The following is a 71,079-nucleotide window of genomic DNA, read 5'->3' as shown; positions in this document are numbered from 1 at the left end:
ACTCAAAATGAGGATGAGGCTCAAGATGATGAAGAAGATCAAGAACATGAGCCACCTCAAGATGACGGCAATGATCAAGGGGGAGATGCAAATAATCAAGACATGGAGGATGAAGAGCCAAGGCCGCCACACCCAAGAGTCCACCAAGCAATCCAACAAGATCACCCCGTCGACACCATCCTCGGCGACATTCATAAGGGGGTAACCACTAGATCTCGTGTTGCGCATTTTTGTGAGCATTACTCTTTTGTTTCCTCTATTGAGCCACATAGGGTAGAGGAAGCACTACAAGATTCGGATTGGGTTGTGGCGATGCAAGAGGAGCTCAACAACTTCACTAGGAATGAGGTATGGCATTTGGTTCCACGTCCTAATCAAAATGTTGTAGGAACCAAGTGGGTCTTCCGCAACAAGCAATATGAGCATGGTGTGGTGACAAGGAACAAAGCCTGACTTGTGGCCAAGGGATATTCACAAGTCGAAGGTTTAGATTTCGGTGAAACCTATGCACCCGTAGCTAGGCTTGAGTCAATTCGTATATTACTTGCCTATGCTACTTACCATGGCTTTAAGCTTTATCAAATGGACGTGAAAAGTGCCTTCCTCAATGGACCAATCAAGGAAGAGGTCTATGTTGAGCAACCTCCCGGCTTTGAAGATAGTGAGTATCCTAACTATGTGTATAAACTCTCTAAGGCGCTTTATGGGCTCAAGCAAGCCCCAAGAGCATAGTATGAATGCCTAAGAGATTTTCTTATCACTAATGGCTTCAAAGTCGGAAAGACCGATCCTACTTTGTTCACTAAAACTCTTGACAATGATTTGTTTGTATGCCAAATTTATGTTGATGATATCATATTTGGGTCTACTAACGAATCTACATGTGAGGAATTTAGTAGGATCATGACACAAAAATTCGAGATGTCTATGATGGGGGAGTTGAAGTACTTCTTGGGATTTCAAGTGAAGCAACTCCAAGAGGGCACCTTCATTAGCCAAACGAAGTATATTCAAGACATTCTAAACAAGTTTGGGATGAAGGTTGCCAAGCCCATCAAGACACCCATGGGAACAAATGGGCATCTCGACCTCGACACGGGAGGTAAATCCGTCGATCAAAAGGTATACCGGTCGATGATAGGCTCTTTACTTATGTGCATCTCGACCGGATATTATGCTTTCCGTATGCATGTGTGCAAGATTCCAAGCCGACCCTAAGGAAGCTCACCTTACGGCCGTAAAACGAATCTTGAGATATTTAGTTTATACTCCTAAGTTTGGGCTTTGGTATCCTAGGGGATCCACATTTGATATAATTGGTTATTCGGATGCCAATTGGGCGGGGTGTAAGATTAATAGAAAGAGCACATCGGGGACTTGCCAGTTCTTGGGAAGATCCTTGGTGTCTTGGGCTTCAAAGAAGCAAAATTCCATAGCTCTTTCTACCGCCGAAGCCGAGTACATTGCCGCTGGTCATTGTTGCGCGCAACTACTTTGGATGAGGCAAACCCTTAGGGACTATGGTTACAAATTAACCAAAGTTCCTCTTCTATGTGATAATGAGAGTGCAATCCGCATGGCGGATAATCCCGTTGAGCATAGCTGCACTAAACACATAGCCATTCGGTACCATTTTCTAAGGGATCACCAACAAAAGGGAGTTATCGAGATTGCTTATATTAACACTAAGGAACAATTAGCCGATATCTTTACTAAGCCACTAGATGAACAAACTTTTAACAAACTTAGGCATGAGCTAAATATTCTCGATTCTAGGAATTTCTTTTAATGTCTTGCATACATAGCTCATGAATATACCTTTGATCATGTCTCTTTTATATGCTATGACTAATATGTTTTCAAGTATATTTCAAACCAAGTCATAGGTATATTGAAAGGGAATTGGAGTCTTCGGCGAAGACAAAGGCTTCCACTCCACTCCATAACTCATCCTTCGTCGTCGCTCCGAGCAACTCTCCAACTTTGGTATAATCTTCACTCATGTTTTATTTGCCAAAAGGGGAGAATGTAGTTAGAAGGGCTTATATTTCACTCAAAGCATTCGTTTTTGGTGATTCATGCCAAAGGGGGAGAAAGTATTAGCCCAAAGCAAAAGGACCGCACCACCACCACCAATTTTCAAAAATTTAAAAGGTCTTGAAATAATGAATTTTTCAATCGGTATCTTATTTTTTCAATTGATATCTTATTTTTGAGAAAATAGCACCTTCAAAAATTGGTATCTTAAAACCCTCTTGAATACTAAGAGGAAGAATTTATTGAGGGGGAGTTTTGTTTGAGTCAAAGGAAAAGCATTTGAAACAGGGGGAGAAAACATCAAATCTTGAAAATGCTTCTCAAAATCTTATTCATTTACCTTTGACTGTTTGCAAAAGAACTTTGAAAAGAATTTACAAAAGGATTTGCAAAAACAAAACATGTGGTGCAAGCGTGGTCCAAAATGATGAAAATATAAGGAAACAATCCATGCATATCTTATGAGTATTTATATTGGCTCAATTCTAAGTAACCTTTGCACTTACAATTATGCAAACTAGTTCAATTATGCACTTCTATACTTGCTTTGGTTTGTGTTGGCATCAATCACCAAAAAGGGGGAGATTGAAAGGGAATTAGGCTTACACCTATTTCCTAATTGATTTTGGTGGTTGAATTGCCCAACACAAATAATTGGACTAACTAGTTTGCTCTAGTCTATAAGTTCTATAGGTGCCAAAGGTTCACAATAAGCCAATAAAAAGACCAAGAAAAGGGTTCAAACAAGAGAGCAAAAGACAACCCGAAAGGCACCCTGGTTTGGCGCACCGGACTGTCTGGTGTGCCACCGGACAGTGTCCGGTGCACCAGGGCACTCGAGGCTGAACTCTTCACCTTCGGGAAAAGACAGAGGGCGCTCCACTATAATTCACCGGACTGTCCGGTGTGCCAGCGGAGCAACGGCTACTTCGCGCGCAACGGTCGACTGCAACGCATTAAATGCGCGCATGCGCGCGCAGAGGTCAGAGGACGCGTAGTTGGCGCACCGGACAGTCTACAGGACCTGTCTGGTGCACCACCGGACAGCCCAAAGGCCCCACAAGTCAGAGCTCCAACGGTCGAACCCCAACGGTCTGCTGACGTGGCTGGCGCACCGGACTGTCCGGTGCGCCATGCGACAGCACACTTCCAACGGCCATCTTTTGGTGGTTGGGGCTATAAATACCCCAACTGTTGGCGTTTCGACCCCGGGGGGTCCCTGGACAGACGAGTGAATTGTCGCCGCGTGTCCCAGCCCAGATGGGTCGGCGCGAGACGGAGCACGAAGGGGGGAAGAAACAGGCAAAGGGGAAACCCGTGGCCTTCGTGTTGCCCTGCGCCCAGGTCGGGTGCGCTTGCAGTAGGGGGTTACAAGCGTTCGCGTGGGAGAGAGAGAGAGAGAGAGCGAGAGCCTTATGCGCCGGCCCGTTCTCCCGCGCGGCCAACCTTCTCGTACGAGAGCCCTGGACCTTCCTTTTATAGGCGTAAGGAGAGGGTCCAGGTGTACAATGGGGAGTGTAGCAGTGTGCTAATGTGTCTAGCAGAGAGGAGCTAGAGCCCTAAGTACATGTCATCGTGGCAGTTGGAGAGGTTTTGGCACCCTGTTCATGTGATGTCGTGGCCGTCGGAGGACAGCTGGAGACCTGCGGAAGGGCAGCTGTCGGGGCTGTCGAATCCTTGCTGACGTCTCCTTGCTTCCGTAAGGGGCTGAGAGCCACCGTCATCATGGAGCACGCGAGGCGCCATCATTATTTGTTTACCAGGGCGAGCCAGATGGGACGCCGGTCTTGTTCCCCGTAGCCTGAGCTAGCTAGGGGTAGGGTAATGATGCCCCCCCTGTGACGTGGTCAGTCCGAGCCCTAGGTCGGGCGAAGCGGAGGCTCCTCCGAGGTCGAGGTCGAGTCCGTCTTCCGAGGTCGAGGCGAAGTCCGACCCCTGGGGTCGGGCGAGGCGGAGTCCATCTTCCGAGGTCAAGGTTGAGTTCGAGCCCTGGGTCGGGCGAGGCGGAGACCGTCTTCCGAGACTGAGGCTGTGTCCGAGCCCTGGGTCGGGCGAGGCGGAGACCGTCTTCTGAGGCCGAGGCTGTGTCCGAGCCCCGGGTCGGGCGAGGCGGAGACCGTCTCCAAGGCCGAGGCTGTGTCCGAGCCCTGGGTCGGGCGAGGCGGAGACCATCTTCCGAGGCCGAGGCTGTGTCCGAGCCCTGGGTCGGGCGAGGCAGAGTCCGTCGTCCAGCGTCGAGGTTGAGCCCGAGCCTTAGGGTCGGGCGAGGCGGAGACCGTCTTCCGAGGCCGAGGTTGTGTCCGAGCCCTGGGGTCGGGCGAGGCAGAGCTTCCTATGGCGCCCAAAGCTGGACTTAGCTGCTGTCAGCCTCACTCTGTCGAGTGGCACAGCAGTCGGAGTGACGCAGACGGCGCTGTTTTCTTGTCAGGTCGATCAGTGGAGCGGCGAAGTGACTGCGGTGACTTCGGCTCTATCGACTAAAGAGTGCGCGTCAGGATAAGGTGTCAGGCGATCCTTGCATTAAATGCTCCTGCGATACGGTCGGTTGGCATGGCGATCTGGCCAAGGTTGCTTCTCTGCGAAGACTGGGCCTCGGGCGAGCCAAAGGTGTGTCCGTTGCTTGAGGGGGCCCTCGGGCGAGACGTGAATCCTTCGGGGTCGGCTGCCTTTGCCCGAGGCCAGGCTCGGGCGAGGTGAGATCGTGTCCCTTGAGTGGACCGAGCCTTGACCATAATCGCGTCCATCAGGCCTTTGCAGCTTTGTGCTGATGGGGGTTACCAGCTGAGATTAGGAGTCTTGGGGGTACCCCTAATTATGGTCCCCGGCAGTAGCCCCCGAGCCTCGAAGGGAGTGTTGATACTCACTTGGAGGCTTTTGTCGCACTTTTTTGCAAGGGGACCGGCCTTTCTCGGTTGCGTTTCATTCCGGTGGGTGCGCGCGAGCGCACCCGCCGGGTGTAGCCCCCGAGGCCTCGGAGGAGTGGTTTGACTCCTTCGAGGTCTTAGCGCGTTTCGTGATGCTTCGGCCGGTCTGGTTGTTCCCTCATGCGAACTGGCCGTGGGCCGGGTGCATAGTCGAGTCCCAAGTTCTCGGGCTGGTATGTTGATGCTGTCAACGGTTTGGCCGGAGCCGGGTTTGCGAGAGCAGCCCCCGAGCCTCCGCACAGAGCGAGAGGACGGTCAAGGACAGACTCAGCTTTTTTCATACGCCCCTGCGTCGCCTTTCCGCAAGGAGGAGGGGGGGAAAGCACCATGTTGCCCTCGGAGGGCGCCGAACATGGTGTCTCCAGTGAGTTGCTAATGGGTAATCCGAGTGGACGCTCATGCCCCATTCGTTAGGGGTCGGCTAGTGGCCCGGAGGCGCGCTCCAAAAGTACCTGCGGGTGATTCGCCGGACCCAGTCCCCTTTTGACGGGGCCCGAGGGCTCGATGCCTCCCTTTGGTGGGATTCCGTTACAAAATCCTTCTCGTCGGTCTCGGAAATGTCCTAGGGTACCTCGGGAGCGTAGCCCGAGCCTTGGTTATGTATCGAATGTACCTAGGGTCATCCCTCGCTCTGCGTGCTCTGAGGCGGCTGTCAGAACCCTTCGGGGGCCAGCCTACGAACCCCTGATCAGTAGTGGGCGCGGAGCCCGAGTGGCCTGAGGCGGCCGTTGAACCATTCCGAGGGGCCAACCTTCGAACCTCTGACCAGTAGTGGGCGTGGAGCCCGAGTGCTCTGAGGCGGTGGTTGAACCCTTCCGAGGGGCCAGCCTTCGAACCTCTGATCAGTAGTGGGTGCGGAGCCCGAGTGCTCTGAGGCGGCTGTTGAACCCTTCCGAGGGGCCAGCCTTCGAACCTCTGATCAGTAGGGGGGCTCGGGGCCCGCTTCCTTCGCGGAGAAGGATCCCTTTCGGAGTATCCCCTTTCCCGGTCCCTGTGGCAAGAGAGAGAAAGAGGAAGTGGAAAAGGATACAAAATCGAACGACGTGGTGCACCTTTTTTGACGTCGTCGTTATGGCGGAGGTGAAGCATCGCCTGCTTCACCTGCCAAAGGTGCCGATTGTCCTGCCGCAAAGTTAATGCGACGGGACGAGTGGTTCGTGGGGCAGCCGTTGTGCGTGCGCGAGCCGTTCGAGGAACGGAACACGGGCGCGTCGTCTTCACGCCGTGGGAGAGGGCTCTCTTGCTGTCCCATGAGGGGACGTGAGTCTGCAGGCGACTTGACTGCTGCTTCCGCCCGCCTGCCACCGCCATTACTGCCGGCCCATTTCTGGCCGTATCGACCATCGCGCCTTCTCCCACGGCTGACTGACCCGTGATCGATGTGCTCGGTTGGCACTGTCGGGTCATGCGCAGGGTCGCCTCGAGTCGAGGCACCGGTTCCGCAGTCGAGAAGGCGTGGTACTGGCGCGAGTGATGGTGCAGTTTCTTGCACGTAGTAACCGGCGCGCCGGTTACATGACGTGTGGGCCTGGGCCTCCATGCTGGACACGTCGAAGTCGAGAGGGTGCGCCCCCTTGGTGCGGTTGCATGCCGCCTGCATGGCGGTCCACCCTTTCACCCGCTGGTCTGGGCGAAAGTGGAGGAGTGCTTGTAACCGCTGGGCAGTGGTGCGCCCCGCGTGCGGCGGTTTGGCTCCTTCTATCCTGGGCCAGCTTGCATGACGCGTGGGACCCAGCCCCCGTGTCGTAGGGGGAGGACCTTGGAGCGTGTTGGAGAAGACTCAGTCCGCGCCGGCTGAGGACGCAAGTGGGGAGAGTCACCTTTAAAAGGAGGGTGACCCCCTTGGGTGGCAACCATGTCTTCGCACTCTCCTCATGCATCGTGCCCTTCCACCTTCCGAGCCCCCGGATGGGGAGCGCTCGCGTTGCTTTCGTCTTGTCGTCGTTGGAGGAACGCAACTTCGCTGAAGTTGGTACCTTTCAGCCATCGCTCGGCTTCAAGGATTTTCATCAGGCAGCCCGGCTGCATCCCCTCGCCGATGGTCACCCAAGACGGTGACCACCAGTTTGATGGTGGGGAGAAGCAAGCCAGGCTGCGATCTCTGCCCCGCCCTCAGCTTCAAGGATCTTCATCATCCTGGCTGGGGCGGAGGGCGGACTGAGCCGGAGCTCTACCTCCCGCACGGGTTCGTGAGTCACCCTCTCCTTCAGCATTCAGGAGAGGGGGTGCTCACTGGCCTAGCGGGAGGGTCGGACTTCGACAACGCGGGGCTGGTCGGCGGCGAGCGTCGTCAGCTTCAGCGTGTTGGGCTCGCTGGCTCAGCTGGCTCTGGCTCGGCTCCCGGTGCCCCCTCTCGCCGCAAGAGCGGTTGTCGCGCCGCGCGCTCCGGAGGACCGCCCAAGACGTCGCGCGCTGCTAGGGCGGCGTTCGTGTTCTTGGGCTGTCCTGCCTTTGCTCCGGTACGGCGCCTCTACGCGGAGGTCGAGGCCCGCCCGTCCGGGAGGATTCGAGTGGGGATCTGCCGGTGGGCAGATGGATCCCGTCGTCGGCGCCGAGGTGGTGGCGGCTGAAGAAGTCCTCGTCGCCGACGGGATCACCGCCACCATCCGCGCTCCGGGCCTTTGGCTCTTTGGCTTTGATAGCTTGTCCTCGCCCCTCGAGTGGGGACATGGGTGAGGGCCTTGTTGCAGCAGCGTCCGCCCTGAGGCCATCGCTGCTGCTGTTTGGCCACCTGGAGCGGAGGTCGTTGTCGCTGCTGCCGGAGCGGGCGGTGGTGAGCCACCTGGGGTTTTGTCGCCCTGCAGGCCCTCCAATGTGGGGGGTTGTTCGTACCTGCGGGGGTGGAACCGGAGTTCCGTTTGTAATGGCACCTTGAGTGCCGGTGTCTGTTCATTGTGGCTATCGGGGCCTGAACATGTATGTATTTTTGGCACGAAGCCGTGTTTTTTCCTCATTTCGAGCACTTAGGACTCGCCTGTCGGCTAACTGAACCGCTTAACCAAGTGTGAGTTGCCTCGTGCGAAGGTGACGAGTGAGGTATCCGTACCCCGGAGGCGTAGGAGTCCCTCGGCTCGGCCGGCCTTGCCGCCCGAGGCTTCTCTTGCTTAGTTAAAGGAACCCTCGGCCGCTCTGCGATGAGCCGGAGCTAGAGGCAGCGGTGTCAGCATGGACAGAGGCGGAGTTGGATCGAAAAGAAGACTTCGTCGGCCGGAGCCTGGCCGGGCCGTCCACTGGCGGGACCAGCGCCGGAGTCGGGTTGCCGAGGCCATGAGCCGGGCTAGTGTCCTCGGGGGACAGCTGGCTGAGGCTTCGGGGCGGCCGGCCGAGCCGTCTGCTCGGGCCGGGTTCCTGGAGGAGACCCTGGCGGCGATGGCCCGGGCATGGTGCTGACGTCGTCCTTCGGAGCGGGGATCCTTTGCCTGTGTTGCCGTCCGAGGCTCGGTCGGACATCGCCGAAGGTGGAGTTGACGCCGAGGGTGCTACTGCTACCCCTCCATCGACGTCTGAGCCTGCAGGATCGGTTCGCCTGTAGTACGCATATGTTTTTTGCGGCCGCCGAGGCCCAAACATACTGTTGTCGCGTTGTGAAGCTGCGTTTCTTTTCCTCTTGTTTCGAGTATCAGGGCTTGCTCGTCGGTAGCAGAATCGTTTATCCGAGTTAGAGTTACTTCTCACGGAAGGTGATGAGTGAGGTATCCGTATCCCAGAGGCGTAGGAATCCCTCGGCTCGGTCGGCCTTGCCGCTTACGTGTACTCTTGCTCGTCCGCGGGATTCTGTTATCGACTTAGCCGAGAAAACCCGAAAAACCGTTTCGGCAGAAAGTCTTTTTGAGCGTTAAGGCTTGTTCGGTCAGCAGGATCGCTCATCTGAACGCGAGTTACTTCTCGCATAAGGCGATGAGTGAGGTATCCGTATCCCGGAGGCGTATGAGTCCCTCGGCTCGGTCGGCCTTGCCTGCTTATGTGTACTCCGTCGTTTTCATGATCCCACTACCGAAGTAGTCAAAAAGCACGAAAGATATTCTGGCAGAAAGACTTTTTCCGAGGAAAATTTTGACGCGGAGGGGGTTCGCCCCTTCTAGCCCCCGAGGGAGGGTCGGGCTTTGCCGAGGCAAGGCTGACCCTTCCTTGATGGTTAGACTTTATATGTAAACGAGGTATATGAACGACTTGAAAACATCTTAAGGGTAGAAGCGACGTAGCTGTCGGATGTTCCAAGCGTTGTTGTAGACCTCGCCTTGACTGTTGGCCAGCTTGTACGTCCCGGGCTTCAGAACCTTGGCGATGATGAATGGCCCTTCCCAGGGAGGCGTGAGCTTGTGCCGCCCTCGGGCGTCTTGTTGTAGTCGAAGCACCAAGTCGCCCACCTGGAGGTCTCGGGACCAAACCCCTCGGGCGTGGTAGCGTCGCAGGGACTGCTGATACCACGCCGAGTGTAGTAAGGCCATGTCCCGAGCCTCTTCCAGCTGGTCTAGTGAGTCTTCTCGGTTGGTTCGATTGCTTTGGTCATCGTACGCCCTCGTCCTCGGGGAACCGTATTCTAAGTCTGTGGGCAAGATGGCCTCAGCCCCATAGACTAGAAAGAACGGTGTGAAGCCCGTGGCTCGGCTCGGCGTTGTCCTCAGACTCCAGACCACCGAGGGGAGTTCCTTCATCCATCGCCTGCCGAACTTGTGGAGGTCGTTGTAGATCCTTGGCTTGAGTCCTTGCAGAATCATGTCGTTGGCACGTTCTACCTGCCCATTCGTCATGGGGTGAGCCACGGCGGCCCAGTCCACCCAGATGTGGTGATCCTCGCAGAAGTCCAGGAACTTTCTGCCGGTGAACTGGGTGCCGTTGTCGGTGATGATGGAGTTTGGGACCCCGAAGCGATGGATGATGTTGGTGAAGAATGCCACCGCCTGTTCGGACCTGATGATGTTTAGGGGTCGGACCTCGATCCACTTGGAGAATTTGTCGATGGCAACCGGTAGGTGCGTGTAGCCCCTGGGTGCCTTCTGCAAGGGACCGACGAGGTCCAGACCCCACATAGCAAACGACCAGGTGATGAGTATTGTTTGTAGAGCCTGAGCGGGCAGGTGCGTCTGCCTTGCGTAGAATTGACACCCTTGGCAGGTGCGGACAATTCTAGTGGCGTCAGCCATCGTGGTCGGCCAGTAGAAACCTTGTCGGAAAGCGTTTCCAACAAGGGCTCGAGGCGCTGCGTGATGACCGCAAGCCCCCGAGTGTATTTCTTGTAAGAGCACCTGGCCTTCGGTGATGGATATGCATCGCTGGAGGATGCCGGAGGGGCTGCAGTGGTAGAGCTCCTTCCCGTCACCTAGCAAGAAGAACGACTTGGCGCGCCGCGCCAGTCGCCGAGCTTCGGCTCTGTCGAGGGGTAGTTCTCCACGGTGGAGATATTGCAGGTATGAGGTCTGCCAGTTTCGATTAGGCGTGACCCCATTCCGCTCTTCCTCGATGCGCAGAGCCTCACCCTCAGGGGCCGAGGGTGCCTCGGGCTGAGCCGAGGGTGCCTCGGGCTGAGCCGAGGGCACCTCGGGCAGGGCCGAGACCTTCTCGGGCTCGGGCGTGTCGTTTGTCTTGACTGAGGGTTGATGTAGGTCCCGGGAGAAGACGTTCGGGGGAACCGTTGTTCGTGCCGAAGCTATTTTCGCCAGCTCGTCCGCAGTCTCGTTGTATCGTCAGGCGACGTGGTTGACCTCGAGCCCGTAGAACTTGTCTTCTAGGCGCCGAACCTCGTCGCAGTAGGCTTCCATCTTCGGGTCGCGGCAGTGGGAGTTCTTCATGACTTGGTCGATGACAAGTTGTGAGTCATCACGAGCGTCGAGGCGTCGGACCCCTAGCTCAATGGTGATGCGCAACCCATTGACCAGAGCCTCGTACTCAGCCACGTTGTTGGACGCCGAGAAATGGAGGCGCAGCACGTAGCGGAGGTGCTTCCTGAGGGGCGAGATGAAGAGCAGGCCCGCGCCTGCCCCTGTTTTCATCAGCGACCCATCGAAAAACATGGTCCAGAGTTCCGGTTGGATCGGAGCTGCCGGGAGCTGTGTGTCGACCCATTCAGCCACAAAGTCCGCCAAAACTTGGGACTTGATGGCCTTCCGAGGGGCGAACGAGATTGTCTCGCCCATGATTTCCACCGCCCACTTTGCAATCCTACCCGAGGCCTCTCGACACTGGATGATCTCCCCCAGGGGAAAGGATGACACCACAGTCACCGGATGAGACTCGAAGTAGTGTCGCAACTTCCGTCGCGTCAGAATCACCGTGTACAGCAGCTTCTGAATTTGTGGGTAGCGGATCTTGGTCTCGGACAGTACCTCACTGATGAAGTAGATTGGCCTCTGGACGGGCAATGCATGCCCTTCTTCTCGTCTCTCAACCACGCTCGCGGCGCTGACCACCTGAGTGGTAGCGGCGATGTAGATCAAGAGGGCTTCTCCGGCAGCGGGAGGCACCAGGATGGGTGCGTTCATAAGGAGCGCCTTCAGGTTCCCAAGGGCTTCCTCGGCCTCGGGGGTCCAAGTGAAGTGCTCGGTCTTTCTTAAGAGGCGGTACAGAGGTAGGCCTCTTTCGCCGAGGCGCGAGATGAAGCGACTCAGAGCCACAAGGCATCCCATGACCCTCTGTACTCCTTTCAAGTCCTTGATGGGCTCCATGTTGGTGATGGCCGCAATTTTCTCCGGGTTGGCCTCGATGCCCCGCTCGGAGACGATGAACCCCAAGAGCATGCCTCGGGGGACTCCGAAGACGCACTTCTCGGGATTGAGTTTTACGCCTTTTGCCTTGAGACACCGGAATGTCGTTCCAAGGTCGGAGAGGAGGTCGGAGGCTTTCCTCGTCTTGACTACGATGTCATCGACGTAAGCCTCGACCGTTCGGCCAATGTGCTCTCCGAACACGTGGTTCATGCACCTTTGGTACGTCGCACCCGCATTCCTCAAACCAAATGACATAGTAACGTAGCAGTACATGCCAAAAGGTGTGATGAAAGAAGTCGCGAGCTGGTCGGACTCTTTCATCCTGATTTGGTGATACCCTGAGTAGGCATCGAGGAAAGACAGGGTTTCGCACCCAGCAGTGGAATCCATGATTTGATCGATGCGAGGCAGAGGGTAGGGAACCTTCGGACATGCTTTGTTTAGACCAGTGTAGTCTACACACATCCGTCATTTCCCTCCTTTCTTTCTCACAAGTACAAGGTTGGCAAGCCATTCGGGATGGAATACCTCTGTTCGAACCAAATTTGAGCGCGCGGACGGTCCGGCCCTGAGGCCGGACGGTCCGCGGTCCGGACGGTCCGCGCCTGTGGGCCGGACGGTCCGCGCGTGCGCAGAACAGATTAGGGTTCCGAGTTTTGTGCTACGGTTGTTAGCTATATTCGCGGGATTAGCTCGGAATCAGTTGTGTAAAGGGTCCAGCCCCCCTCCTCTATAAATAGAGAGGTCTACGACCGATTTGTAACAATCAACAATCGAATCAATACAACTTCTATTTCGCATTTTATCCTAGGAGTAGTTCTAGTCTAGTTTAGGTTTAGCTATCCAATCCCCAAATTCTCCGCCTCTCCTCGGCTCTACGTCAATTAGAGGAGTCTAGGTCGGCCGGCCCGAGCCTAGACACCACCTAGGATCTCTCCTCCCCGACGGGGTCCCTCCCGGGAGCGAGATCCAGGCGCCGTCGGCGGTCTTCCGCCGTCCCTGCGTACGCGCGGACCGTCCGGCCGTCAGGCAGGAACCCTAGCTACGCACCAGGCCGCGGACCGTCCGGCCCCAGGCCGCGGACAGTCCGCCCTTGCGCAGAAAGCATCACCGCGCCTCGCACCAGGCCGCGGACCGTCCGGCCCCTGCGCGCGGACCGTCCGCCCCTGTGCAGAGAGCACCGCCGCTGGTTCTCTTGAGTAATTGGCGCCTCCGAAAAGGCGTCAACATACTTTTTGGTGACTCCGCTGGGGAAGACATATCTAAGCTCATCAAATCGGCCCTCAATGGCCGGTTCAAGGGATAGCTCTGATATTTCTCCAAGCAACATCATAGAGCCGACTTGGGAAACCTTGCCGGCTGACGAGCAGCTCCAGTTCGAGGAGCACAAGGAGCGGATGATCCAGGAGGCGAAAGCAAAGTTCTTGGCCAACTTCAAAGTGGACAGGAACATCAAGGTCGTCCGACATCGGGCGATGGATCCGGCTTCGCTCCAACCCACGCCAGATATCCCCAATGTAAGTAATACCAACGATCTGCAATCTCTTAGAAATTATGTAGAAGATCAGCGTGAACAAATGCATAACATCATAGGGGGTATGCAAAGCGATCTTAAGAGACTAGTACGTGCATTTGATAAATCTAGTACCGCAAATTTTCCTTCGCACGAGGTTGAGTTAGGAGATAACGCGTGTAACACATCGGCTACAGGTTGTCACGACCAGTCACAACCCCTTTATGGGATGCCGATGGACACATACCCTAATCAACCGCAAATCGGCAGCAAACCAGCCGATCTGCACATGCCCAGACCGTCCGCACGTGAGCGCGGACCGTCCGGGCCAGCAACAGTGGGGCCTATTTTTAATGAGTTACCTAGATATGCGCCCGAGCCACCACACACGGCACAGAACCTAAACTACCCAGTCGGACCGTCCGCGTACAACAACGGACGGTCCGCACATAATCACGGACGGTCCGGGTCAATGTCCGGACAGTCCGCACATGACCTTTTTGAGGAGGATTGTTACCGGAATCCTCACCCGTCCCAGCAGCACTTCCCATCGCACTATACAATGCATCAACCCATTAATTCAAGATCCAGAGCCCAGGAAAGCTTTCCGGCCCCACCCAGGAGGCCGGAAAGAAACGATCAAACCTATGACCCATATAGGGCAAATGAAAATGCACCACGTAACTCGAACCAATGGGGGGAAAGACAGCATGCTAATATCCAGCCAACCCCACCTATGTTTGACCAGAGAGCCGATGGTCTCGCACCGGCTGCCATTGATATAGTAAGGGAAGAGATAGCCGGGGCGTTCCGAGATAAGCTCGGAGTAAGCATGGTCCCTGGGGGGCAATCATATCGGAAACCTTATGACAGCCGATTTGATCACCACCCATACCCACAGGGAACCAGGATACCCGAATTCGCAAAATTTTCGGGTGATCAAGGGAAAAACACACGCGAACATATAGGCCAGTTCTTAGCACAATTGGGAGAATTGGCCGACACAGAGGCATTCCGCGTACGTTTATTTTCATTGTCACTAACAGGAACCGCGTTTGCATGGTATGCCACTTTACCTCCTAATTCCATTTCATCATGGGGGGATCTAGAACAAAAATTTCATGATCATTTTTTCTCCGGTGACTATGAGTTGGATTTGGTAGATTTAGTGTCGTTGCGACAGACAAAAGATGAATCGGTTAATGATTACATCCGGAGATTCCGGGATACAAGAAACCGATGCTTTCAAATTCATTTAGCAGAGAAACAGCTAGTAGGATTAGCCTTTAATGGTCTGCGATATTATTTAAAAGAAAGATTAGAAGGCATCCAATTCTTTACGCTAGCACAATTACACCAGAGAGCTTTGGCTTGTGAAAGCCGAAGCAAAGAAACTACTAAAACAATTCGTCACAACGTACATGTAGTAGAATGCGATCAAAGTAGCTCAGAAGACGAATCAGCAGAGGTGTATGCTGCTGAAATGGTTTGGCCAAAGCAGGCCAAATCTTCGGCTTGTGCCTCCTTACAGCCGGTTCAAAAGAAACGGCAAGAGGAGGTTAAGTTTACATTTAATGTTGGTAAGTGTGATAGAATATTTGATGAATTACTTAAAATGGCAACATTAAAATAAATTACACTGTTCCATCCGCCGACGAGCTAAAATGTCGTGCATATTGCAAGTGGCATAACTCGTTTTCTCATGCCACTAATGATTGTAATGTATTCCGTCGACAGATTCAATCGGCCATTAACGAAGGACGATTGAAATTTCAGGAAATGCAGGTGGACACGGAGCCCTTTCCAATGAACATGATCGACTTTGAGGGCAAGAAAGTCCTGACTCGGCCAAACACAGCCGATGAAGGCAAAGGCAAAGAAATAGTCATCGGCGATGCAAGAGAGGCCGGTGGGAATCATAAAACTTCTTGCAGAAAAGTGGTGGCCGAGAAGACTCCTGATGGAGGGGAGACCTTGAAGGTGACCATCACAGCCTCTGGCGTTGGGGGGCAAACACAGACAGGGAGACAGGCGCAAGAACCCATTCTGCGCATCGCGGACGGTCCGCCATCCAGACGCGGATGGTCCGACGCTTCTCCGGACGGTCCGGCGAACTCCAGCGGACGGTCCGGCCGTGCTCAGGACCCGCAGCAACCACGTACCTTCAAACCACGACGACCCGAGATAGGTACGTGGAAAACAAATACATTTAAAGCAGCTGGTCGGCTGATCAAGCCTGGCCCGACTTTCGATCAATTGTTGTCTAAATACGTGAAAAAGAAGGCCGGCCCCAGTGACCGGCCACCAAAGCGACCCCGCTCACCCATTCATGAGCAACGTCAGGTCAGGCCGATTGGACCACCTCACCAATCGGAAGAAATGAAAGGTCCTATCGTACAATTGAGACCTAACATACCGACATGGACCCCTCCACCCCCTTATCCATCTATGCCATATCCATACACATACTTACCTCCACCATATGTCCCAAATCAGATGTGGGGCATGCCACCATATCCATTTGGGATGCCTCAGTACCCCGCCTGGGGGGCACCCCAAACATCCGTTTTTGATAGGTTGGCGCCACCAGTGCAAGACCGATTGAGCGCTGCTGAATCTGGTCACCAGGCACAGGCCCAACAAGATTGCCGGACTACTCGACCTCCTAGGCCGACCAATCCGGCAGGGGGGCATATGCCTGTAGCAACTCAAAGAACAACGAAAAAAGACATCATCAAAATAGGCACTGCAGATGTTGTCATACAGGGGGACAATAAAGGGCCGATGATTTTTGGTGAATCGGCCAACGCAACCAAAAAGGATAACACAACCAAAAAGGATACGGCTATCGTCAAAACAGCCGATCCAAAATACTCCATGCCTCGATGGTGCCCGGCGGGATTGACACGATCCCAAAAGAGAAAATTACAGCGCCTAAGAGTGAAGGAGAGCCAGGAGAAAGAGGCGGAAAAGATATTCAATGACACGCATCCACTATACCCGCCACCGCAAAAGAAATGGAGACCAAAGGCCGTCGAGAAAAAACAAACGGCCACGGAAATAGAAAGTCAACCTGCACCAGGCGCGGACCGTCCGGCCCCTGCGCACGGACCGTCCGGCTTTCACCAGGAAGCGTCTGGACAACCTGCACCAGGCGCGGACCATCCGGCCTCCGCGCGCGGACCGTCCACCGTTCACCAGGAGGCCTCCGACGACACGACAACATCAATGGAGGAGGACGACCTGCTGGGAGAAGACCTGGTCGACTATGAGGCTTCTCCAGAACGCCCAGGTATGGATGTAAATATCATTACATTTTCTGCTGATTGTACTATTATCGGCGACGATGAACCTGTTGTTGCCCAGTTTGATTTTGGTCCTAAAGAAGCCGCCTTTACTAAACCAAAGGAATCGGTAAACCATTTAAAGCCGCTCTTCGTGCGCGGCCACATTGATGGGATACCGATTGCTAGGATGTTGGTAGATGGAGGGGCGGCTGTAAATCTAATGCCTTATTCATTGTACAGAAAGTTAGGTAAACAAGATGACGAACTTGTCAAGACCAACATGACCCTCAGCGGTGTTGGAACTGATAGTTCGATCAAAGCCAGGGGAGTCACGTCCGTTGAATTAACCATCGGGACTAAGACCCTTGATGCTGCATTCTTCGTCGCTGATGTAGAAGGAAATTACAGTTTAATCCTAGGCAGAGATTGGATTCACGCCAATCAATGTATACCTTCTACATTACATCAAATGCTGATACAATGGGTAGGCGATGACATAGAACAAGTACATGCTGATGTATCGGCCTGCATCGCTGTGGCCGATGCCCCTGTACTCTGGACTTATGAGACTGCTACATGTCTCACAGGAGTAGACTTTTCTGATTATCAATTCATAAGTATAGATAAGAAAGGTTTCATTCCTGTAATGCTAGAGCCGATGGAGAATCGGCTAAATCCTAAATAAAGTTAAATGATGAATACACACAAAGTTCATGAGTCTTTGGTCACGGACAGTTCGGCCGCTAAGGCCGGATGGTCTGGTCTTTCACAAAAGAGTTCGGACTTTAAGACCGAACATCTACCACAGCGAAAAGACAGTATTACGGATGATCCGGTCCCCGAGACCAGAAAGTCCGCCATCACACAAAGATCATCTGATTCCTCTGTGGGGGACATGATAGAGGAATTCAGAGATCTTGATAAACTAGGACAGGGGTTTACATCGGCCGATCCTTTGGAGGAGATTGACATAGGAGATGGTAAAACTCCAAGGCCGACTTTTGTAAACAAGACCCTGGAGACCGATTCTAGAAATGAGATGATCGGTCTATTGAAGGAATACTCAGATTGTTTTGCTTGGAATTACACTGAAATGCCTGGACTAAGCCGAGAAATTGTCGAACATCGACTGCCTATTAAGCCTGGTTTCAGACCTTTCAAGCAGAAAGCTAGAACATTTCGTCCAGATCTTCTCCCACGAATCAAGGACGAAATCCACCGGCTGCTAGAAGCTAATTTTATTAGACCTTGCAGATACGCAGAGTGGGTCTCCAATATTGTGCCGGTGGAGAAGAAGGAGTCAGGTAAGCTTAGAGTATGCATTGATTTTCGTAATTTAAATAAAGCAACTCCTAAAGATGAATATCCCATGCCCATAGCCGACACATTAATCAATAATGCATCAGGAAATAGAATTATTAGCTTCCTTGATGGTAATGCCGGATATAATCAGATTTTCATGGCCGAAGAAGATGCGTCTAAAACGGCCTTTATATGTCCAGGTTTCATTGGTTTATTTGAATGGGTTGTCATGACATTCGGTCTTAAAAATGCTGGTGCTACTTATCAGAGGGCTATGAATCTGATCTTCCATGAGTTGTTAGGAAACACTGTGGAAGTCTACATTGATGATATTGTAGTCAAATCGGCTGAGTTTAGTTCTCATATAGCTGATTTGCGCAAAGCCTTCGATAAAATGCGTCGGTATGGTTTAAAAATGAACCCACGTAAATGTGCTTTTGGAGTGTCGGCTGGTAAGTTTTTAGGATTTGTCATCCATGAACATGGTATAGAAATAGACCCTGACCGAATCAAGTCTATTCGGAATGTGGGGCCTCCGACGTGTAAGGTCGAAGTGCAGAGGTTTCTCGGCAAGGTGAATTATTTACGAAGGTTTATTTCTAACTTAGCCGGGAAGATTGATGCCTTCACCCCTATCCTTCGGCTTAAGAATGATGCTGAATTCACTTGGGGGGCAGAGCAGCAGGAAGCATTTGATCTCATTAAAAAATACTTGTCTTCGGCTCCCGTGTTAAAAGCACCACAAGTAGGAGCACCATTCAGATTATACATTGCAGCTGAAGACAAGGTTATTGGGGCTGTTCTGACACAAGAAACTGAGGGGAAGGAGCATGTGGTGATATATCTAAGCCGAAGGTTGGTGGATGCTGAAACAAGGTACACTTTTATTGAAAAGTTATGCTTATGCTTGTTTTATGCATGCACCAAATGTAGATGTTATTTACTGTCTAGTCATTGCACCGTTTCTGGTCAAGCCGATGTAATCAAGTACATGTTGCATAACCCAATTATGAGTGGTAGAATTGGTAAGTGGGCTTATGCACTCATAGAATATGACTTGGCTTATGAACCATTGAAATCTATGAGAGGCCAAGTCGTAGCGGATTTTATTGTAGAACATCGGGTTAATGATATTCATGAACTAGACATATCATACCTCACTATTACTCCTTGGACTTTATATTTTGATGGATCGGTTTGCAATGAAGGGCAAGAAATTGGCATTGTGCTTGTTTCACCAAGTAATGTCTCCTTTGACTTCTCTAGCCGATTGAAAACGTATTGCACTAATAATCAAGCTGAATATGAGGCCCTCCTATTCGGTTTAGAACTTTTAAATGGTATGGGAGTAAAACATGTGAAGGTATTTGGTGATTCTCAGCTGGTTGTCCAACAAGTGTTAGAAGAATATCAATGTCTTGATGGTACTCTAAATAGTTATCTTGAGAAATGTTGGAGCATAATCTATTCTTTTGACGAATTCAGTATTCAGCATATCTCTAGAGTTGAGAATCATAGAGCTAACGACTTGGCACAAGATGCATCGGGTTATCGGATAAAGAGAGGGAAATTTCACAAAACTGAAAATCTGATAACCAGTGCAAAGCCAAATTCCCAGGTCACGGACCGTCCGCGTGTTGACGCCGGACCGTCCGAGGTTACCAGAAAGGTTCTCTTAATTGATTCGACTGACAATGAAGCCGATGCAAGTGATTGGAGGACACCTATACTTAATTATTTGCAAAATCCCAATATCAGGACAGATAAGAACATTCGGCGAACAGCTTTCAAGTATGTTTTGATGAGTGATGAACTTTACCGCCGAACGGTTAATGATGTCCTGCTTAAGTGCTTGGGCCCAAATGATGTTATATTAGCCATGGCCGAAGTACATGAAGGAATTTGTGGTACCCATCAATCAGCTCCAAAGATGAAGTGGTTGTTGCGAAGGTCTGGTTTTTATTGGCCTAGTATGACAGCTGATTGTTTCAAGTACTACAAGGGGTGCCAAGTGTGTCAAAAATTCGGCGACCTACAGTTGGTCCCTGCAGCCGAATTACATCCTATCATCAAGCCTTGGCCATTCAGAGGATGGGGATTAGACTTTATTGGAGAAATTCATCCTTCATCATCAAAGGGGCATCGGTTTGTGTTAGTTGCCACTGACTATTTCACCAAATGGACTGAAGCCGTTGCTCTAAAGAACATGACACACAAGGAGGTAATTGAGTTCATAACTGAGCATATTATTCATAGATTCGGCATTCCCCGGACCTTGACTACAGATCAAGGTACTTCTTTTATGTCAAAGGAGGTACGTGAATTTGCTGAATTATACAGAATTAAGCTGCTTAATTCGTCTCCATATTATGCTCAGGCCAATGGACAGGCCGAGTCTAGTAATAGGACGTTGATTAATTTGATAAAGAAGAAGGTATCTGATAATCCTAAACATTGGCATAAGATTTTGTCTGAAGCTTTATGGGCTCATAGAATATCTAAACATAGTGCTACTAAAGTATCTCCTTTTGAGCTTGTTTATGGGCAGGAAGCAGTGTTACCTGTGGAAATAAGTTTGAATGCTGTCAGGTTTGCCAGACAAAATGATCTAACTGCTACTGATTATTATAATTCAATGATGGATAATATTGATGAGGTGACCGACAAGAGGATGATAGCTTTGGGAGCGATAGAAAAGGACAAGATCATGGTAGCCAGGGCCTACAATAAGAAAGTCAAAGCAAAGTCATTTCAAGTAGGGGATCTGGTGTGGAAGACCATCTTGCCTCTAAGGAATAAAGACCGGAAGTTTGGAAAATGGTCGCCAAGCTGGGAGGGTCCTTATAAAGTAAAACAGGTAATGTCTGGTAACGCCTATTTGCTACAAACATTACAAGGCAAGGATTTACCAAAGGCTTTGAATGGGCGTTTCCTCAAACAGTACCATCCTAGTATGTGGCAAGATGCCTAAGAGAACCGATGTAATCACATCGAGTTAGTTGCTTTTGGTTCGCCCAGCTCCACCAAAAGGCAGGGGGGCATATGTTTGAACCAAATTTGAGCGCGCGGACGGTCCGGCCCTGAGGCCGGACGGTCCGCGGTCCGGACGGTCCGCGCCTGTGGGTCGGACGGTCCGCGCGTGCGCAGAACAGATTAGGGTTCCGAGTTTTGTGCTACGGTTGTTAGCTATATTCGCGGGATTAGCTCGGAATCAGTTGTGTAAAGGGTCCAGTCCCCCTCCTCTATAAATAGAGAGGTCTACGACCGATTTGTAACAATCAACAATCGAATCAATACAACTTCTATTTCGCATTTTATCCTAGGAGTAGTTCTAGTCTAGTTTAGGTTTAGCTATCCAATCCCCAAATTCTCCGCCTCTCCTCGGCTCTACGTCGATTAGAGGAGTCTAGGTCGGCCGGCCCGAGCCTAGACACCACCTAGGATCTCTCCTCCCCGACGGGGTCCCTCCCGGGAGCGAGATCCAGGCGCCGTCGGCGGTCTTCCGCCGTCCCTGCGTACGCGCGGACCGTCCGGCCCCAGGGCGCGGACCGTCCGGCCGTCAGGCAGGAACCCTACCTGCGCACCAGGCCGCGGACCGTCCGGCCCCAGGCCGCGGACAGTCCGCCCTTGCGCAGAAAGCATCACCGCGCCTCGCACCAGGCCGCGGACCGTCCGGCCCCTGCGCGCGGACCGTCCGCCCCTGTGCAGAGAGCACCGCCGCTGGTTCTCTTGAGTAATTGGCGCCTCCGAAAAGGCGTCAACAACCTCTTTGATGAACCCTGCGGCCATCAGCTTGTGGATCTCCTCCCCTATGGCTCTGCGCTTTTCTTCGTTGAATCGGCGCAGAGGCTGCTTCACGGGTCGGGCTCCAGCTCAGATATCCAGCGAGTGCTCGGTGACATCCCTCGGTATGCCAGGCATGTCCGAGGGACTCCACGCAAAGACTTCGACATTCACGCGGAGAAAGTCGACGAGCACTGCTTCCTATTTGGGGTCGAGCTCGGAGCCGATCCGTATCTGCTTGGAGGCGTCGTTGCTGGGGTCGAGAGGGACGGATTTGACCGTCTCAACTGGCTCGAAGTTGCCGGTGTGGCGCTTCGCATCTGGCGCCTCCTTGGAGAGGCTCTCCAGGTCGGCGATGTGGGCCTCGGATTCGGCGAGGGCCTCGGCGTACTCCACGCACTCCATGTCGCATTCGTACGCATGTCGGTACGTGGGGCCGACGGTGATGACCCCGTTGGGGCCCGACATTTTGAGCTTGAGGTAGGTGTAGTTGGGGACGGCCATGAACTTGGCGTAGCATGGCCTCCCCAGTACTGCGTGGTAGGTTCCTCGGAACCCGACCACCTCGAACGTGAGGGTTTCCCTTCGGAAGTTGGAGGGAGTCCTGAAGCAGACGGGCAGATCGAGTTGTCCGAGGGGTTGGACGCGTTTCCCGGGGATGATCCCGTGAAAAGGCGTCGCGCTTGTCTGGATCGAGGACATATCGATCTGCAGGAGCCCGAGGGTCTCGGCGTAGATGATGTTGAGGCTGCTGCCTCCATCCATGAGGACCTTGGTGAGCCTGACGTTGCCGATGACGGGTCGACAACGAGCGGATATTTCCCCGGGCTCGGCACGCGGTCGGGGTGGTCGCCCTGGTCGAAGGTGATGGGCTTGTCGGACCAGTCTAGGTAGACTAGCGCCGCCACCTTTACCGAGCAGACCTCCCGATGCTCTTGCTTGCAGTGTCGAGCCGAGGCGTTCGCCGCTGGCCCACCGTAGATCATGAAGCAGTCATGGACCTCGGGGAACTCCTCTGCCTTGTGATCCTCCTTCTTGTCGTTGTTGTGGGCCCTGCCACCTTCCACCGGTGGCTCGGCCTTGTGAAAGTGGCGCCGAAGCATGACGCTCTCCTCAAGGGTGTGCTTGACGGGCCCCTGATGATAGGAGCACGGCTCCTTGAGCATTTTATCGAAGAGGTTGGCGCCTCCGGGAGGCTTCCGAGGGTTCTTGTACTCAGCGGCGGCGACCAGGTCTGCGTCGACGGCATCGCGTTTCGCTTGCGACTTCTTCTTGCCCTTCTTCTTGGTGCCGCGCTGAGCGGACGCCTCGGAGACGTCTTCCGACTGGCGGCCCTGGGGCTACTTGTCCTTTCGGAAGATGGCCTCAACCGCCTCCTGGCCAGAGGCGAACTTGGTGGCGATGTCCATCAGCTCGCTCGCCCTGGTGGGGGTCTTGCGACCCAGCTTGCTCACCAGGTCGCGACAGGTGGTGCCGGCGAGGAACGCGCCGATGACGTCCGAGTCGGTGACGTTGGGCAGCTCGGTGTGCTGCTTCGAGAATCACCAGATGTAGTCCCGGAGAGACTCCCCCGGCTACTGGCGGCAGCTTCGGAGATCCCAGGAGTTCCCAGGGCGCACGTACGTGCCCTGGAAGTTGCCGGCGAAGGCTTGGACCAGGTCGTCCTAGTTGGAGATCTGCCCCGGAGGCAGATGCTCCAGCCAGGCCTGAGCGGTGTCGGAGAGGAACAGGGGGAGGTTGCGGATGATGAGGTTGTCATCGTCCGTTCCACCCAGCTGGCAGGCCAGTCGGTAGTCCGCGAGCCACAGTTCCAGCCTCGTCTCCCCCAAGTACTTTGTGATGGTAGTCGGGGTTCGGAACCAGGTCGGGAACGGCGCCCGTCGTATGGCCCGGCTGAAAGCCTGCGGACCGGGTGGTTCGGGCGAGGGACTCCGATCCTCCCCGCTGTCGTAGCGTCCCCCACGCCTGGGGTGGTAGCCTCGGCGCACCCTCTCATCGAGGTGGGCTCGACGGTTGCGGTGGCGGTGCTCGTTGCCGAGGCGACCCGGGGCCGCAGGCGCCGTGTTGCGCGTGCGCCCGATGTGGACCGAGGCTTCCCGCATAAACTGGGAAGTCACGGCGTGATGCTCCGAGGGGTACCCCTGCCTTTGGGAGGCAGAGCTTTCGGCCCGTCGGACCGCGTCATCCTCTAGGAGATTCTTGAGCTCTCCCTGGATACGCCACCCTTCGGTGGTCGATGGTTCCGGCATCACGCGGAGTAGTATTGCTACTGCGGCCAGGTTCTGGCCGACTCCACTGGAAGCCGGTGGCGGCCTTGCCCTGACGTCATCGGCAATGCGGTGCTGGATGCCCTGGGGTAGATGACGCGCTTCTCCGGGCGGAGCTTGGTCTACCCATTCCTGCCCGATGTTCCGCCGGAACTACTCAAGTGTTCCTGCTCCCTCGTCGAGCCTGGCCTGCATCTCGCAGATTTGCTCGAGCTATGCATCCTGACCCCCCGTAGGGACTGGGACCACAGCTAGCTCCCGAAGGATGTCAACGCGAGGCGCAGGCCTAGGGGGATCGCCATTTTCCGGCATACCAAGATGGTTGCCTTCGCCGGGACCCCCTAGATCGACGTGGAAACATTCACGACTTGGGTCGCAGTCCTCGTCGCCGAAGCTGCGGCTACCATCGGAACAATCGGAGAGGCAGTAGTCGCATGCGGTCATGAAGTCCCGCATGGCACTGGGGTTACCGAGCCCGGAGAAATCCCAACAAAAGTCGGGCTCGTCATCTTCCTCGAAACCCGAGGGTCCGTAGGTCGAGACGGCTGTCAGTCTGTCCCAGGGCGACCACATATGGTACCCCGGAGGGTTGGTACATGCCTCTATGAAGGCTTCCACCGAAGCGAGGTCGCTTGGTGGTTCAAAGCTGAATCCAAAAGGCACGAGATGGGAATCGGTCGGTACCTCTTGGTCGACAGGCGGTGACGAAGTCGCGTCAGGGGCGGACTGCACCGTTGTCTCAGGTACGAGGGCGACTACCAGCAAGTCCTTCGCGAGCGTGCTGGCGTCGTCTGTCTGCTTGGGGTTGGCGTGTTGCGGGGAAACGACGCTCGTCTTCGTCTCAGACGCAAGGTCGAAGCCCGACGTGTCCCCCGCTGGGGCGTCGGTGTCGTCGACTTGCTTGACAGCCGACGAGGTGCCGCCTCCTGCTTGGCCATGGTTGCCCCGCCTCCTCCTCCGTCGGCGGGGGAGGTGACGGGACAAACCCGGATGTTGTTCTTCCGCCATGTGGGGAAGATGTCGTGGATTCCGCCGCCGACGGGCGGGATGATGGCCGCCATTGTCGCTGTCGCGCGGCGGAGGAAGGAGTATCATGTCGTAGCTGCCATCGAGGGACATGAACTCAAGACTCCCGAAACGGAGCATCGTCCCGGGTTGGAAAGGTTGCTAGAGACTACCCATCTGGAGCTTGACGGGAAGCTATTCGTCAACACGCAGCAGGCCCCTACCTGGCGCGCCAACTGTCGGCGTTTCGACCCCAGGGGGTCCCTGGACCGACAAGTGAATTGTCGCCGCGTGTCCTAGCCCAGATGGGTCGGCGCGAGATGGAGCACGAAGGGGGGAAGAAACAGGCAAAGGGGAAACCCGCGGCCTTCGTGTTGCCCTGCGCCCAGGTCAGGTGCGCTTGCAGTAGGGGGTTACAAGCGTTCGCGTGGGAGAGAGAGAGAGAGCGAGAGCCTTATGCGCCGGCCCGTTCTCCCGCGCGGCCAACCTTCTCGTACGAGAGCCCTGGACCTTCCTTTTATAGGCGTAAGGAGAGGGTCCAGGTGTACAATGGGGAGTGTAGCAGTGTGCTAACGTGTCTAGCAGAAAGGAGCTAGAGCCCTAAGTACATGCCGTCGTGGCAGTTGGAGAGGTTTTGGCACCCTGTTCATGTGATGTCGTGGCCGTCGGAGGAGAGCTGGAGCCCTGCGGAAGGACAGCTGTCGGGGATGTCGAATCCTTGCTGACGTCTCCTTGCTTCCGTAAGGGGCTGAGAGCCGCCATCGTCATGGAGCACACGGAGCGCCATCATTATTTGTTTACCGGGGCGAGCCAGATGGGACGTCGGTCTTGTTCCCCGTGGCCTGAGCTAGCTAGGGGTAGGGTAATGATGGCCCCCCTGTGACGTGGTCAGTCCGAGCCCTAGTTCGGGTGAGGCGGAGGCTCCTCCGAGGTCGAGGTCGAGTCCGTCTTCCGAGGTCGAGGCGAAGTCCGACCCCTGGGGTCGGGCAAGGCGGAGTCCGTCTTCCGAGGTCGAGGTTGAGTCCGAGCCCTGGGTCGGGCGAGGCGGAGACCGTCTTCCGAGACCGAGGTTGTGTCCGAGCCCTGGGTCGGGCGAGGCGGAGACCGTCTTCCGAGGCCGAGGCTGTGTACGAGCCCCGGGTCGGGCGAGGCGGAGACCGTCTTCCGAGGCCGAGGCTATGTCCGAGCCCTGGGTCGGGCGAGGCGGAGACCGTCTTCCGAGGCCGAGGCTGTGTCCGAGCCCTGGATCGGGCGTGGCGGAGTCCGTCGTCCAGCATCGAGGTTGAGCCCGAGCCCTGGGTCGGGCGAGGCGGAGCTTCCTATGGCGCCCAAAGCTGGACTTAGCTGCTGTCAGCCTCACTCTGTCGAGTGGCACAACAGTCGGAGCGACGCAGGCGGCGCTGTTTTCTTGTCAGGTCGGTCAGTGGAGCGGCGAAGTGACTGCGGTCACTTCGGCTCTGTCGACTGAAGAGCGCGCGTTAGGATAAGGTGTCAGGCGATCCTTGCATTAAATGCTCCTGCGATATGGTCGGTTGGCATGGCGATCTGGCCAAGGTTGCTTCTCTGCGAAGACTGGGCCTCGGGCGAGCCGAAGGTGTGTCCGTTGCTTGAGGGGGCCCTCGGGCGAGACGTGAATCCTCCGGGGTCGGCTGCCTTTGCCCGAGGCCGGGCTCGGGCGAGGCGAGATCGTGTCCCTTGAGTGGACTGAGCCTTGACCTTAATTGCGCCCATCAGGCCTTTGCAGCTTTGTGTTGATGGGGGTTACCAGCTGAGATTAGGAGTCTTGGGGGTACCCTAATTATGGTCCCCGACAGTCACCCCACATTCAATGGAATCCAAGTTTCTTCACTTCTACACCTTACAAGAGCTCTAGCATTCAATACAAGACACACCAAAGAGATCAAATCCTCTCCCAACTCCACACAAAGCTTTAGTGATTAGAGAGAGTGATTTGTTGTGTTCATTTGAGCTCTTGCGCTTGGATTGCTTCTTTTCTTTCTCATTCTTATTGTGATCAACTCAATTGTAACCAAGGCAAGAAACACCAATTGTGTGGTGGTCCTTGTGGGAACTTTGTGTTCCGTTTGATTGAGAAGAGAAGCTCACTCGGTCTAGGTGACCGTTTGAGAGAGGGAAAGGGTTGAAAGAGACCCGGTCTTTGTGACCACCTCAACGGGGAGTAGGTTTGCAAGAACCAAACCTCGGTAAAACAAATCCTTGTGTCACACTCTTCATTTGCTCGCGATTTGTTTTACACCCTCTCTCTCGGACTCGTTTATATTTCTAACGCTAACCCGGCTTGTAGTTGTGCTTAAGTTTGTAAATTTTAGATTCGCCCTATTCACCCCCCCCTCTAGGCGACTTTCAACTGTAGCAAACAAGAATGGAGTAGGCGTCTTGATCGACAAGAGCCTTAAAGATGGGGTAGTAGATGTTAAGAGGCTAGGAGATAGAATCATCCTAGTCAAATTGGTCATTGGGTACTTGGTTCTCAATGTTATCAGCGCGTATGCTCCTCAAGTAGGCCTTAATGAGAACTCAAAGAGGGAGTTCTGGGAAGGCCTGGAGGATATGGTTAGTAGTGTGTGAGTTGGCGAGAAGCTCTTTATAGGAGGAGATCTCAATGGCCATGTGGGTACATCTAGCACCAGTTTCGAGGGTGTGCCTGGAGGCTTCGGCTTTGGGACTAGGAATCAAGAAGGAGAGGAAATCCTGAACTTTGCCCTAGCCTATGACATGTTTATAGCAAACACTTTCTTTAGGAAGAGGAAATCCCACCTGGTGACCTTTAGTAGTGGCCAACACACTAGCCAGATTGATTTCGTCCTCTTGAGAAAAGAGGACAGGCATGCCTGCTTAGATTGCAAGGTTATACCTGGAGAGTGTGTGGTAACCCAACATAAGCTTGTCGTAGCTGACTTCCGTTTTAAGATTCGTTTACAGCGGAATAATCATAACAAGGTCACTAGAACAAAGTGGTGGAAGCTTAAAGGGGATGTGGCCCAAACTTTCAAGGAGAGAGTTATCGAGGAGGGCCCTTGGGCAGAAGAGGGAGACGCAAACATCATGTGGAGGAAGATGGCGACATGCATCCAAAAGATAGCTTCAGAAGAGTTTGGGTTGAGTCAAGGAAACAGAAGGGAAGTTAAAGACACTTGGTGGTGGAACGAATATGTCCAAAAGGCTATCAAGGAGAAGAAAGATTGCTACAAACGCTTACATCATGACAAGTGTGCAGACAACATAGAGAAGTACAGGATAGCGAAGAAGTCTGCAAAGCAAGCGGTTAGTAGAGCCCGGGGTCAAGCCTATGACAACCTTTATCAACGGTTGGACACAAAGCAGGGAGAAAAGGATATCTATAGGATGGCCAAGATTCGTGAAAGGAAGACAAGGGATGTCAACCAAGTTAAATGCATTAAGGATGAAGCAAACCAACTATTGAGAGCACCTAGAGGGGGGGTGAATAGGTGATCCTGTGAAACTTAAACTTATAGCCACAAAAACTTATTAAGTGTTAGCATAATAATCACCAAGTGGCTAGAGAGAAGGTCTTGCACAATACGATAATCACAAAGAATTCAACACAGAGAAGACACAGTGATTTATCTCGTGGTTCGGCCAAGTACAAAACTTGCCTACTCCACGTTGTGGCGTCCCAACGGACGAGAGTTGCACTCAACTCCTCTCAAGTGATCCAATGATCAACTTGAATACCACAGTGTTATGCTTTTCTTTTCTTATCCCGTTCGCGAGGAATCTCCACAACTTGGAGCCTCTCGCCCTTACACTTTTGATGTTCACAAAGAATCACGGAGTAAGGAAGGGAAGCAACACACACAAATCCACAGCAAAATGCGCACACACACGGCCAAGAATCGAGCTCAAAAGACTATCTCCAAGTTCTCACTAGAACGGAGCTCGAATCACTGAGAATGAAAGACTGAGTGTGGATGATCAAGAATGCTCTAAGGTTGCTTGGTGTCCTCCTCCATGCGCCTAGGGGTCCCTTTTATAGCCCCAAGGCAGCTAGGAGCCGTTGAGAACAAATCTGGAAGGCCATCCTTGCCTTCTGTCGTCGGGCGCACCGGACAGTCCGGTGCACACCGGACACTGTCCGGTGCCCGATTTCCTTCCTTAAATGGCGAAGCCGACCGTTGCAGATGCGGGAGCCGTTGGCGCATCGGACATGTCCGGTGCACACCGGACAGTCCGGTGCCCCCTTCCGACCGTTGGCTCGGCCCCGTGTCCTGCGCAGATCGCGCGGCCGACCGTTGGCCCGGCCGACCGTTGCACACCGGACAGTCCGGTGAATTTTAGCCGTACGCCGTTGGCGAATTCCCGAGAGCGGCCACTTCGCTCGAGGCAACCTGGCGCACCGGACACTGTCCGGTGCACCACCGGACAGTCCGGTGTGCCAGACAGAGCTGAGTCTTGGCTGTACACAGCCAAGCCTTTTTCACCTGTTTTCTTTTCTTCTTCTTTCTGTTTCTAACACTTAGACAAGTATATTAGTACACAAAACCAATGTACTAAGGCTTAGAAACATACCTTTACTCTTGATTTGCACTTTGTCCATCCATAGGCATAGATTCTCATTTAAGCACTTGTGTTGGCACTCAATCACCAAAATACTTAGAAATGGCCCAAGGGCACATTTCCCTTTCAATCTCCCCCTTTTTGGTGATTTATGCCAACACAACATAAAGCGACTAGAACAAGTGCAATATCACTTCAAATAAAACTCAAATTTATTTTGATTCAATTTTGGCATATATGGATCATCCTTTGCCACCACTTGGTTTGTTTTTGCAAACCAATCTCAAATCTCTATCTCTAAGTCAAACACACATGTTGAAGCACAAATAGAGTCATTCTAAAAGAGATTGATCAAAGATTTCAAAAACTCCCCCTATTTCCCATAATCAACACTTCTCCCCACAAGAGGCCAACTTTTGACAAAAGAGACAATGCAAGAGTTTTGACAAAACAAAAAGCTCTATTTTACTATTTTCAAAATTTCTCAAGTGGTAGCTGATCCATTTATTGCTTTGGCCTTTATTTTCTCCCCCTTTGGCATCAAGCACCAAAACGGGATCAATCTTGGCCCGTTAACCCCATTGCCTCACCAAATTCTTCAATTAAGAGCAAAATAGGCAATAAGAGTTTAAAGATGAACTTGGAAAAGTTACTCTTTTCATCGGAGTGCAGTGGAAGTCTTGCATGGTCCAAGTCCACCTTTTCCCTTTCAATCCTCCTTGGAGACTAAAACAACCAAACTCAAGCATATGGTTAGTCTCAAAGGGTCAAGTTGTAGCACAACTCCCCCTAAATATGTGCATCACTTACACAAGGACCTGTGAGGTCCGGGGAATGTTTGTACAACTTGAGCACCACAATAAGCAACAAAATGCAGAATGTGTAGGATTACGGGGAGGCTACGCTAGCGCAAAACAAAAATTTTCATCCCCATAATACCAAGAACTACTGCGGTTATAGGTCATGGAATTACCACTAGACGCGCAGAGCAGCGGAAGACGTCTCGATGTAGACGAACGCGTCGAGCAGTGTCGTGCAGTCGCCGGCGTCCTTCACGTCCTTGCACGGTCCGTCCAAGTGCTCCAGATGCAGCACCTCCGAGGTATCCACACGTACAGGGAGGAAGCGCCGCGTACCGAACTGCTAGGTTCGCGACGGCGGCTTGGCGAGGGCGAGAGGTGTGCGGCGGCTGTTAGTTCGCTGGTGGCGAATTAGGTTATCCTTAACCGCGCCCCCGCCCCTCATTATATAGGCGTTATGGTGGGCTTCTGACGCCGAGGCCCATCATTAACCCTAAAGCCCAGTCTAATTTCGGATCTAATCCGAATTAGGCTTCCTTCCCCTTAAGTGTGTGACCCTATAGGTTCACGTACGAATAGACATAGCCCGAGTACTCTTACTTGGCCCAATAATTGACAGCGGCCTCTAGCAAGACATGTCAACTCCTATGTGTACGTAAAGATCATATCAGACGAACCATTGCGACATTAAGTACATGCTGTTCCCTTTGTCTCACGATATTTGGTCTGGCTCTAAGCTGACCTCTCTTTCTCGATACTGTGAATTGGAATCCTTTCAATGGTTAACTCTTAACCCTAGCACGGCCATGCATTTCTTGATCCAATCACTCGAGGGGCCCAAAGATATCTCTCTCACAAAGAGAGGGACAAATTCCATCTTGACTGACCATGCCTCATAGCATGCTTCCTGACAAACCCAAAACTACCTTTATAACTACCCAGTTACGGGATAGCGTTTGATAGTCCCTAAGTAAGTCAATTCACATCTTGAGAACATGCGACAATCTCAGGTCTAAGGATACAGTATTCATGTTGCAAGAAGAGAACTATATTACAATATCTCACGTTGGGTCGGTCCAGCCTCATGTCATACATGCGCCCACATTATTAATTTAACATCTCCATGTTCATGACTTGTGAAATGTAGTCATCAACTAATACATGTGCTAGTCATCGACTCTGACTAGGGACATCATTTAGAATAACCATATAAGTAAAGAATCTCACAAACAATTCACATAATTGCTAATCAATACAAGGTGCCTTCCATGGATATTCAATTAAGCAATATATATATCATGGATACAAAGAAATATGCTCATCTCTATGATTATCTCTAGGGCATATTTCTAACAGAATGAACATGATCAAAGGCATAAACACATGTATGCTACAATTCAATCCAAGTTCCGCGAATCTAAGACATTTAGCTCACTACGCAACCTGCAAAAGGTCTTCTCATCTAGAGGCTTGGTAAAGATATCGGCTAGCTGGTTCTCGGTGCTAACATGAAACACTTCGATATCTCCCTTTTGCTGATGGTCTCTCAAAAAGTGATGCCGGATGTCTATGTGCTTTGTGCGGCTGTGCTCAACAGGATTTTCCGCCATGCGGATAGCACTCTCATTATCACATAGGAGTGGGACTTTGCTCAGATTGTAGCCAAAGTCCTGGAGGGTTTGCCTCATCCAAAGCAGTTGCGCGCAACACTGTCCTACGGCAACGTACTCGGCCTCAGCGGTGGATAGGGCAACGGAGGTTTGTTTCTTAGAGTTCCATGACACCAGGGACCTTCCTAAGAATTGGCACGTTCCCGATGTACTCTTCCTATCGACCTTACATCCAGCATAGTCGGAGTCTGAGTATCCAACCAAGTCAAAGGTAGACCCCTTTGGGTACCAGAGCCCGAAGCAAAGTGTAGCAACCAAATATCTAAGAATTCGCTTCACCGCCACTAAGTGACACTCCTTAGGATCGGATTGAAATCTAGCACACATGCATACGCTAAGCATAATATCCGGTCTACTAGCACATAAATAAAGTAAAGACCCTATCATTGACCGGTATGCTTTTTGATCAACGGACTTACCTCCTTTGTTGAGGTCGGTGTGTCCGTCGGTCCCCATCGGAGTCTTTGCGGGCTTGGCGTCCTTCATCCCAAACCGCTTTAGCAGATCTTGCGTGTACTTCGTTTGGGAGATGAAGGTGCCGTCCTTGAGTTGCTTCACTTGGAACCCAAGGAAGTAGTTCAACTCGCCCATCATCGACATCTCGAATTTCTGCGTCATCACCCTGCTAAACTCTTCACAAGACTTTTGGTTAGTAGAACCAAATATTATGTCATCGACATAAATTTGGCACACAAACAAATCACCATCACATGTCTTAGTAAAAAGAGTTGGATCGGCTTTCCCAACCTTGAAAGCATTAACAATTAGAAAGTCTCTAAGGCATTCATACCATGCTCTTGGGGCTTGCTTAAGTCCATAGAGCGTCTTAGAGAGCTTACACACGTGGTCGGGGTACCGTTCATCCTCGAAGCCAGGGGGTTGCTCCATGTACACCTCCTCCTTGATTGGCCCGTTGAGGAAAGCGCTCTTCACATCCATTTGGAACAACCTGAAAGAATGGTGAGCGGCATATGCTAGCAAGATACGAATTGATTCTAGCCTAGCCACAGGAGCAAACGTCTCCTCAAAGTCCAAACCTGCGACTTGGGCATAACCTTTTGCCACAAGTCGAGCCTTGTTCCTCGTCACCACCCCGTGCTCGTCCTGTTTGTTGCGGAACACCCACTTGGTTCCCACAACATTTTGCTTGGGACGAGGCACCAGTGTCCAAACTTCATTGCGCTTGAAGTTGTTGAGTTCCTCCTGCATGGCCAATACCCAATCCGGATCTAGCAAGGCCTCCTCTACCCTGAAAGGCTCAATAGAAGAGACAAAGGAGTAATGCTCACAAAAATTAACTAATCGAGATCGAGTAGTTACTCCCTTGCTAATGTCACCCAAAATTTGGTCGACGGGATGATCCCTTTGAATCACCGCTCGAACTTGGGTTGGAGGTGCCGATTGCGCTTCTTCCTCCATCACGTGATCATCTTGTGCTCCCCCTTGATCACACTCCTCTTGATGAACCTGTTCATCGTTTTGAGTTGGGGGATGCATCATTGTTGAGGAAGAAGGTTGATCTTGCTCCAATTGTTCCTGTGGTCGCACATCACCAATCGCCATGGTGCACATAGCGGCCGTTGGAACGTCTTCTTCATCTACATCATCAAGATCAATAACTTGCTCTCTTGGAGAGCTATTAGTCTCATCAAATACAACGTCGCTAGAGACTTCAACCAAACCCGATGATTTGTTGAAGACTCTATACGCCTTTGTATTTGAGTCATAACCTAACAAAAACCCTTCTACAGCTTTGGGAGCAAACTTAGAATTTCTACCCTTCTTTACTAGAATGTAGCACTTGCTCCCAAATACACGAAAGTAAGATACATTGGGTTTGTTACCGGTTAGTAGCTCATACGAAGTCTTCTTGAGGAGGCGATGAAGGTAGACCCTGTTGATGGCGTGGCAAGCCGTGTTCACGGCTTCCAACCAAAAACGCTCGGGGGTCTTGAATTCTCCAAGCATCGTCCTCGCCATATCGATTAGCGTCCTGTTCTTCCTCTCTACCACACCATTTTGCTGTGGTGTGTAGGGAGCGGAGAACTCGTGCTTGATCCCTTCCTCCTCAAGGAACTCCTCCACTTGAAGGTTTTTGAACTCGGACCCGTTGTCGCTCCTTATCTTCTTCACCTTGAGCTCAAACTCATTTTGAGCTCTCCTGAGGAAGCGCTTGAGGGTCCCTTGGGTTTCAGACTTATCCTGCAAAAAGAACACCCAAGTGAAGCGGGAAAAGTCATCAACGATAACTAGACCATACTTACTTCCTCCTATGCTCAGATAGGCGACGGGTCCGAAGAGGTCCATATGTAGCAGCTCCAGGGGTCTTGATGTTGTCATCACATTTTTGGTGTGATGAGAGCCTCCCACCTGTTTCCCTGCTTGACAAGCTGCACAAGGTCTATCTTTTTCGAAATGAACATTGGTTAGACCTATCACGTGTTCTCCCTTTAGAAGTTTGTGGAGGTTCTTCATCCCCACATGTGCTAAGCGGCGATGCCACAGCCAGCCCATGCAAGTCTTAGCCATTAAGCATGCATCTAGACCGGCCTCTTCTTTTGCAAAATCAACTAAGTAAAGCTTGCCGTCTAGAATACCCTTAAAAGCTAGTGAACCATCACATCTTCTAAAGACAGACACATCTACATTTGTAAACAAACAGTTATATCCCATATTGCATAATTGACTAACAGATAGCAAATTGTAACCAAGAGACTCAACTAAAAACACATTAGAGATGGAGTGCTCATTAGAAATTGCAATTTTACCTAACCCTTTTACCTTGCCTTGATTCCCATCACCGAATATAATTGAATCTTGGGAATCCTTATTCTTGACGTAGGAGGTGAACATCTTCTTCTCCCCCGTCATATGGTTTGTGCATCCGCTGTCAATAATCCAGCTTGAACCCCTGGATGCATAAACCTGCAAGGCAAATTTAGGCTTGGGACTTAGGTACCCAACTCTTGTTGGGTCCTACAAGGTTAGTCACAATTGTCTTAGGGACCCAAATGCAAGTTTTATCACCCTTGCATTTTGCCCCTAATTTCCTAGCAATCACCTTTCTATCCTTTCTACAAATTGCAAAGGAAGCATTCAAAGCATGATATATTGTAGAAGGTTCATTAACTTTCCTAGGAACATTAGCAACCTTTCTTCTAGGCATATTATGAACAATATTTCTCCTACCAACATTTCTATCATGCATATAGGAAGAACTAGAAGCAAACATGGCATGAGAATCACAATCATCATTATAACTCCTATAAGCCTTTCTAGTTTGTCTCCTATCATGGTACATAAAAGCATGGTTCTTTTTAGCACTACTTGCCATAGGGGCCTTCCCTTTCTCCTTTGCGGAGATGGGAGCCTTATGGCTTGTTAAGTTCTTGGCTTCCCTCTTGAAGCCAAGTCCATCCTTAATTGAGGGGTGTCTACCAATCGTGTAGGCATCCCTAGCAAATTTTAGTTTATCAAAATCACTTTTGCTAGTCTTAAGTTGAGCATTAAGACTAGCCAATTCATCATTAAGTTTGGAAATTGTAACTAGGTGTTCACTACAAGCATTAATGTCAAAATCTTTACACCTATTACAAGTTTCAACAATTTCCACACAAGATGTTGATTTACTAGCTACTTCTAACTTAGCATTCAAATCAGTATTAACACTTTTTAATTTAGAGATGGATTCATGACAAGTGGATAATTCACTAGAGAGCATCTCATTCCTTTTAATTTCTAGAGCAAGAGAATTTTGTGCACTAACAAAGTTATCATGCTCCTCATATAAAAGATCCTCTTGTTTTTCTAGTAATCTATTCTTGTCATTCAAAGCATCAATCAACTCATTAATCTTATTAATTTTAGATCTATCTAATCCCTTGAATAAGCATGAGTAATCTATCTCATCATCATCACTAGACTCATCCTCACTTGAAGAAGCATAAGTACTAGTATCATGAGTGCTTACTTTCTTTTCCCTTGCCATGAGGCAAGTGTGACGCTCGTTGGGGAAGAGGGATGACTTGTTGAAGGCGGTGGCGGCGAGTCCTTCATTGTCGGAGTCGGAGGAGGAGCAATCCGAATCCCACTCCTTTCCTATATGTGCCTCGCCCTTGGCCTTCTTGTAGTGCTTCTTCTTCTCCCTTTTGTTCCCCTTTTCCTGGTCACTTTCATTATCGGGACAGTTAGCAATGAAATGATCAATCTTACCACATTTGAAGCATGAGCGCTTCTCTTTTGTCTTGGTCTTGCTTGGCTGTCCCTTGCGACCTTTAAGCGCCGTCTTGAAGCGCTTAATTATGAGGGCCATCTCCTCATTGTTTAGCCCTGCCGCCTCAACTTGCGCCACCTTGCTCGGTAGCGCCTCCTTGCTCCTCGTTGCCTTGAGAGCAATGGGTTGAGGCTCATGAATAGGACCGTTCAACGCATCGTCCACATATCTTGCCTCCTTGATCATCATTCGCCCGCTTACGAACTTCCCAAGAACTTCTTCGGGCGACATCTTGGTGTACCTAGGATTTTCACGAATATTGTTCACCAAATGAGGATCAAGAACGGTAAAGGACCTTAGCATTAGGCGGACGACGTCGTGATCCGTCCATCGCGTGCTTCCGTAGCTCTTTATTTTGTTGATAAGAGTCTTGAGCCGGTTGTATGTTTGAGTTGGCTCCTCGCCCCTTATCATCGCGAACCGTCCAAGCTCGCCCTCCACCAACTCCATCTTGGTGAGCAAGGTGACATCATTCCCTCATGAGAGATCTTGAGGGTGTCCCAGATTTTCTTGGCATTGTCCAAGCCGCTCACCTTATGGTACTCGTCCCTGCACAAAGAGGCTAGCAACACAGTAGTAGCTTGTGCATTTTTATGTATCTGTTCATTAATAAACATGGGACTATCCGTACTATCAAAGTGCATTCCACTTTCTATAATCTCCCATATGCTAGGATGGAGAGAGAACAAGTGACTACGCATTTTGTGACTCCAAAATCCGTAGTCCTCTCCATCAAAATGAGGAGGTTTACCAAGTGGAATAGATAATAAATGAGTATTAGTACTTTGAGGAATACGAGAGTAATCAAAAGAAAAGTTCGAATTGACCGGTTTCTTTGTCTCGTATTCGCTGTGGTCGTCGTCCTTTTGGGAGGAAGTAGACTCATCGCTGTCGTAGTAGACGATCTCCTTGATGCGTCTTGTCTTCTTCTTCTTCCCATCTTTGCGTCTGTGGCCCGAGCCCGAGTCGTTGGACTTGTCATCCCTTGGCTCGTTGACGAAGGACTCCTTCTCCTTGTCGTTGATCATGATTCCCTTCCCTTTAGGATCCATCTCTTCGGGCGGTTAGTCCCTTTGTGAAGAGAACGGCTCCGATACCAATTGAGAGCACCTAGAGGGGGGGGGTGAATAGGTGATCCTGTGAAACTTAAACTTATAGCCACAAAAACTTATTAAGTGTTAGCACAATAATCACCAAGTGGCTAGAGAGAAGGTCTTGCACAATACGATAATCACAAAGAATTCAACACAGAGAAGACACAGTGATTTATCCCGTGGTTCGGTCAAGTACCAAACTTGCCTACTCCACGTTGTGGCGTCCCAACGGACGAGAGTTGCACTCAACTCATCTCAAGTGATCCAATGATCAACTTGAATACCACAGTGTTATGCTTTTCTTTTCTTATCCCGTTCGCGAGGAATCTCCACAACTTGGAGCCTCTCGCCCTTACACTTTTGATGTTCACAAAGAATCACGGAGTAAGGAAGGGAAGCAACACACACAAATCCACAGCAAAATGCGCACACACACGGCCAAGAATCGAGCTCAAAAGACTATCTCCAAGTTCTCACTAGAACGGAGCTCGAATCACTGAGAATGGCAAACGAATGCGCAAAGACTGAGTGTGGATGATCAAGAATGCTCTAAGGTTGCTTGGTGTCCTCCTCCATGCGCCTAGGGGTCCCTTTTATAGCCCCAAGGCAGCTAGGAGCCGTTGAGAACAAATCTGGAAGGCCATCCTTGCCTTCTGTCGTCGGGCGCACCGGACAGTCCGGTGCCCGATTTCCTTCCTTAAATGGCGAAGCCGACCGTTGCAGATGCGGGAGCCGTTGGCGCACCGGACATGTCCGGTGCACACCGGACAGTCCGGTGCCCCCTTCCGACCGTTGGCTCGGCCCCGTGTCCTGCGCAGATCGCGCGGCCGACCGTTGGCTCACCGGACAGTCTGGTGCACACCGGACAGTCCGGTGAATTTTAGTCGTACGCCGTTGGCGAATTCCCGAGAGCGGCCACTTCGCTCGAGGCAACCTGGCGCACCGGACACTGTCCGGTGCACCACCGGACAGTCTGGTGTGCCAGACAGAGCTGAGTCTTGGCTGTACACAGCCAAGCCTTTTTCACCTGTTTTCTTTTCTTCTTCTTTCTGTTTCTAACACTTAGACAAGTATATTAGTACACAAAACCAATGTACTAAGGCTTAGAAACATACCTTTACTCTTGATTTGCACTTTGTCCATCCATAGGCATAGATTCTCATTTAAGCACTTGTGTTGGCACTCAATCACCAAAATACTTAGAAATGGCCCAAGGGCACATTTCCCTTTCAACTATTAGTGAAGAATGAAGAGATCAAGAACAGATGGAAGGAGTACTTCAACAAATTGTTCAATGGAGAGAATGAGAGTTCTACAATATAATTGGACGAACCATTCGATGACAACAACAGGGGTTTTGTACGAAGGATACAGGAATATGAAGTTAAGGAGGCGCTAAAAAGGATGAAGGTAGGAAAGGCGATGGGCCCTGATGGTATCCCTATCGAGGTATGGAGACGCCTTGGAGACATAGCGATAGTATGGCTGACTAAGCTTTTCAACACCATCTTTCGGACAAACAGAATGCCCGACGAGTGGCGGCGGGGTACGTTAGTACCAATCTTCAAGAACAAAGGACATGTTAAAAGTTGTACTAATTATCGTGGAATTAAGCTCATGAGCCATACAATGAAGCTATGGGAGAGAGTCATTGAACACTGCCTGCGGGAGATGACGAGCGTGACCCAAAATCTATTTGGTTTCATGCCTGGGAGATCAACTATGGAGGCCATTTTCTTACTAAGACAACTTATGGAGAGATTCAGAGAACAAAAGAAATACCTCCATATGGTCTTCATAGACTTGGAGAAGGCTTATGACAAAGTACCTAGGAGTGTAATGTGGTGGGCCTTGGAAAAACACAAAGTATCAACAAAGTACATTAATCTTATTAAAGATATGTACACTAATGTTGTGACAAGTGTCCGAACAAGTGATGGAGACACCGATGACTTTCCAATTAACATAGGACTACATCAAGGGTCGGCTTTGAGCCCTTATCTTTTCGCTTTGGTGATAGATGAGGTCACAAGGGACATACAAGGAGATATACCGTGGTGTATGTTTTTTGCCGATGATGTGGTACTTATTGAGGAGAGTAGGAATGGTGTTTCGCAAAAGTTAGAATTGTGGAGGCAAACGCTGGAAGCAAAAGGTTTTAGACTTAGTAGGCCTAAAACAGAGTATATGAAGTGTGATTTCAGTGCCATGGGGTATGAGGATGGTGATGTTAGTCTTGATGGAGTGGTACCCAAGAAAGGCACTTTTCGTTACTTAGGATCAATGCTTCAGAAGGAGGGAGACATCGATGAGGATTTTAGTCATAGAATTAAAGTTGGATGGTTGAAGTGGCGGCAAGCTGCGGGTGTCTTATGCGACCCCAGGGTGCCACACAAACTAAAAGACAAATTCTACAGGGCAGCAATCCGACCGGCTATGTTGTATGGAGCAGAATATTGGCCCACTAAAAGACGACATGTCCAACAACTAAGGTACTGTTTGGTTCAAATATTTGTAACGTAATAGATAAGTGATAACGTTAAATCATGTTTGTTTTAGTCCAACCGTAATCACATACCATACTAAAAATTAATACCGGACTATTCAAACTTGTTACCGCCAGTAATCGATTTTAAACCATTACCATTACCCTTTACGTTACATTTCGTGAACCAAACAGCACCTAAGTGTGGTAGAGATGTGTATGTTGCGCTGGATATGTGGCCACATAAGGAGAGATCGAGTCTGGAATGATGATATACAAGAGAGAGTAGGAGTGGCGCCAATTGAGGAGAAGCTTATGCAACATCGTTTGAGATGGTTTGGACATATCCAACGAAGACCTGAAGAGGCACCATTGCATATCAGAATAATTAGGCGTCCCGAGAATGTGAAGAGAGGTAGAGGTCGACCAACCTTGACGTGAACAGAGGTTGTGAAGATGGACCTGAAGGAGTGGAATATTGATAAAAAGCTCGCCGTGGATATGAAGGGGTGGAAGTGTGCAATTCACGTGTCATAACCCTGATTTGTAGTTTCGCTTTTCCTCCTTAATTGTTTGACCTTTTCTTGTGCCCCTTTAGATCTTGTTGGTTCTTGTGGGTTTTATCTCTTTTTATGTGTTTTCCCGTTTCATCGTTTTTCGGTTGTCTTTGTCTCCCTTTTATTTTCTTTGAGGGTTGAGCTCTAAGGTTTTTATATGGGGTTTTATCTTTAGCTTACCCAACGTGCTTGAGACAAAAAAAAAAACTTTGTTGTTGTTATTGTCGACTGCTGCTGAGGTCCGAGGCTCGACAGACGGAAGCGGCACTGCGACAGGTGATTGGGACGCTGGTCACCAGGTGCGGTGCCGCAATGGGCACTGGGCGGCGGCGCATCGCGCGTGCCCAGTCTTCGCTATCAGGCATCGAGGATCAGGACACGATCAGGCGATGGGAAACTGATCGACGGGAGCTAGCAAAATGAGAAGTACAAACGACTAGAGTGCGTGATCTGGACGGCTGGACCTACATTTTTTCTGTTTTGGTGGTGCTGCTCACGCAGGAGGTCGGACTGTCGGACTGGTGGACAGGGGCGGACCCATGTTGTCTTAGCGAGGGCACAGGCTCAGGCTCAAAATTTGTTAACTATAGTTAGTAGACAAATTTTCACCATTAGTGTCTCATCTTAAGAAAATTAGAGGCACTCACTCATGTATATGTTCAGCTAAACTTCATATGTGGCTAGAAGTATGCCCCAGCTTAGTTTTTTGGCTGTGTCCGCCCCTGCTGGTGGACTGCACATGCGTTTTTTTATTGGATATGGTGGGCTGGTGGTTCGGTTCGATGGGCCGGACCATAGATATGTCGTAGGACCATCCTGCAGCTACACCACTGTCTTCGAAAGCTCTCTGGTAAGAATGTAACAAGTGTGATGTTTACAAGTAGCTGACTCCTATAGTGATTATATTGTTCATCTATATATGAGTCGAGTCCTTTACACATTTCTATAAAATTACACTCTTCTCTAGCTATTACATAGTCACTCTTTGTATCCAAGAGAGTACAATAATATCATTTTGCTCCACAGACTTGTCACACACGCCTTCTCTTCTATTCGTAGAAGCTTCTTATTTCTTCTCTCCTCTAAAGTCCTCTCATCGACATTGAAGCTTTGTCTTCCAATCTATTCGCTTTAGATTAAAACCAGGTGTTCAGACTGCTGCAACTGCAATCCATAAAGATAAAACATTCTACAAGCAGTACAAGTCAGTACGGATTAAAACAAAACGAACACGTTGCATATCTTTGACTTTGTGTACCATCGGCTTGTTCACATGTTCATAAGCTTTTTAAAGAGGCGATGATCTTCCTTTAGCATTGATGGTATCCTTGACCTGAAAAGGCCATCTAAACATTAGTTTCATCAATTTAGACCTTCGAATAGAGACATTTTCTCCAACAATAGCCCTTTACATTATTATTTCATTTTTCATAATATGCTTAAACCGTGAAATCTACTTTGAAGGACCCTAAGCCAAATATCCAAAAAAAAAACTGACTCTAAGTTCGTTATTGAAAACAAAAACCAAGAAAACACAAATAATAATATGTGAAAATGTTTATGCTATGTTGGGTTATGATATCAGCGATGCTTCTTTGTGCAAGACTATCGATTTACGAGTCGCTCTGGTTATATAAAGAGGTGTGGAACATTGTCCCCGCATGTTATTTCTCACTTGTGTCCACATGTTGTCAATCTAAGCTTCACATTTGAAGTCTCTAACATTGTCTCCAACAGCTCTTCTATCTTATCCTCTATTTTAAACTTCACTCTGCAAACTTTGTAAATAATGTCATATACAGTATAAATTCCCTATTTTATGTGATATGTTGTGGATAGCCTAACAATGTTTAACTCACCTTCATCCCCTAACCGAGAGATGCTCACTTCCGAATTTAAAAGGGTATATATGTAACTTTGTTGTAACACTGGTTTTACTTTTATCTTAGAAAAGTTTTTTTTACGGAAAATGTATTTAGTAGAAAAACACAATTATATTACAGAGCACCTGGTTGAAGAGGAAAAACAAAAAAACACCTGTATAAGAGGAAAGACAAAGAAAAATGTCAAAGTGATGTAGTGGTAGCGATGCAGTTGAGAATGGGGAATATGTTCTCAACATGATCTGCCACCGCTGTTTGAAAATGTTTTGGATATTTATAGATTCCTCGAAAACTGAAGCGGCGGCAACCGAGCATAAGCAGCGAACACTCATGATCCAGCATTATCTAGCTCTAGTAGACACCAGCACTAAGAAGTTCGTTCAGATCTGGCAGCCACGGTTAAGTGGTTAACCTTGGGGCTAGTTTGGATACATCAATTCTGTAGGGTGATTGAAGTTGATTGAGGAGTAAATAAACTATTTTTCTCCTCAACTCCCTTCAATCTCATGGGAAATCATGGATCCAAATTAGTCCTTACTGAAATTTCAGATCCTCCACTTTCTCTGTGTTACGTGGCTAAAACTTAGCGTTATATATAGTAATATTTTATACCCATGAAGCACATTTATCAGGCAATTGTTTCAAAACTTTTTTCCTTTCCCTAAAAAACGTGTATCCAGCTTATATTGTTACAGAAAAGAACGCCTCTGAAAGCATACACATGAAACTGGATCACAATTGTGTTTGTGTGGCCTGAGTTACCAACAGAGAACTATCGATTCTACCAAGTCGTCTCTCATCTTCAAGCAGTATCAGTGTCCCCTGTGGATTTCTTGTACTCAGGCTTGAGCTCATGCGTTCCCTGGTTTGGACCTCGTTTATTATACACACACAGATCGTTCAATATCTCCTTCAGGAATTGCTGCATAGAGAAACATAAATAATAACCACACGAGCAGTCAGAGAACAATAGAGGAAACATAAATAATAATATGCATCACACTTCAGGAAAGGGACAAGGAAATACCTCTGGCTGGTCAGTTTCTTGCACGAGTGCCTTTAGGGCCCAATTGGGCTGCCTTTCAAAAAGCTTGAATATAACGTTTTCCATCTCCGTGCGATCCCTACGAGTTCTTTTGGCATCAGATGGTTTCACTGGTGCTTGCTTCTTCTTTTCCTGGCAAGCAAAAAGTCCAATAAGTCACGAGATGTTATAATTGGTAGTGCAAGTCAAAGAGACTGGCGTCATGACTGAGATCAACAGTGCGATGGAAGACAACAGGAAAATGGAAAATGTTTCTCATTAAAGACAACAGCAAAATGGATAACTTCAAGTGTTGGTGTGGAAGGCTAAACTACCTTTGAACTAGAAGATATGAGACCAACAATGCCAGGCATTGGCCTCATGCTCATTCCATGGTCATTGTCAAGTACCTACAAATAATCAGAAAATGTCATATTAGTAAACCACAGCTCCAAAAATATCATAATATGGTGATATAATACAACCATCAAAGCACTCCACCTGCACTTGTCTAGATTTAACCATGTACTTTTGTGTTCTTTCACGGCATAACTTTCCATAGTTCGCCAAATTATCGCTGTGAGGTTCCATGTCAAATTTATGCTCGACTTTTCCTTCACATGAAAGTTTCCCTGCAACGAATAGGACACTATTACATTGGAACAAAAAAAACTTTCAAAAAAAAGTGCTGGAAAGTGGTAACATCCGTAACTGGTTACAATCAGTAAATTACATGCGAACAGTTAATAGTAACACTCACTGACGCCAGCTGGTTATTCAAAAAAGAATACTCCCTCTGGTTGTTTATATATGCTGCAGCTCAATTTGGAATGATCACAGAAACATGATGTTTGGGCATTTGGCCCATCCATATTTGTTCCCACAAACTTGTATGCAGCTCAGATTTCTCGCGTTTACATGGTTCTCCATATGAGGAAAGGCAAACAAGCATCTCAAACTTTCTCCCATCCCACACAAAAAAACTGACAGATTTCTCAAACGTCCATAGACAATACATGCCTGCAAACCAGCTGGTTCACAAAATCTTAAGTGATTTCATCGCCTTGCACAAAATTGAAGTAGGGTAGGGAACACCGGGTCTTAGACTCAGGCAGAAATTACTCCACGGGGGAAAGAGGGAAATAGGCATCGGCTTATTGTAAGATTTTAATGAGGGCAGAGGAGCATGCAGATCTCAGGACGCCAGAGGTCAACAACCATCAACAGCATGCAGTGCTTAGGAAAGGTGGATTCATCACCACATACAAGGACAAGCGACTGTAGAATCATAGGTTAGAAAGTGTGGAGCCTTGGAGGCAGCCAAAGCCCTAATTTGAAGGATTGTGCCTACGGACCATGGCAGTGGTGATTTGTGAATGAGGGTGATCGGAATCGACAGATCATGTTGTTGGAGTTAGCCACAGAAGCAGGACCCGTTTGGTTGAGCTGTGCTGTGGGGAAAGGTTGTTGTGGCCTGTATAAAGGCTGTTGTGATGTGGTATCTGTAAGAAAACTGAAAGTTGTTTGGGTGAAATAAGTATAAAATATACCTCTTATTTTTATCTCTTTTCAAACAACTATGAAAGAGCTCATTATTCCACCTAAGTCGAAAAGCAGAGAGTCAAAAGCTAAAATAAGGGTCTAAAGTGTTTTAAAAATGTACGGAAAATTCTATGCATGCCACTACAATTTTGTTCAGATCCTTATTTGCCATCGCAAATGTCTTAATCCCTTCTATGTTACTCGGATACAATTTCTTACCCTTCCATGCCATCACCAGTGGCATAGAGGATAAGAGAAACACAGATCATAATCCCTTTTATGCCACTAGCGATGGTATGGAAGAGTAAACAATTGCATCCAAGTGGCATAGAAGAAATTGGGACATTTGTGATGGCAAATAAGGTATTGGGCAAAATTGCATTGACATACAGGGAAATGCCACAAAAATGTAATACGGGAAAACAACAAAATCTGAAAAAGCAGCCTCTTTGGTTTGGCTTTTGGCTTTGGGGGAAGCAAAAGCAGCACCAAAAGCCCAAACAAACAAAGCCACAGTGTGTGAAGGGAAGAAGCCGATGGATCATGGCTGTAGACCATGGCACTGATGCTAGGTAACACATGGATGGAGGTGGGGCCACACTAGACTCATAACCATCTGGGAGATTAGCTTCGTGAATGGATAACAGAGCAAAAAACTAAAAACACTGTCCTTAATTTCTTCTACTAGGCTGTCAGAAAATAACATGTCTTAGCAACCAAAGCAATCATAATATAATAATTAAATCAGTCTGCAAACCAATGGCTCAGATAAGTTTAAAGGAAAACTTAAGATATAGCCTTAGTTTTCAAAATTCTTTCCAAATAACTTTTTGATGAGATAAGTCAACATGCACTGATTATGTGGAAGTTTCTTAGCATTAGCATAAATTTCCCTCTATGTATTAACATAATATAGGAACTGAACCTACTGTAAATCAAATGGTCTAGAATTCTAGAAATAATGGTAAACAAATAACCATCAAAGCACGTATATTTATGTCAGACATGTAACTGCACATATGTCTAACTGCATGAATTTATTTCAGATGACTTAATCACTATAATGTAAAATATAATATAGAAACGGGGCGATTTTATGGAGTGTTCGGTTTGGGGAATCAACACATTCTAGTTCGGGCAATACATCATTAGTCCATTCATCAAATTTAGTGGAATGAACATATTCCTCATACTAATACTAATTATTAGCTTGTAAGGAATGAGGTGGTGACAGATTAATTCATTCTATTCCACAAACCAAACAAAAACTGATGATGGACTATTTTACTCCACAAACCAAACACCCCTTTAACAAGTTTCTATCCCACAAGAATATAGCCAGAAATGTATATGCTACAACATATGATGATTAATATTATAATTGTACCAAACAAAACCATTGTGCTAAATAAAATGGTATCATTAGAACTAAGCATCAATGGATATCTGCCATGCAAGAACAAAGGCAAGTAATGTCTCTGGGCAGTAAAATTGATTCCAATCATAGATAGAGATGCTTCATTTAAGCAGTGTAGAGCTGTGAATCTGGATCCTACCTTGGTTAGATTCGGAGAAAACACACATAGGAACGAAATCTTTGAACATATTCAAAGAGTAGCTCTTAGGTGTATTCCCGGTGTTAGTTTGAGCCAATTCCATCTTGAACTGTCATTGCAATAGCATGATGTAAGAATGGTAGGTGCCAAAACATATACATGAAACAAACAGATAGTGAGCAGCATTAATACCAAGGAATTCGATTATGTCATCTGGTCTTAAAATTAGTCACCTAACAATTTGCAATCACACTTTCAACAAGATCGATGTGTGACATGTAGCGTATCTAGACCACAGCAACTATGCAATCAACTGGAATATGAACACTTGCTTTCGTTGAATACAAATTTAGTTTATCCACGATAACAGTGAATTATTCCTCTTGTTCTTCCTGCGGTCCAGTGAGTCTACCAATCTGTTTCGTGCCAAATATACAGCCAATCCAGTATAGTCAAAACCAGTCCTGCATCTAGAAACAAAATTTAGGGCTCCCACCCCCATCCATATGCATATTTCTCACCAACCCTTGAAGTAACTCAAACAGGACAACAGGTACACAATTTTTTCGAGCATACGCCTTCAGTGTAGTAGCCAATTAAGCAAAGACAGGATTTCAAAAATTCCCCACCAGTTCGCTCCTGGAGATTCTAGAATTTATAGCCGAATCACGGGGAAGGGACCAGCAGGGTGGAGAGGATTGTGGGTACTTGCCTGGAGCGTAGGCTCTTCCGGGCGTTCTTCTTGGCGCAACAGGTCAAGGGAAAGGACGACCTTGGCAACGACGGGGTTGGCGTTGGCAGCATCGGAGGAAGAGGCGGAGGCGGCCTGCCAGGCGCGGGAAACGACCGGGGGGCACTTCATGAGCCACACGGAGCGGTCGGCCCGAGCCGTCTCCAGGTACTCGGCTTCCTCATCCATCGTTCTTGCTGCCGCGGCGCGACTCATATCCGCAAGGCTCTCGTGCTACTCCGGCTCGGACTTGAGAACGGCGTCGCTAGGGCTCCGCGAGCGACGGTCGATCTGACGCTGCGGAGGGACCGAGGGAGCGAAGACGGAGGCACGTGCGAGTGTGCGACGCTGATGCGTGAGTGCGGGACGGTTCCGCGCCGAGGGCAGGCCAAGAAAGGCTTCCAATTACAATTAGGCTGTCAAAACTCCCCTATTTCATCCACCATCTCCTCTCTTATTTTAGACTTTAATCTACTGTTATCTACACAAATATCTTATTTACTATGATCCACTAAAAACCTTTTGATAAAAACGGTCCCACACGGTATCATATATACGAAAACTTCAAACTTCAAATATTGCTCCTAAGTTTAATACTCATCCTAAATGAGCAATCAAGTGAAGAGTTCTCCCTTCTTCTCTCTTCTGCATCCTAACTTGGTTTTCGTTTTCACTAACATAAATTATAAACCAAGTTTGTGTTGTTTAGAGTTAATTTCGCAGAATCATCTATTCATCGCCTCTAGGTGCTCTCAACCATCCTCTTGACTATACTAATGTTTGTCTGTGCAAGCATATCACCGGTGTGTGGATATGCATGTCCATGGCCCCGCACATTTTTAGCTCCACCTGAGCACGACCCGATCTATTGTCTATCGGACCTGTGTCATTCTGACCTAATTATCATGTCGATGCTCTCTTTGGAGCTATCATTCGAAGGTCAAGATCTAAACACCAATTTCTCCCGGTTCTTCTGTCATTGTGAACTCTCTTATATAAAAGTAAAAGTAAGTAGGTAGCACATAGAAGCTAGCAAGTATATACACCTTCGATCAACACAAATTGCTAGAGTCACTTATCAAATATAATTTTTAACGTTGCAACACGCGAATATTATATTATTTAGGGTTTAGGGTTCGGTCAAACAAATTGTCAGAGTCACTTGTCAAATATACTAGTCGGTTGCCCGTGCGTTGCGACAGCTTACAACAATACCCACGTAAACTATCCATCAAAAAAATTTCAAGATTTTTTATTGATTGTCTCCGCTCTCTGTATAATATATTTTTTGATTTGGCTAACTGATGTTATTGTTTACTCCATGCAAATATGTCTTGGTACAACACGGCCAATGAAGTGAGCGATTAGAAGAGAGTTCACAACGATTGACTGAATGAACAGAGATTATAAAATGACATAATTCCATCACACAGAGACCAAATAAAAGAGTTTGTGAGATCAAGTTTCTAAAATAAGTCTCATAAAGTCAAACTTATAAAAAAGATAGATTAAAATATAGAGTGATTGCTAAAGTCGGGCATCAATAAAAACTAGATGCGCTCCACGTAAATTATGCTACTTCGTAGCAATTACTAACGTTTAAAACCAACAAATAACCTTTCATTTTGTTGTTAGTGTGACAAATCATTGTTGCTCTATCCAATTCAGCAACCTCAAATACCATGTAGTCCATTGCGCCAATGTGGTCTCAGAAACGACCTAGTGCTGCAAGAGCCAAGAACGTCGTGACATGCTTGAGCTGTAGCCTCGGCCCGTAGTGCCGGCCCAGTCCGACACGATTATTTTTTTATTTTACAAAAAGGTATATACCTATATACAATTTATATTCAATATTAAAAATATCTTAACGTGATGTTTTACTGGTTAAACAGTTTCACCCAGTGTCTCCCACCCCTCTTCCATTAGGGCATGGGTTTCAAACCCCACCCCATGCACTATTTTTTAACATTTTACGCTGATTTAATTAAATGGATCGACGGGCTAACGGGCTGGCCCGACACAGTTAGCAGACCGACATGACGTGTCTGTGCCATAGTTGTGGCCCGCGTGCATCTAGCTCGTGTCGGGCGTCGTTACGCTGCTTTAATTAAATGGATCGACGGGCTAACGGGCTGGCCCGACACAGTTAGCAGACCGGCATGACGTGCCTGTGCCATAGTTGTGGCCCGCATGCATCTAGCCCGTACCGGGCGTCGTTTGGCATCTATAGACGTGCAACGGATTAATTTGAAATAACTTTTTTTTGGTTATTTGTAAAAAAATGACGCATGACGACCGTTGAAACTGATGCTTTAAGTATATAAAGTATAGAATTTTTAAAAATATTAAATATAGTCTAATTGTAAAATTAATTAGACAAATGAAGATTACAACACTTAATAATTTATTAAACCTAATTAAGTCTATATATAGGGTGTGTTTGGTTTCTCTACACTAAAATTTAGTACATATCACGACGAATGTTTGAAGACCGGTTTTAAATATTAAATAAAGTCTAATTATAAATCTAATCGCAAGATGAAGACTAAACGATTAGATATATTTACTAAGCCTAATTAAATCTATATAAGCATGTATTTAATAATCATTCCGGTTTAAACTATAGTCAGAAAAACTAAACAACTTCTTAATAATCATGATTGATATTCTATTAGTTGATATGGTATAAACTAAACTTTAGTCATCTAACTCAAAACACTTTCCAACTCTTCACTCGTCTCTCTTCCCTTCGCCCATCTCTCTTCCAAGCTCTGAGTTCTGATTCTGACCCAGACGGGGAATAATCAGACTCCTCGCATCCCCTCTCTTCTCTCTTCACCCCGTCGCCGTCCCGTTACTCGATTCGAGGGCGCGACCCTTCCCCATCTCTCTTGCCTCGCCTTGCCGGCGGCGCCAATCCCAGGGCTCGCGTCGGGAGTGCCCAACTTCTCCACAGTGGCCGTTCCGCCGCGGCGCCCGCAGGTGGGCGATGCGATCGGATGAGTTGGCGGCGGCGGCGGCGCTTCGTGGAAAGGAGGAGGAGGGGGGCCTTGTGCTTTCCCGCGGCGGTGCTATCCCCGCCGCATCCGCCCCTCGGAGCCGGTGATGGCCCCGACCGCGGAGCCGTCTTCGCGGCCGCCCCAATGGCGCCCCCGCACGGGCCCACCCCCGGGGCTGAAGAACCTCGGCAACACATGCTACCTCAACAGCGTCCTACAGTGCCTCGCGTCCACGCCGCCCCTCGCCACGTTCTGCCTCGCCTCTCGCCACTCCAACCAGTGTAGGAAACCCTAGCGCCCGCTTTACCACTTGCGCGCTCTTTTTTTTTCCGCAACTCATCAAGTGGTTGATTTTGGTTTGTTTGCTGGTAGGCAAGAAGGTGTTCCCGAATAGGGACAATGACTGCGCGCTATGCGTGCTTGAGCGGCAGATTGCTCGGCTGCTTCGGGCAGATGCTGGGGCGCTCGATTCCCCAGCAAAGGTTATCCGCTGCATGCCCCTATTTGCCGAGCACTTCAGGTGGGGGCGCCAGGAGGATGCACACGAGTTCCTCCGCTATGTCGTAGATGCCTGTCACACTGCTGACCTCCGCATGCGCAAGGGGTTACGTGCAGCAGCTGCCAGTGGAAACTGTGGTGAGGATGTCCGGGGGCAGGGGGTTTGTCTGGTTATGAGGGAGACATTTGGCGGGGCATTACTGAGTCAAGTGAAGTGCCTTGAGTGCAAGGGAGAATCTAACAAGACTGATGAGATAATGGATATCAGTCTCGATCTACCTGGGAGCAGTTCTGTTGCTGATGCCCTTTCCCGCTTCTTTCATCCGGAGACCTTGGATGGCGCAAACAAATATTGCTGTGAAAGGTATGCTGTTCTTTATCTAAAAAGGAACAAATGGTTCCTAGACGAAGGTTCTATGTACTGCAAGAATTTTCACTGTTTACTTGCTAAAGATGCAAAAGCCGTTTTACGATGCTTTAGGGTTGATAATAATATTTTCAGTGGAAACAAAATCATGTAGGAAGTTTCACCAGCCTCTTCTCTTGCAATCTAATTTTTTTTCCTGTAGGCAAATGTTGCTGTTCCCTTAGTATTCAAATCCATAGGAATGTAAATGTTAGTTTGGACCTCTTGAAATTACCCTACTTGGCTACTTTTTTGGAGAAGGAAAAGCTTACTATTCCTTTCTCGGGAAAGTTTATATGTTGTCATTTTCACCAAGGCAAAGCTAACTCTGGTAATCTCTCTAGCTTATGACTGCTTACTATAGATTTTTTTTAAGAATACTACAGAACAAAGTTGGTGTGACCCCAACCATGGATCCTTGTGATTGTTCCAAAACTGGTGAAAATGCCTTTTAAGCTCTTTTGAGTCTCTTTCCAAATTGAAATTGTCAAAATCATAGTCACAACATTCCCGGGTCATTGGGGGTTGAGGAACGGGGTCGTGGGTCGAGGTCGACATTTTCAAAAAGTGGGGGATGAGGGGGGTATACCTCTTTGGGACGTGAATCTTAGAGTTGGTACGTGACCCCAAGCTCAAGGGGTCTACGATCCCGGATCATTGTATTGGGACGAAGGTCGTGATCCAAACAATACACAAAGCTGCTGTCATATCTTCCTCCACGAAGCTGCTGGATGTAATGGCTAGTCGGCCGGTGGGGCACGCGCCGCATGCCACGAAGCCGCGGGCGAGTGTGCACGACCAGTGTCATGACGGCGACGGCAGATGCGGATGGCCAACGGCATGACAATGGCGGATGTGCACAGCCTGGAGCACGGCAGCGGTAAGCCTTTCCCAGATCCTCAACCTGTGATTTTGCCCATCCGTTCTTTGCTTCTTGGAAGTTGGAACTGCGAACCTTGGGTGCTGAATACGTTGATTCGTCGAACCTATTGCTTGTTCATTGAACTTTGGGTTTTGTGTACGCCGACCCATTGACTAATTGATTCGCTCGGTACGGTGAACCACCGGCGTTTGGGATGACGACGTGGGGTGACCCCGACCCGCGATTTGGGTCATCCTTTCCGGGTCATGGAACACGGCTTCGACCCCGTTTCCTGTGACTATGGTTAAAATGTAGACCAGCCAATGTATTAGTATTTGTTTATAGTATATGAAAAACTTGTCTCGAATCGATATCGTCTTTCATGATGTGATGATAATTTCATGTGCTTCTCTTCATTCATACAAATATGTTTTTCCTGTATTCCCAATTATTGTGTTCGAAACAGGCTTTAATTATGATTTTGGTAATGTCAGTTGTAAAAAGCTCACCTCAGCACGGAAGCAAATGTTTATGCTCAGGGCACCTAAGGTGCTCGTCATACAACTCAAGGTTATTGACCCTCAGTTATTTCTTATTTTGTATTTAGACAAAACTTGTGCTTGATTTGTTGGACATGGCTAGGAACTGTTGCTGATTATCTGCGTTTTCTTTTTTCTGGAATGGTGCTATTAGAGGTTTGAGGGGATAAATGGTGGAAAGATCAACAGGAATATAGAATTCAAGGAGGCACTTGATCTTTCTGATTGCATGTACAATAAAAACCAGGTAACACATCAAATTTGGATTTCTTAATCTTTTCAATTTTTCTTAGGCATGCAAACTTTTGTGAATGAAAGCTATCTGTGAAACCAATTTATTCACCCGTGGTAGGTTGCTCATTGATGAAACCACATGTTAACTGCCATCAGTTGCTAGTTTGTTTAAGATCATTGTTTCCAATTATGTGGATCAAACTTCTTTAAGGTAACCACAGTAACTTTCAAATCATGGTCCTTCAATAACGTAAGTTCCAATTAACCGATGAACCTAAATGGACATGAACTAGTTTATGGTAACTTAATTTAATAAAATGTGTTATCACTTCTGGGGTTTCTGTTGGAGCTAGTGGTTAATTTGTTGAGCTAACTACTTTTTAGGTCAGGCCTTTATTTGTAATTTTATTTAGTCTTGGTATATGAGGCATAGTCATCTGAAATTCGAGTTACAAACCTTTTTAGCACTAAAATGTCTCTCTTGAACTAGGAAAAAAATATCATTGCCATGTTGTTCTAACTTGATGGGCAAAACTAGCTTCACAGTCCCGAAGTTCTACCAAGCTATTGTCGTTGCTAGACAAGGGCTAGCCTGAGAATCAAACATGCCCTAACCTCTGTCCTCTTTTTTTGATATAGCTAGCAGTTGTCATCGCTTTTGTTTTCGAGCTATTTGTGAGCATCTTTTTGTGCAATCAGTTTGCTACTACTATACCAACACCTCCTGTTTGTAGGTATATGATGTTTGAACATCAATACGGTTTCCAACATGCACAAATTCAATGGTAGTACTACTACCACTACACATACTTCATTTTTTTAAAGCATTCATCAAAGTGAAAAAGCTTTGACTTTGTGTTTTCTACATAAAACATATATGGACAGGCAGAATAAGTAGCGACTTCAATTTGCTAATTGTATACATTGTTAAGTCTTAGCAAAGTATTCCTTCTGCCCATCTTTGTTAAATGTATTAGCTCAGCGGAAGTGTCTAACAATGATCAGCGCGCTTGGTTGCGGAGGGTAATTTTGCCTTGGGCCAGACACGCATGCTGCTTCAATTCCCTGGCTGATTTAATGCGCTGCTCCTTGTCCCATGGTGTGGTTGGCCAATCCTATGTTGGTAGTAGCAGGATGGTTCAATTTTGTGGATGCACAGATCATTCATGTAGGTAGTGGAAGTAATGGAGAACATGCCTGGTTCGTTTCTCCTTGGCCTTTGTGTTTTTTTTTGCTTAGGTGCTTATCATAGATGGATGGAATATACTCTTGCTCATGTGTTGAGAACTATGCATTTGATTTTAGTCTAATTTGGTTTATCATTCATTAATTGTTTTATGTTGGTTGCCAACTCTGTACTAGTATACTTAAGGCAGTTCTGGCAGTGATTAGGATGGTTTTCATATAATTAATTAGTCTACCATGTAAGAAAAATTCTGATGTGGCAAGAGAATTAATGAGGGGGAGGGAGAGTGAATTTGTTTCTCACGCAAGAATCTGAGTCAGAGCAACCTCCAATGAACAAAGACACGGCCGAGAGGCACACTGTGGCAAGGTGTGGTTTCTTCCCTATGCATTTTGTGGGCCCACCATTGAGAGCAGCCTGTGTCGTCCGACCTTTCCGGTGTGGGGAATTCCTGTTGTCACCAGATTTGCCGTTATCGGCAACAACCAGAGGGAGGCCAGGTGGGGCAGCTGTGCTGCTGCCCGTGGCCTCACAGCCCGTGTTGTTGCAGGAAGAGGAGTGGTGGCTGGAATCGCCGCATGTGTTTTGCAGCTGTTGTCACCAGCGCCGATGTGCGCCAAAAAGGAGGGATGGTTCTAAGAGGAAAGGGAGAGACACTACTGAGGGACGAGGATATTGATAAACATGTTAGCCATAGAATCAAAGCAAGGTAGATGAAGTGGCATCAAACATCTGACGTTCTATATGACAAGAGGGTATCGTAGAAGCTAAAAGGCAAGTTTTATAGGACGACAATTAGACCTGCTATGTTGTATGGTGCAGAATATTAGCCTACAAAAAGACGACATGTTTAGTAGATTAGTGTTGCAGGAATGCATATGTTGTGTTGGTTTTGTGGCCATACAAGAAGAGATAGAGTCCGGAATGATGATATATGTGTAAGCTAGGGGTAACACCAATTGAAGAAAAGCTTGTCCAACATGGTTGAGATGGTTGGATATGTCCAATGGGGACTTTTGGAGGCACCAATTGTCGTAGTTTCAGAAACCGGGAGACAATGAGATTTGTGTTCGACAGGGAATGCTAGCGCGGACTCACTCCGAATGGTGAATCGCGAGGATTCTACGTTGGATCAGAGACAAGGGGTTATACTGGTTCGAGCTCGCACCCTACTTCAGTGTAGTACAGATCGTAGTATTGCTTAGAGTGTGTTACAACAAGTGTGCTTGTGTGTGGAAAGAAGGTTGTCTTGCCCTTTTATAGCTCAAGGGTGGACTATACAGTAAGAACCCTGTATTCTACTGGGGCTCGACTTGTTGCCCCTGGTTAGCGTAGCCCCCTTGACGCCGTCTGTAGGGTCGTGTGCTTCCATACTCCTGGTATGGCGTACTTGTTCCATACGTCCGGTGTACAAGTCCCTGTAGCAAGTTCGATGCTGATGCTCTGGCGCCTGGCGTGTCCCGTAGAGTAGACTTATGGTGGGGTCCAAGGTCGTGGTTGGTGCGACTCCGTCTTCCGTCGTGTCCTTACGCCACTTTTGAGCATGCGTAGGCATACACCTGGTATGGTATACCGTCCCGTCCCTTTCGGTATGCGAGTCACTGTAGTAACCCCGGTGGTGAGGCCCCTGCGACTGGGGTTGACTGGCCCTTCAAGTCAGCGAGGGCATACATGTGGGTGTGCACGAGGGCGTATCGTCATGTATGACAGAGTCCTTTCAGCTCTACATCCGCGGTCTGGTCATGGTTTGGTGTTGACTCGTCTTGTCGCACTGATGTGGTTCAGTGGTTCTAGCCCTCCCCTCTTGTAGACTTACTCGGCAGGGAGTCGATTCGTTCGCTCCGCCTCACGGGGTTGCTTGGCGCATAGTTGGTCGTCCGCTCCGCCTCGTGGGGTTGCACAAAAGAGACTTGGTCGTCGGCTCCGCCTCGCGGGGTTGCTCGATAGAGACTTGGTCGTTGGCTCCGCCTCGTGGGGTTGCTCCACAAAGAGTTGGTCGTTCGCTCCTCCTCGCGGGGTTGTTTGGTGGAGACTTGGTCGTAGGCTCTGTCTCGCGGGGTTGCTTGGCAGAGAGTTGGTTAGTTGGCTGTTTCAAGGAGTTTGTTGGGTTTCCTTTGGGCACGCTGTTCCTGGGTGCCCAACACCAATGCATAATGGGATTCTAAGGCACAACAATAGGAAAACAAGAGGAAGACTGAAGTTGACATGGGAGGAGGAAGTAAAAGGAGACTTGAAAGGATGGAATATTTCGAAGATTTAGCCTTGAATAGGAGTGCATGCGAAACAACTATCCATGTGCCTAAAGCCCTGAACCTTGACTTGTGGGTCCTTGGGTTTTTAACTCTAACCTACCTGAAAGTCGCCTAGAAGGGGGGGTGAATAGGGCGAATCTGAAATTTAACAACTTAATCACAACTACAAGCCGGGTTAGCATTAGAAATAGAAACGAGTCCGAGAGAGAGGGTGCAAAACAAATCGCAAGCGAATAAAGAGTGTGACACGTGGATTTGTTTTACTGAGGTTCGGTTCTCGCAAACCTACTCCCCGTTGAGGTGGTCACAAAGACCGGGTCTCTTTCAACCCTTTCCCTCTCTCAAACGGTCTCTCGGACCGAGTGAGCTTCTTCTTCTCAATCAAACGGGAGCAAACTTCCCCGCAAGGACCACCACACAATTGGTGTCTCTTGCCTCGGTTACAATTGAGTTGTTCGCAAGTAAGAACGAAAGAAAGAAGCAATCCAAGCGCAAGAGCTCGAAAGAACACAAGCAAATCTCTCTCACTAATCACTAAAGCTTTGTATGGAATTGGGAGAGGATTTGATCACTTGGGTGTGTCTAGAATTGAATGCTAGAGCTCTTGTAAGTAGTTGAAATGTGGAAAACTTGGATGACTTGAATGTGTGGTGGTTGGGGGTATTTATAGCCCCAACCACCAAACTAGCCGTTTGGTGGAGGCTGCTGTCGCATGGCGCACCGGACAGTCCGGTGCGCCACCGGACACTGTCCGGTGCGCCAGCCACGTCACCAGGCCGTTAGGTTCCGACCGTTGGAGCTCTGACGTGTGGGCCCGCCTGGCTGTCCGGTGGCGCACCGGACAAGTCCTGTAGACTGTCCGATGTGCCACCCGCGCGTGCTCTGCTCCTCTGCGCGCGCTGGCGCGCATTTAATGCGTTGCAGTCGAACGTTGGCGCGAAGTAGTCGTTGCTCCGCTGGCTCACCGGACAGTCCGGTGTGCACCGGACATGTCCGATGAATTATAGCGGAGCGCAAATCCGAAGCTGGCGAGTTCAAAGCCGCTCTCCTCTGGAGCACCGGACACTGTCCGGTGGTACACCGGACAGTCCGGTGAATTATAGTGAAGCGTCTCTGAGAATTCCCGATGGTGTGAAGTTTGGCTTGAAGTCCCCTGGTGCACCGGAATCTGTCCGGTGGCACACCGGACAGTCCGGTGCGCCAGACCAGGGCACACTTCGGTTATCACTTGATCTCTTTGTTGAACCCATTTCTTGGTCTTTTTATTGGCTTAGTGTGAACCTTTGGCACCTGTATAACTTATACACTAGAGCAAACTAGTTAGTCCAATTATTTGTGTTAGGCAATTCAACCACCAAAATCAATTAGGAAAATAGGTGTAAGCCTAATTCCCTTTCAATCTCCCCCTTTTTGGTGAATATATGAGCCAAAATTGAAGGATCCCAAAATGATATACTTGGGACATAGCTTAAATGGCTTACAATTTTGAATAGGGATAATACTAAATATCAGAGATATTTAATTTTAGTTATCTATAATTGAACTATCTATAGATGAGGTTGCAGTGAACCATTTTTTGATACCTTCTAATTGGGTACAGTTGTAGTATCTGAACATGTGCACACACACTCATATCAAGACCTACAACTACACACAGCTTGACAACATCCCTAGTGAGGTTGTTAGTCACACAGGGCTCCATAGATGACAAGCATCCTGTTCTGACCCATCGTGGCATCACGTGAGGATGCAACAAAATTTATTTTGGGGGCATGCCCCAGTGAGACTGTTAGGGATCCGGATTTGGTGGGTTCATAGGATTGCAGATCCTATTGGGGACGTGGCGCAACGATTAAGGATGGGGCGCTGGGGAGGTCGGTCGCAGGGCTTTGCCCACTGTCGGCAAGAGAGAAAGGATTTCTTTCTAATCTTCTGCTTACCTTCAATTGATATAATCCTTCTCCTTATATAGAAAGGGTTACTTGACCTCTAAGTGACAGGGAGGACGTCGCATCGGGTGCGGTTTGGATGCCCCCATAGTCGGGAGGGCCATAGGTTAATCTTGCGCAGTCGAGGGGAAGACGTGGGACGATGATGAAGGATCAATCATGGACGAGGCCGACGCGGATTGCACCTCGATTGCCCCAACCGGGCGGTCAACGCCGACAGGTGGTTGATGATCAATGTCTGGGAGTCCAACACCTGCTGCTGGAACACAATGAAGGAGTCCTGTGACACGGGCGCAGCGGGCGACGTGCTTGTGGCAGCTGCTGCCCTAGAGGTCACAGGGATGGGGCTCGTCGCTGGGGGAACAGAAGGTTGGGGAGGATTGTCCGACATCCTACGTGTTAAGGCCCATTAGGCCCAGGCCTACTGCATATATATATAACCTATAGTCCTTAGGGACTAATCATCAGTTGTCAATCCCAAGGTTAGTAACATGGTAATAGAGCAGGTTACGAAGCCCTAATTTTTTAGCCGCCGTCGCGGCTGTCCCCCACCCTAGCCGCCGTCGCGGATCTCACCGACCCTAGCCGCCGTCGCGGATCTCCCCCAAGGCCGCACCGTCACCGCCGTCTTCGTCCACCATCCCGCTGCCAGGTCGCGCCGTCTCCGTCGTCTTCGTCCGCCATCCCGCTGCCAGGCTGCGCCGGCTTCGTCCGTGCGCGACTTCCCCTTTGTGCGCGATCCCTGCCGTCGCGCGGTTCCCCGCGCGCGGTCTGCCTCGCCAGCCACCGTCGCGACCTCCTGTCAGCCACCGTCGTGTGGTTTCCCGCGTGCGGAGCTGCTGCGCCCCGTTGTTCTACGCTGTCAGCGCGCAACACAGGGCGTCCGCTCTTCTGCGTCGCACGTAGCCCCGACCAGATATTCTGTTGTCCGCTGCTGCACCATCTGCGCCGTCCTGCCGTCTGCTTCTGCGTCGCACGCAACACTGTTCATCCGATGCTCCCACTAGGGATTTTGGTACCTTTCAGCCAGTCCGTTTCAGATCTGTTATTCTTCAGTGTTTTATTGCTCTGCATTAAGAGGTCACGGTTTACTATTTCATTTGACTGAAGATTCTCCAGTTTTAGCAGTTGATAGAAGCAATGTTGCTGCAATCAAGACTTGGCAGATCAATGATGGCAAGGTAATGGCTGCAAACAACACTAAACCAACTATGATTATGAGTCTGTCCAAATTCACCACTGCTAAGGCTATCTGGTCACATCTGAAGGATCGGTTTGTTCAGGATAGCGGTGCTCTTTTACATACTCTTATGCAGCAGACTCATGTCATTGAGCAACATGATATGTTCATTGATGAATATTATCCAGCCTTTGATCGTCTTATGAGTGCATTGACCTCCATGTTGCCCGCATGTACAACTGTGCCTTGCCCAACCCATAAGTTCATTGAGAAGTTTTTACCTACTGATTTGTTATGGGAGTTCGACCTGAATTTGATTCTCTTCGTGCAAGGCTGCTTCACAGAATCACAGTTTAGATACTCTCACCATGGCTCATGCATTGTCTGAATTGCTTGCTGCATAGACTCGTCTGAAGTCTATGTCTTCTATTACTGGTGTGAGTTCTCACAGTGTGTTGGCTGCTGCTCAGAGGTCCAGGAACACCTCCTTTCAGCCTTGTGAACATTGCAAAAAGACCACTCATCGGTCTGAGAACTGCTTTGCTAAGTTTCCATAGAAGTTGGCTGATTTTTGTGTCCGTCGTGCTACTCGTGGTCGTGGTATAGGACCTTCTCCTAAAGGCTCAGTAGCAGTTCCTGCTACTTCATCTGCTGGTGCTTTATCATCATCTTGGGTTCTTGTTTCAGTAGCTTCATTTCATGTGACATCTGATCAGTCACGTCTGACATCTACTACACATGTCATCGAGGGTACTTCTGTTCAGACAGCTGATGGTACATTATGTCATGTCATCCACAAGGGTTCTCTTTCCGATTCTCATTTTACTGTTCCAAATATATTTTTGGTACCTGAGTTATCCATGGATCTACTATCAGTTGGTCAAATTACTGATCACAATTGTTTTGTTGGATTTGTTGACTCATCTTGTTTTGTACAGGATCGTCACACAGGGGATGTGATTGGGACTGGCCGTCGCCGTAAATCTTCGCCTCGCCTCTACATCTTGAACACCTTGCGTCTTCCTTCCTACCATACCTCTACACCTCATGTGCTTGCTGCTTCGGGTCCCACGACATCGTTTGCCCAGTGGCATCCTCGTCTAGGTCACTTATGTGGATCTCGTCTGTCCACTCTAATAAAGTCAGGATGTTTAGGCCCTACACATGTTGAGTCTAGTTTTCATTGTAAATGTTGTCATCTTGGAAAACAAATACAACTTCCATATTTTACTAGTGAATCTCATTCTGCTAAACCTTTTGATCTAATTCACTCTGATGTTTGGGGTCCAGCTCCGTTTGTTTCAAAAGGCGGTCATAAATATTATGTCATTCTTATTGATGATCATTATCGTTATACTTGGATTTACTTTATGAAACGCCGCTCGGAATTGCCTTCTATTTATAAGTCCTTCACTCGCATGGTTCACACCCAGTTTTCTGCTACTATTAAAATATTCTGTTCCGATTCTGGTGGTGAATTTTTATCTGACAATTTCCGCCAGCTATTGACCTTAGAGCGTACTCTTTCTCAACTTTCTTGTCCTGGTGCTCATGCCTAAAATGGTGTTGCTGAACGCAAACACCGTCATATTATTGCGAGTGCTCGTACTATTTTGATATCTTCTTTTGTTTCTTGACACTTTTGGAGTGAAGCTGTTTCCACTGCTGTGTATCTCATTAATAGACAACCATCATCTAAACTTTCTGGCAAATCCCCGGGTGAAGTTCCTTTCTGGGCTCCACGATATGATCATCTTCGTGTGTTTGAATGTATATGTTATGTCTTGTTACCACCACGTGAGCAGACCAAATTGACTGCTCAATCTGTAGAATGTGTATTCCTTGGATACAATCCTGAACACAAAGGCTATCGTTGTTATGATCCTTCTACTCGTCGTATTCGAATTTCCAGAGATGTGAGTTTCAATGAAAATCGCTCCTTCTTTCACAACCAGTCTACTCACTTCTCATATTATCCCATAGAATCTACTTCTTTCATGTGTCTTCCTTCCATTCCTTAATCTGCACCATCATCTTCTACATCCACATTTGATGTTCTCATTACCATAACACCACCTTCCACCTCCACATCATCTTCTTCTTACTCTTCCAAACCACCTGTCATCCAAACCTACATTCGTTGTTCCCGCTCTATTTCTACGGCTAGTCCTGGTACTGATCATGTACCTGATTCTTGTACTGACAATAATGAGTCTAATGATGTTTTTAATCAGGGATACCGTCTTCGTGACCGTGGTACCATTGAACCTCCAGATCGCTATGGTTTTCCACGGGCTGATGTGGCAATTGTTGAACCCACTACATATTAGGAAGCTTCTGGGATTCTCGAGTGGCAGCTAGCTATGATTGATGAATTGGCTGCTCTTGAACGCATTGGTACATGGGATATCGTTCCTTTACCCTCGCATGTTGTTCCTATCACATGTAAATGGGTCTTCAAAGTTAAGACAAAATCAGATGGTTCCATTGAGAGGTATAAAGCTCGTCTAGTGGCTCATGATTTTCAACAGACTCAAGGACTTGATTACGATGAGACTTTTGCACCTGTTGCGCATATGACTACTGTTCGAACCTTGATCGCAGTTGCAGTCTCATCTTCTTGGACTATCTCCTAGATGGATGTCAAGAATGCTTTTCTTAATGGTGATCTACAAGAAGAAGTTTATATGCATCCTCCTTCCGGGGTTGATACTCCCTCAGGGCATGTTTGTTGTCTCCGTCGCACATTGTATGGGCTGAAACAAGCTCCTCATGCTTGGTTTGAGCGATTCATCTCTGTCATCACAACTGCTGGTTTTTCTTCTAGTGAACATGATCCTGCATTGTTTGTTCATGTCTCTCCAAAAGGTCGCACTTTACTTCTATTATATGTGGATGATATGCTGATTACAGGTGACAACTTAGAACATATTTCTCATGTCAAGTAACATCTTAGTAAGGAATTTTAGATGTCTGATTTGGGACCGCTTAGCTATTTCTTGGGCATTGATGTTCAACAGACTCAAAAAGGCTTTTATCTGTCTCAGTCCAAATATATACAAGATCTTCTTGATCGCTCTTGACTTACTGATACACACACCGTTGCAACACCAATCGATATTCATTTAAAACTTTGTCCGAAGGATGGGGCACCACTAGCAGACCCAACTCGGTATCGTCATATTGTGGTTAGTCTTGTTTATCTCACCATCACCAGACCTGATATTGCTCATGCTGTTCATATGTTGAGCCAATTTATATCAACACCTACTTCAGTTCATTATGGTCATTTGCTTCGTGTGCTTCGATATTTACGCGGGACAAGATCCAGATGTTTACTCTATGCTTCTGATAGCCCACTTCAGCTTCATGCGTATTCTGATGCCACTTGGGCAAGTGATCCTGTTGACCATTGTTCTACTACAGGTTACTGTTTTCTCCTTGGATCATCTCCCGTTGCCTGGAAATCCAAGAAGCAAGCAGCCATATCTCGTTCTAGTGCTGAAGCCGAACTTCGGGCACTTGCTACTACCACTGCTGAAATTATTTGGTTGTGCTGGCTCTTGGCTGATCTTGGTGTCTCTTGTGACACTTCTACACCTCTGTTATGTGATAACTTGAGTGCTATATAGATTGCTCATGATCCAGTGAAGCATGAACTCACTAAACACATCGGTGTTGATGCATCTTTTACTCGATCCCATTGTCAGCAGAAGACTATTGATTTTCAATATGTGCCCTCGAAATCTCAATTGGCAGATTTCTTCACCAAAGCACAAACAAGAGCATAACATCAGTTTCACTTGATCAAACTCAAAGCTTCAGATCCTCCATTTGCACCTTGAGTTTGAGTAGGGGTGTTAAGGACCATTAGGTCCAGGCCTACTGCCTATATATATATATATATATATATATATATATATATATATATATATATATATATATATATATATATATATATATATATATATATATATATATATATATATATATATAACCTATAGTCCTTAGGGACTAATCATCAATTGTCAATCCCAACCCAAGGTTAGTAACACTAGGATCGGCGAGGTCTCCGATACCAGATTGTTAGGGATCAGGATCTGGTGGGTTGATATGTTGCGGATCCTACCGGGGACGTGGCACAACGAGTAAGGATGGGACGCTGGGGAGGTCAGCCACATGGCTTTGCCCACGACCTGCAAGAGAGAAGGGATTTCCTTCTAATCTCTTGCTTCCCTTCAATTGATACAATCCTTCTCCTTATACAGAGAGGGTTATTTGACCTCTAAACACTAGATCTAATCTTATCTCTAATTCTCATCTTATCCCAAACTAGCGTTATCTTTATCTAACCATAGCGGACCCTCTTGGGCCCTGACAGAGACACCAGCTGATTCCAACCTGAATCGAAAACTGGTGGGTGGGATGGAAACCACTGGCTGTCAACCTATACTTGAACCAACTTTTGTTTGTTTGACCATTTTGTGTATTTGTTTGGTGACAAGTTAAATTGGAACGGAGGGAGTAACAATTATTTTCTGTAGTGAGTCTCTGAGTGTCATTAATATAGCTTGTACTTCAGTCTTGAGACTCAACCACCACCACCACCACCATTATAACAACAAAGTCTTTTATCCCAAGCAAGTTGGAGTATGCTAGAGTTAAAAACGTAATAGAACCCACAATCAAAGTTCAGGCACATGGATAGATGTTTTCCATGCACTTCTATTCTAGGTTAAATCTTTTGAGTGTATCCCACTCTTTCTAGTCTCCTACCGCTTCTTCCCATGTCAACTTCAGTCTTGAGACTCAACCACGCAAGGCCATGTTTACTACATGATGGAACTATCACCAAAGTGCATCGGTCTAAACCGAGACTTGTGTTTCATTTAGTTTCAAGGAAATCTTTTACTGGTAGGTTTTACTTGTACAATTTTGTTTATAGCGTGGTAAAAGCGTATGAAAGAGGTGCAATGGCAATGTGAGATTCTTTTGCAGTATTTTATCCACTTAAACTCGCTTTCTATGTATTTGATTGTATCACCCAAACCCAAGCTTTTTTGTGAAATCATTTTCCTTTGTTATCTATCAACTTCACTAATTTTTTAGTTACAGTATGCCGTTTCTGTGTGGAATAATAAAATTTTCATTTAGTGAAGGCATGATGCTTTTCCTAATCTTATTGATTGAAAACCCTTTTTTCCTCACGCATATCTTATTAGACTATCAGTTATCCCCTTGATTGATATGAAATATGTTTTGGCTTGCATGGAACTGCAGGATCCGCATCCAGTATATAATCTTTTTGGTTGTATCGTCCACTCAGGGCTCTCCTCAGAGTCTGGTCACTACTATGCATATGTTAAGGTAATTCAATCAGTATGTGAATTCGTTCAATCCTGATCTTGTACTATATCTGAACTTAACTTGGAACATGCATTATATGCAGGATGTTGCTATTGATCAATGGTTTTGTTGTAACGATTCTCATGTCTCCCTGTCAAGCTCTCAGAATGTTTTGTCTGAGAAGGTCTATATCCTATTTTATATACTGAATTCGAAAACTCAAAAGCCTAGTAGAAATGGTTACTCTTCTACTGCAGCTAAACCTTTCAGCACCAATGGAATTGGCATATCAAGCACCTCATCTAGTGAGACCTCGAAGATACCTTTGGTAAAACAGGATGGTCTATGTTCTACCAAAGGTAATGTACTGATGCCCTTGAAGAATGGCAAGACTGCATCAGGTCCACTTATCAAGCCGATTCACTTTAAGAACAGTGCAGCAGAAAAGGTTATGTCAAATGGCAAAGTAAACCTCACTTCAAAAAACAATCCAGAGGTTAATGGAACTGCTAAATCATCAGAATCAAACAGATGCAAGACTGGACAATTTGTGGGACCCAGTAAAAATAATGCTGATAATACTATTTCTTGTGGAGAGAGAGGCCAACAGTCAGAAAGAATACATGATGCAAATGGAAATGGCCAGTCAATTCATCATTCACAGTATTTTGGTGAGATCAGTAACGGCAATGCTATGCCTACATCTGCTCAACAAGAGACCAGTCATGGCAATGCCACGCCCGCCCGACAGGAGACCAATAATAGCAATGGCACGCCCGCTCAACAGGAGACCAGTAATGGCAAGGCCTCACATGCTGAACATTATTCTGAGCGGTCATCTCACCAAGAAGAGCATGCAAACTTCTCAGGAAACAAACGCCGACTTGAAGAAGATAAGTTTCAGGAAATGTATGTTCCTAATTGATGTTCTGTTACTCTCTCTTTTTTTAACATCTTTGTGCTACCCGCGGACACTGAGGCCCATATGAACAGCACCCGTGGGTACTGTAGCAACGGGTCCACCCTCCTAGACAGTCGTTACTGCCCATTATGTTTGATAGAGTTAGACTATGTACAGTCTGGAGTCATCCAATACTTAGGCTTTGTTTTTTTTTTTTGGAATTGAAAGGGATTAAATCCCCCCCCCCCCCCAATCCCCTTGGCAAGGGGATTAACCGAACAAGCCCTCATGGGGTCATGCCATAGTAATGGGATTCTACCTAATAATATAGGAGCCGTAACTATTAGAGAAAAATAAGAAACTAAGAATTGAAGGGTTAATTTCCTTGCGGCGCTGCCCACCAACACAATGTTGGCTCTGCTGCTGTCACACCCTTCACCATATTCTACGTGTAACACTTCCCATAAAATATGGGTCATCCATTCCTTTCGGTTGCTTTTTGCACATTAGCACCTTCGAAGTTTGGCCATTTATTCGTTTTATGTGATCCAACTTGCCATGTAGCACAATGTAAACTAGAAATATGTTAACATGGGATAATCCATACTACCTTGGTTTGCACAGGTAGAAATTTGTATTCTAAACTACTAAATCTAAGACTGATTTTATGTTAGTGCAACAATCGATTAAGTTCCTTCACAAGAGGAGGATCTCTAGTTTATTGCTGAAATTAGATATTTCCAAGACTTTCGACTCGGTCTCTTGGGCGTTTCTGCTTGAAATATTATCGCATTTGAGCTTTGGACCTGTTTGGCGTAATCTGATCTCCAACTTGTTATTCACTTCCTCTACACAAGTGCTCTTGAATGGTTCGTCTGGAAACCATATTTTTCATCGGAGAGGTCTTCATCAAGGAGATCCTCTTTCTCCCATGTTATTTGTGTTGGTTATGGATGTCCTTAGCAGCATGTTTAGGGCTGCTGAAAATAGAGGATTGTTACAAAGCCTGGGAGGAGCTGATGTCCGTAGTAGAGTTTCCATTTATGCAGATGATGTGGTCTTTTTCATCAAACCAATTGAAGATCTAAATTGTGCTAAAGTGATACTAAATTGTTTTGGTTCAGCCTCTGGTCTGGTAACAAATATGCACAAGAGCTGCGCCATTCCAATAAGGTGTGATGATCAAGTGGTGCAAGCTGGATGCAATGTGTTGTGATGCAGTCCTGCTTCTTTTCCTTGCAAGTATCTGGGGCTGCCCATCTCTGATAAGAAGTTGAGGAAGTGTGATCTTATTTTGTGGATTGAGAAGATTGCAGAAGGCTCAACCCCTCAATCTGGCTGGACGGACAATATTGGTGAAGTTTGTTCTTTTAGCCATTCCAACATATCTCCTTATTGCTATAAATATTCCTCAGTGGGTAATTAAATCAATTGATAAAATTCGACGAGGGTTTCTTTGGAAAGGGAGAAAGGAGGTTAATGGTGATAGCTGTCTTGTACCTTGGGAAATTGTCACGAGGCCTCTAAGCTATGGCAGTATGGCGGACTTGGTGTCCCCAACTTGAAATTTAAAAGCTGGGCTTTGCAGGCGAAATGGTTATGGCTGGAAAAGACGGACCCGAGCAGCCCTTGGCATGGGCTGTCCCTCCCAGTGTAGTGACAGGTTAGACAGTTATTCGAATTGTCTGTGTTTATCGTATTAGGAAATTGGGCTACAACTCTCTTCTGGTCGGATAGATGGGTATATGGGAGTACTATCCAGGACATTGCCCTTGAGGTGGTACGAATGGTTGACCGCATGGCATTTTCTTCCAGAACTGTAGCACGGGCTCTGGATAACTGGCAATGGGTCAACGACATTAATGACCCTCTTTCCTTGAGAGGGTTACAACAATACTTGTTGTTATGGGATACTTTGAGAGGGGTTCTGCTTTCTCAAGATACTGACAAGCATGTATGGATGCACACTTCTTCTGGGCAGTTCTCCTGAAAGTTTTGCTATAAAGCATTTTTCATGGGGTCCATTTACTTTGAGCCATGGAAACGTTTGTGGAAGACTTGGGCTCCCCAAAATGCAAGTTTTTTCTCTGGTTGGCAATAAGAAATAAGTGTTGGACTGCTGATAGACTTAGAAGGAGAGGGTTGCATCACCCTCTTGTCTGTGTTTTATGTGACCAAGAACAAGAAACAGTTCAGCATCTTTTGTGCACTTGCAGTTTTGCCAGACAGTTTTGGCATGATATCCTATTGCCCCGGAGACAAGGGGATCTCACCCCTGCTGCTGATGAAATATCTTTTGCTGAATGGTGGAAAAAGGTGCATAAGAGCAAGAGGAAAGGCTTCAATAGCCTCATAATTTTGGGGGCGTGGTGCTTGTGGCTTCTTCGAAACAAAGCTGTTTTTGATGGAGTAAACCCTTCTTTTGAGCTCTGTTAAAACTTTGCTTCTGGATGAGCTGAGTTGCTGGGATAGGGCTGGGGCTAAACAGATAGCAAGTATTGGTGTACCTGCTGCTATTAGTAGGGTCTAGGCTGGGTTCCAATTTGGTCTAGTTGGTTTGCTTGCCCTCTAGCATTGGACTTTGGTCCTCTTTGGACCTTTTTCCCTCTCTTAATATAATGACGTGCAGTTCGCGTTCGAGAAAAAAATATCTAAGGATGATTTGGATATGTTGTTTGTCCTTGCAACTCTAATGCTGCTAATTTCACATACATGCATGGGGCTTTCAACTATTTTACGTTCACATTTTAAAACCTCGTTCTTTCTTCCATTTGATATGTATGCATAATATGCCATTTCCTTGTTTCTGTGCTGATCATTTTCTCACTTGTAATTTATTTTGCCTGCTGCTATTAGTAGGGTCTAGGGCTCTAGGCTGGGTTCCAATTTGGTCTAGTTGGTTTGCTTGCCCTCTAGGCATTGGACTTTGGTCCTCTTTGGACCTTTTTTCCTCTCTTAATATAATGACGTGCAGTTCTCCTGCGCGATCGAGAAAAAAAAAATCTAAGACTGATTTGGATATGCTGTTTGTCCTTGCAACTCTAATGCTGCTAATTTCACATACATGCATGGGGCTTTCAACTATTTTACGTTCACATTTGAAAACCTCGTTCTTTTCTTCGATTTGATGTGTATGCATAATATGTTATTTCCTTGTTTCTGTGCTGATCATTTTCTCACTTGTAATTTATTTTGTAATACTAATGTCATGTTTTTTGTTGCCCCCTGGGAAAAAAACAGGCTTGCAGAGTTAGCTAATTCTGAGCTTCGGATGTCTGTATGGACGGATGATGTCTACAGCTTTATGCGCTCGCAAAAGAGGCGTCGAATTCAAAGTTCTGACATTTCTCAAGATTTTGATGCAATGAGGTGATGTGCTTTGCTGTAGTCAGTGCAAATTATCTACCTTTGGTTACAGGAAATATGTTGATTAAGATCCTGTACTTTTTTATATTACCAAAGCTCTGTTGGGTTAAATATTCTCAAGATGTTTATGGTTCCTGTTCTGACACCTTGTGCTTTTCTCATGTAATGCAGAAAGCAGCTAGTATCAGATGCTGCAAGAGTATGTAGGTCAAAAGTTCCGGAGTCGCTGATGGAAAATCTTATTAAACGCCTGAGATCATACTTTGAGGACAAATATCCACCAAAAGCGTAGTTTTTCATGCAGCAGTTCTTTAGAAGCTACTTAGGTACTACAGATCTATATACACGCTGTGTGGGATTCTCTAGTTTCATGTTGAAATACTTGATCGATTTCCTTATGCCTGATTGCCATTAATATATTTTTATTGCTAACTTATCCCTGACAATTTAGGTGTCAATTGGATCTTGGTGGTGGTCAACTCCCTAACTCCTCGCGCGGCTTAATTTTGAGGACATTTTTGTATTCTTTGCTGAGACAGAGACGAGGTGTTCTAAATTGCATGTACAAATATACTTTTCGTTGTTATCCCTGATGTTATAGGTACCACACCACCATCCCCACCACTTTTCTGTAGAATGTAGATCCCTTTTTATCCTGGCAGATTAAAGCATGAGTTTATGGTGTTTTTGACACGTATTTTTGCCCCGACCAGACCCAGTTTTAGTCAATGTTTTTCTTTTCATTCTTTTTTGTCCTGATTTTGGTTTCTGTCTGGCCTTGCTCAGCATGGCCTTCTTGTAAATATCTTTGCTTTCTTCCTATATAATGATACGCAGTGCTCTTGCGGGATCGAAAAAAAATGTTTTGTTATGGGGGTTGATTCAATAACAACATTTTTTAGTTTTTGGAGCGTAATCTCCGGAAGCAAATTGACTTGACAGTATATTTATTTTATCATTCTGATGGCAAATGGAGAAAGGACAGGCCTGCTGAGTGACGAGAAGCCTTACTATTGAGCCAAAGATCCTAGGTTGATGATCCATAGGGAGGAACCCACCTCATATATAAAATTCAATAGAAAGGGGTTTTCTCCCATGAATCCCCTCCAAGTTTGTTATATGGATTGGATTGGAGGAGATTAGCATGGATTAAGAGAGATTTTGACTTACTAGGCATTTAATCCCCTGGAATTCATATGGATTAAAACGAACATGCCCTCACTAGTCATCAAACCAACACAAAGAAAATGCAGGGGTAAGGTTGTTTCAGTTATTCTTTCCTCAGATCTCATTTATGTAGGAACCATTATTACTGGATCTGTCTTTTTTTTTCCTGATGGCAAATTGATGTTTGATCGTGAGAGAAAAAACCTGACTAGTAGCGTAGCGTTCTCTTGATACGTCATGTGTACCTGTTCTTGTACCCTGCTATGGCATAGAAATTCAATTGGCATGTTGATCTGGTGAATCTAATAAGTCTAACAGCGAAACAGCCTGTCGTCACCCCTTCCTTTCCGCTGTCGATGGATTTGCTTTGATGCTGCCTGCTTGCCTTACCCTGCACTGGAACAAAGCATAACTATCAGGCATTTGTTCTTGCATGATAAGACATGACAGCAAATGATTCGAGAGAAGAACAGAGCAGATGTGAAAAAGAACAGTTTGTATCTAGTGCGTACTCGTTGCTGTCTTTGGAATTATTGCTGCATTGTTTTCGAATCAAACTGAGCCTTCGCGTCGCTGCTGTATCTGTCACTTTGGTTATCGGTACATGTACGGACTTGAGACTAATAAACTGTTACAGCAAGCTGGTACCGACGGCTGTCATTACCGACCATTGGCGTGGTGCTCTAGCCGATCGGTACCAACTCGGACGGGCATAACGTTGGCTGATTGGCCCAGTTGGTAGGCCGGGCGGGTGACACGGGCCGCATTAGAGCAAGTTTTCAACCCATGGCTGCAAGTATATTTGTAACCTACCATTTAGCTCATCACTAGATATTCAGTATTAGTGCGCGAAGGAGTCTCTAGCCGAGTTAGTTAGGTGGTCTGATTAACACTGCTCAGATCTGGGTTCGACTCACCGTGGAGTGAATTTTCAGGCTGTGGTTAAAAAAATCCAAAAATATTGGATCCACCCTCTCTCTTTCTCCTCTCCGCACCTCAGCATTTAGTGAGCTTATAACCTTTTATTATACTTGCTCTTAGTTTGGGCGCTGCTGGTATCAGCTGGTCGGTACCGGCCAATCGACATGTTGATGCCATAGTCGTTACCGATTGGGCTGGATGGTAACAATGGTCAATATATGATGTGACCGTTTTTTATTAGTCCAAACTGTTTCATTCGTTTGAATTTTTTTAAAAAAAATCCTAAAAATAGAGAGGC

At 47.8% G+C, this 71,079-nt stretch overlaps 2 protein-coding genes across 5 annotated transcripts; one reads left to right on the top strand and one right to left on the bottom strand.

Moving 5' to 3' along the window:
* Positions 1–41,057: 41,057 nt before the first annotated feature.
* Positions 41,058–47,466, bottom strand: LOC100216909 (Transcription initiation factor IIF beta subunit). 3 transcript variants are annotated; one of them, XR_004851743.1, is made up of 8 exons: positions 46,958–47,466; positions 46,246–46,354; positions 43,649–43,779; positions 43,483–43,557; positions 43,151–43,300; positions 42,909–43,045; positions 41,499–41,573; positions 41,058–41,429 (listed from the first exon to the last, which is right to left on the bottom strand). XR_004851743.1 is itself a non-coding variant. In NM_001143295.1 (7 exons), exons 1-6 carry the CDS (start codon positions 47,189–47,191, stop codon positions 42,926–42,928), a joined length of 819 nt encoding a protein of 272 aa, NP_001136767.1. In that variant the 5' UTR covers positions 47,192–47,257; the 3' UTR covers positions 41,073–41,573; positions 42,909–42,925. The 3 variants fall into 3 exon arrangements, 2 of the variants coding, with proteins under 2 accessions (NP_001136767.1, XP_008654482.1); NM_001143295.1 differs by having other exon boundaries at positions 41,073–41,573; positions 46,958–47,257; XM_008656260.1 differs by lacking the exons at positions 41,058–41,429; positions 41,499–41,573 and having other exon boundaries at positions 42,697–43,045.
* Positions 47,467–49,362: 1,896 nt separating this feature from the next.
* LOC103635830 (ubiquitin carboxyl-terminal hydrolase 25) lies at positions 49,363–69,439 on the top strand. 2 transcript variants are annotated; one of them, XR_004852025.1, is made up of 10 exons: positions 49,363–50,255; positions 50,347–50,836; positions 52,235–52,310; positions 52,434–52,526; positions 64,361–64,447; positions 64,530–65,335; positions 66,452–67,736; positions 68,568–68,696; positions 68,865–69,019; positions 69,145–69,439. XR_004852025.1 is itself a non-coding variant. In XM_020542716.3 (9 exons), the coding sequence occupies exons 1-8, from the start codon at positions 50,081–50,083 to the stop codon at positions 68,983–68,985; spliced, it is 1,977 nt and encodes a 658-aa protein (XP_020398305.1). In that variant the 5' UTR covers positions 49,363–50,080; the 3' UTR covers positions 68,986–69,019; positions 69,145–69,439. The 2 variants fall into 2 exon arrangements, 1 of the variants encoding a protein (XP_020398305.1); XM_020542716.3 differs by lacking the exon at positions 66,452–67,736.
* Positions 69,440–71,079: the final 1,640 nt, after the last annotated feature.

The sequence above is a fragment of the Zea mays genome, chromosome 8, assembly GCF_902167145.1.
Source record: "Zea mays cultivar B73 chromosome 8, Zm-B73-REFERENCE-NAM-5.0, whole genome shotgun sequence".
NCBI classification, from domain to species: Eukaryota; Viridiplantae; Streptophyta; class Magnoliopsida; order Poales; family Poaceae; genus Zea; species Zea mays.
This window is presented reverse-complemented; position numbering and strand designations above follow the sequence as displayed.

Excerpts from the sequence above, each read along its gene's own strand:
- LOC100216909 (XM_008656260.1), bottom strand. The coding sequence starts at position 47,191 with ATGAGTCGCGCCGCGGCAGCAAGAACGATGGATGAGGAAGCCGAGTAC. Across the intron at positions 46,355-46,957 it reads CGGAAGAGCCTACGCTCCAG|TTCAAGATGGAATTGGCTCA; the intron begins GCAAGTACCCAC and ends TTGCAATGACAG. Across the intron at positions 43,558-43,648 it reads TTAAATCTAGACAAGTGCAG|GTACTTGACAATGACCATGG; the intron begins GTGGAGTGCTTT and ends GATTATTTGTAG.
- LOC103635830 (XM_020542716.3), top strand. The coding sequence starts at position 50,081 with ATGGCCCCGACCGCGGAGCCGTCTTCGCGGCCGCCCCAATGGCGCCCC. Across the intron at positions 65,336-68,567 it reads GAAGATAAGTTTCAGGAAAT|GCTTGCAGAGTTAGCTAATT; the intron begins GTATGTTCCTAA and ends GGAAAAAAACAG. Across the intron at positions 68,697-68,864 it reads CAAGATTTTGATGCAATGAG|AAAGCAGCTAGTATCAGATG; the intron begins GTGATGTGCTTT and ends CATGTAATGCAG.